The following is a 67129-nucleotide window of genomic DNA, read 5'->3' as shown; positions in this document are numbered from 1 at the left end:
CTTGGTTGTGTAATAAACACACAGACTCCTTCCAGGCCACTGATAAGAACAAAAAGCACTGCAAGGGGAGGTTGGTTGGGTACCGGTGGGACATCGTGGTGGTCCTGTTACCAGCATGTCATCGCTGAGGAAAGCTCCACGTGGCTGTAGGAAGCGGTGTCTCCCCACCCAGCCCCTTAGAGAGGACGTAGATGACTGTGCAAATCTTTAATCTTGGTCTCTGAGACAACTTGGCATTGACAGCTGACGTTTGGTTTTATGTCAAACAGCTCACAGAGGCTCACACTGCAGAGATGGCCCTCAACGATGCCGCTGTGTCTGAGGTGAGCCCAGCTTAAATCCATGGGGCTCATTTCCCTGCTGCATCCCAAACCTCATTGTTTAACCTACTGCCAAGCAGACCTCGATTCCCCCAGCACCAGTTTCTCTGGGGCTGGCATAGGGGACAAACCAGTGGCAATGCCATGTGATGCCCAAACAGCTTCCACACCAGTTCCTGCTAGCATGGCAGTGGTGTGCAAAACCTTCCAGCAGAGATCCGCTTCCTACTTGACAACAAGGCGTAGGATTTCAGCAATATATTCTTTTGATTTTCTTGTAAAGTCATTTCTGTTTTTCAGATCAAACTTCAAGAACCCTTGAGAGCTTTTTTTCTGGAAGTTATAATAAATGAAATCAATTCTAAGTCCACAGGGATGTTTTCTTCCGTGATGTCTTGTTAGTCAAATCCAAAGTATATAAGCCAAGAGTAGTGTGTGTGCTTTTTTCCCCCCCCCTCCTTTCTGTTTGATTTGTTTATTTTTTTGTTTTTGTTTGTTTTTCCCTCTGGAGCAATTTAAGAGTCTGTTCTTTCCTGAATCAATCGCATATTCTACATGTGTTAATTCATAAAAGGCAAGCTGGGTCTTAGGACTCTTGTATATAAACAACCATGAGCTTGGGTCTTAGACTACGCTGTTTATATGCTAAAGTAATGTGTATATATATTGTACAAAGCTGTAGGTGTCTGGGGGACTGAACAGTAAAATCCAAAAGTCCTAATGCGTGTTTCTGCATACACCTGACTTAGGTTTGTTTATCTCCAGATGCACGCACCAAATCCATCTGTTCCTTCACATCGTAATAAAATAATCATACTAAAAATCAAGCAAAGGCTGCATGTTCTCACTGGAGAAGTTTTCCTGTATTGTAAATGAACTTAATCTTTTGCAAATACAAAATAAATTTGTTAAATATCTGTGCTAAACCTTTCAGGTGCTTCTTTTTGCTCCTCATCCTGGTTCTGGGCAAACCTCCATGAGGAGACTGGGCAGGCCAAGGGCGCTGTGATCTCTGTGTGTTTATTCAGCTTGCCCAAAGCTGGAAAAATCGCAGTACTGAGGATGCCAGGGCTGGCACCCCGCACAGGTGAGCCCCCTGGGATACAGGGCGAGTCTCCTCTCCCACTGGCACCTTCCCCTTCCCTACCGACTGTGAGCGTGCAGAGGCTTTTCTGAGCACCTTGCCTTTTAGGATACCTTTCCAGGGGAAATTGCGCAGAACCAAATACCTCTGAGGAGGGTCTCCTGTCCCTAAGCTGCTGCTGGCCCACTGTGTTTGCTGCCAGCAGGATTTGTGGGCAGGTGCTGCTGTCCTCGGACACGTCCTGCGTGTTGCAGCCAGGCAGTGCCTCGGGGGAGCCTCTCCTGGCTGATTTTGCCTCTGCACAGTGCGTGTGCTCTGGCGTGAGCTCTGCCACCTGTGCGAGGACCTAGAATTAAATGGGACCTCAGCCCTGCAAGGCTAGAAACAGTGTTTTAGAAATGCTCATTCCTGAGGGCTTTAAATCAAATTTTGGGTAGACATAGTTGCCGCGACCTAAGGCTTTCTGCCTTCTCTAGCAGCAGGCGAGGTGCATCAGGACAAGATGGATCCGGCTGGTCGTGCTCCGGCGCAGCCACCTGCCCAGGCTAGACCAGCACTAGCCAGACTCAGAAGTGTTTACTTGCATTTACATGGGTCTTGAAAGGTTTCTTAAATTCCGTGAAGTTAATACAATGGAAAATGGATTTTTTCTGCCCACCTAAGCAAGCCTTTAGTGATTAATGCTGTAAAGTAAAAACAACAGCAACAAATTCAGTTTTACAATGTGCTGTGGATTCCAGGTCTATGAGGAATGCTTGCTTTGTAAAAGAATTTTTTCCTCCTCCCAGTGCTCTTTCAAAAATATTTTATTTCCATAAAATCTCCTTGTCTCCGTAAGCTGCGTGTTGATAGTAATATGATGCATAGCTTCATAATTCTTTGTCTCTTCTTGCATTGGTATAAGGCTAAGCCCTATCACAGAGCAGATATGTTTTACTAGCAAAGACACTTCGCAGAAGAGAGGGTTCACCCTTTGTTTGCAAAATTAGTTGAGAATTTTTCATCTGTTCGTCTCCTAGTCCTGCATTGTGTGCCATAACTACCGCACAAAAAAGAAAATCTGATGTACAGAATGAGTTGCTTGCTGTTGTGTCTCTGATGCTGAACAGAAGAGAGGCCATCATGAATATATTTTTATTCATGTGATTATTTATTCTAAATCTTTGATTACTTTATTTTAATTGGGGGGCCTGGAGGGGGAGATCCTGCATCTGCATATGAGTTACAGATAACAAAATATGGAGGATCTAAACAGTCTGTGTTTTAAAAAAAAAAAAAATGCTTAGTGCTGCTTTTCCAAATTGGTATCTTCTTTGGTTATGTGCTTTGGGAAAGTCTGGAACATTAATTATTGCTCTTGCTTTCTGTTGGTTGCTGGGAGCAGATGCCTACACTTTGCCAGCACTTTCCTTGTGGTCTTTTTTCCCAGTAGCAGGTTCATAGCTGCAACACCTCCCCGTCCATCTTGCTGGGTGGGAAGGAAGAATCTCAGCCTGGCCCACTCTGCGCTGACCCTGTGGCTCTCTGGCTCGTGGTCTGTGCTCGGCATGGATCCTGGCTGGTATGCTTGACCCAGCACGGTGGGAGTCAGCTTTCGGGATCTCATCCCATGTCCCCGGGGCTAAATGCATGACTAAAGGTTTTCTTTGAATGGGAGATGTCAGAGGCTCTGCTCCCAGCCACAGCAAAGCACACTGCTACTTGGAAATAAAGGTACATTGTGAGTCAGGATATTCTTCCTGCTCGTGAAGCTATCCAGAAACTGCAGATACGGATTATATGACTTGAATGCTATGCTATTTATGATGTGTGTTCAGTCACCTAAATCACATTGGCACTGTTTGAGCTTTGCCTGGATAATTGATTCAAATGTAAATTGAATGAATAAATCCTTTACAGCTAAAATATGTTCCCTTTTTATCTTGATTCTTTTTCTTCTTTCTGTTGAATGGCATAGAAAATAGGTAGTTATAATCTCATAAATAGATTTTTGACTACTTTTCTAGGAGGGCAGGTAAAATGAGGTCTGTATGATCTATTTTGAAACGCTTTACTCTTTTGTTTATTGAATTGCTAACCTGCTTATAACTTGGCGTCTGTACTTCTGGTCAATAATCTGCTTGCACAATGTTTGTGCCGCTCTTCAATGGCAAGGCCAGGTGGTTATTTATTTCTCTCAGTGCATATTAGTCAAGGGCAAAGTATCAGAGAAATCTCTTTATTTTAGCCAAGGAGTGGAATATTGTTGTGAAATGTGTGCCCTGTTGGCATCAAAGGTTTATTTGGTTTGGGAATCTACACAGAGGGACTTGAACTGGCATCACGACAAGCCTTTGTGTTTTATGAAAGTTTTAAGCTATTTTTTCTGTAAGGCTTCACTGATGTTGCGTTAGAGACAGGGCTAACGTTAAGCATAAGCCAACAAAAGAATGTCGTTTAAGCTTCTCTCCCAGCCTGGTTATATTTAATCAGCAGTTCCACAGATGGTAATTCTTGGAGCCAGTGTCTTTTCAATGAAGTCCAGCGGGCCCCTCACTCTCTTATCCCCAGCATTTCAATGATGGCATTTCTACTCCCAGATCAAACATTTAGCTAGAGAGCAGAACCAGGCGCTTGGCATTCCTTGGGCTATAAATATTTGGGCATTTTTTTCATGTCTCAGGGCAGGAATCCCAGTGCTGCGTACCATCCCCATGCCCAGCTGGGCACTTGCTGCCTTGTCGGGGTTTCGCTCTGCACTTGTCAGCTCTTCCCTTTGCTCTGGTCCCCACGTCAGGTATTAAAAGGATTAAAATGCCCAGGATGGATCATCTCTGCCCGTACAAGACTCGCTTCCTGCTGACAGCTATCACTTGCAGGCCCTTCAGAGGAAGGTACCAGCACTCTGCAGCTCAGGTGGAAAAGCCCACCACCTGCCCTCGCCTTTCTGGGCTTGGGAAGCCTCTGGGAGCAGGAGCCTGGTGCGGAGGTGGAGCCCATCGCACTACCCTTGAAACGTGTTGCACTGTGTGCTTCTGTCCTCTGTGTCTGTGTAAATGTCCAGGCCGGTTTTGAATCTAATTAGCTTCTTGGCTTTGGAGATGTCCTTTGGCAGAGTATCCCATATTTGAATCACTCATGTGGAAACGCATTTCCTCCTGCCAGTTCTCCGAAAGCCAAAAATCCCTGCTTTAGCTGTTTATGCCGCAATCCTGTTTGCTGGAGGTGTTCTGTTTGTGATTTCTTTTTCTGAATTTTACTTCCGTCTCCGCCTCTCTTTCTCCTTTCCCACTCCCCGTGGTGCCAGACGCTGTTTGCTCTGGGGGAACTGGTACAGCAGCCCAGCGTACTGGGGGTGAGATGGCCCCGTCCCCCGTGTGACCGTGCTGGTGGGAGAGCTGCAGCTACTGCTTCCAAAAGCAGAGCAAGGTTCATTGGCGCCCTCCACCCTGTCCTTGCCTTCCATGCACCGGTGTACTGGACGTCTTCAAACCCCCACTGTTCCCTTGGGCTTCTTGCTGGACTGAAAAGGACTGATTTGCTTCCGCGTTTGTGTAACAGAGGCTTGTTTGTGTGTCTTGTATCATCACAGCCAGATGTTGAGTATCAATATTTATAGGCTTTGCTATACAGCTTCTTGTGTGTATGTTTATGGGGGAAAAAATTGCAGATAAAATGGTTCATGCCCAAACTTGCCACTGTCCAGAAACTGAATTTCTCTCTTCCTATCTCTGCACTGAGCCATTTATGAATAGGAGATTTTGTGACTGGCTTCAGAGCCTGGCTCTGGCTATTTAGAAAACATCCATTCAATAAATCATATGGGGAGCAGCTGCCGCTCTCTGCTGAGCCAAGACACATCAGATAAAATATTGCTCGTTTATTTGGTTTGGTAGAAATAAAGTTGCTGTAGTGGAACATCATTACAGGCTGTTCTTAATTCACCTCAGGGCTATTTCTAATAGCAGCACACAATTCTCCTGTGATAGTGTGAGTGAATGAGATGGGTGTTTTGATGTCAAGCTGAATGTAAGAAAGGTTTTAGGAATCAAAGCTTTGAAAAAGAAATAGCTACTGTTTGTGCTCTGATACTGGAAGAGGTCCCTGTTTTATTATTAACACTATAGCTATTGAAAGTCCTGACACTTGCTCCTTGGAGATCTGAAGCAATTCAATCCATGAAATACCGTTTCGGCTCAGCCTTTTACAAGTCACTGTGTGTTGGTAAAGCCGAAGGTGGCCCTGATAGCTAATGGAGACACCCAGGGCTGGCATTAAGTTAATAATGCCTGATTTTCAGCTGTGTGGCAAACAGAAAGCCTGCTTCTGCCCAGCTCTTGGGTTACAGCTGCCAGCTGCTTTCACCCAAGCAAAATGGTTTATGAAAGGCTGTCCAAAACATTTGAATTTAGGCTCACTGCTTTGCATAAATGTCATCAGCGTAATATTCAGCAACGGGGCCATGGTGTCTGCAGACGTGTTGCCCACTGATCTGACAAGATGCTAGAGGCTGTTACTTAAAAAGCCTAAAAGTGAAGGGGTAGGAAGACAACGGAGAGCATTGCAGTGTAGGATTGGGTGCACATTTTCTTTGACAAGGAACAGGCATCTAATCAGGATCCTGCTTTTCTCCTTGGAAAACTGGTCTTCAAAATGTCTTGTCTTGTCTCCCCTTTGCGTCATTGCTTGGCTAAAACAAGTGAGAATTGTGTGGATCTGAAGACATTACCATATCGCAGGCAAGACAGACAACTGCTGTGATTTTGTTTGTGTTAGATCTTTAAATGTCCAATCACCTGTGTGAGACAGTGGCATTTTATGCTCATTTTGGGTGTGCTGTGCTACGGCAGAGAGCCATGTATTCTGCTTTTCCACAGAGGCGTTTCTTTGCCCTTGCTTGTCTTAATTATTCTCTATAAAATAGAGGTAACTGGCAGAAAACGTATGGTTGCTCCAGCTTATGGAAAAGCAGCTCGTGTTGCTGAGAGCGATAAAGCTCACAATGCAACAGAAGCGCCTGGATTCCTCAGTGCTGAATTGCATTTTCGTTGACAAAACAGATGCTCTTTGTTGGAGCTGAGGTACAGGCACTGCCCTCGCTGCTGGCATGATTTAGTGGAGGCAGTGCTGTGACCCTGAAGTCCTGCGTATTTAATCACGAGCCTCTTAAGCGTTGGCTCTGAAGGGCGCAGTGGTGCAGGCACGCAGAGAACTCAGGGCGAGTGACAAGATGCTTGTGGTTCCTGGGCAGAAATGAGCAGCAGGCGAAAATGATTTATAATTTGCTGGTCTTATCAGAGTCTGAGCATGAACAGCATTGCTATGTTTTCCATGCAGCAATACTGCTGATGGCTGTGGTCATATTAAACATGCTCCCTCTCCTGACAGCCCAGATAGCCTCTACTTAACAATAACTTCTGCTGAAAAAGAAAAAAGTGTATCCTGAAATAGCAAAGATCAGGGAGCAGAGCTCTCTTGCTAACTGCTACAGATGACCTTGATTCTGTGTGTGAGGGCTGCGAAGTATCATAATTCAATGAGAGTATTTATTCTGAGTGATGCTGCACAAGCTGAAAGAATCTCAGGACCTCATTTTTGTTTGAATAATTTTATATGGCAAATAGGGGAGTCAGATTTTTTTTTTATTCAGACACTCCACTCCAAGTAAACCTCCAGAGTGCTAATCTCCTGTACATAAAAGTTTCCCAAAATACTAATGATGAAGCTGTTTAGTTCAGCTCTATTTCCGTGCTATCGGTGACTTTGTTAAACAGAAGTTCCCTGCAGACGGCTGTTGCTTTGATGCTAGTTGGTGTACGGCACATTAAAAAATCCTTAACTTGGTTTCTAAAGTCTCACTAAAAACCCTACTGGGACTTTGATGTTGAGAAGATTCCACTCAAAGTACCCAAACTCTCTGAAGCTCACCCGGCCTTATCTCGGAGGCAGACCAGCAAGTGGCAGGAAAAACATATAGTGATTATTTATGGTCTGAGCATCTGCAGTCAGGAGAGGCTGCTGGAAATTACCAGAGCCTGGCGATGCCTTGAAGAATCCAGTTCTTTGTTTTGGAGACAATATTAACTGCTGCGTGTCGTGGTTCAGCCATTTCATTATCTAGTCCAGCTGAAATGTCTCAGCGGAGCACTGTGCAATTTCACGCACAAATTCCAGTCGTAAGCTTTGGTGCCCCCGAAGTTTAAAAAGGGTCTCTTTTGCTAAATGACAGCATGCTAAAAGCAACTGTGGAACCCTATTTAGGTTTTAATTAGACAGCAGCAAGCTTTTAACCACGGCACCTTTTTTGCTGCCGTGCAGCTGAGTAACACGGAGCTGCCACTTGGTGCCGCGGGGCTGCTCGCGTGCAGCTGGCAGGATGCGGCCGCATGTCCCTGCAGGTAGGTGTGCAGCGCCCCAGCTGTGGGGCTCGTTAGTGGCTGGTGTTATTGCATCAGTCTGTGCTGCTCCAGCATTACCCAAGTCTTGCTGTTACTATCAGAGTGAGTGAAATTGGCCTGGAACCATTATTATTATTATTTTTTTTAAACTTCACTCAACAGTGTGAAATATGAAGGCCTGGTGTGTGCCTCGCTCCCATGTGCTGTATTTATTTTCTAGGGCGATACTTAGTTCTTTGCAATGTCAGATACTGCATCAAATTATTTTTCAGAGTTAAAGGGAAATTAAACGTTCTCTTTTTTTTTTTTTTCGCCTATATTGCATTTTTGTGCACAGGAATCAATCTAACCCTATTGTGAGTTGTTTTAAGAGCTCTATCTTGTGCGTGCCTTTGAAATAATTTTCTGCATACCACTGCCAACCGCCTCCCATCCAGTTCCAGCTCTCACAGGGTGAACGTAAGGGCCTTGGGCTCCCCGCCGCGGCTCCACACTGAGCCCCCACACCTTCCGCTCCCGAAGGGCTGGTGGGAAGGTTGCTCACAAGTGGTCCATGGGGGGTCCCTGCCCCGGGTCATCCCCCCCCCGGCAGCTGCTCCCCGCTGCCAGCCCCGCTGAGGGTTCGAGCCTGGCCTCGAGCTGCTGCTGCCCCCTGCCCTGTGCTGGTGTTTTAAGCAGCCCCCAGGGGAGACTGCAGGGCCTGCGGGGCCAGGACCGCTTGCCGCCGTGCCTCTGCGACATGTGGCAGCGTGGGCCCCAGTCCTGGGTCACCGCCAGACTCTGACCAGTGCAGGCATCGTGGGATGAGGAAGTTTTCTCATTTCCATTCGCTTGGTTCCTGTCCTAGGAACCGGGGTCCTCACCCCTTGTTTGCATCAGCATTGCTGCGTGGTTTGCAGCGGACACCATGGTAAGACGTGGCTGAGATCTGTAACATCTCCCCAGAGCACGGGAGCTGGGCAGGGATGGGTGCTCTGAGCTATACTTGTAGGTGTGAACTGGGTGCTCTGAGCTACCTGTACCACTTGTGGGTGTGGGCTGGGATGCCGAGCCACAGCAGGCAGAGGCGGGAAGGCGCCTGGCCCTGTCCTGCACCTCCCCAGTGTGTTCCGGACTCTCACAGAATCACAGAATGGTTTGGGTTGGAGGGGACCTTAAAAACCATCTAATTCCAACCCACTGCCATGGGCAGGCACCCCTCCCACCAGACCAGGTTGCTCAAAGCCCCGTCCAGCCTGGCCTTGAACACCTCCAGGGATGGGGCACCCCCAGCTCCTCTGGGCAGCCTGTGCCAGGGCCTCAGCACCCCCTGAGTGAAGAATTCCCTCCTCTGCGCCTCCTTGTTGCCTCCTTTCAGACCTGAGCAGATGTTGTGAGGCTTCTGCCCTGGGACAGGACCCACGAACCAAGTGGCACTGGCCTGACCGTGGAAGGAAATAGCATGCAAGTTCGACCTCAGCCTTCCTCAGGTAATTAACTCATTAGCAAGGCTCAGCACCAGGTTTGTTTAACATGAACTCTCTTTCCTGTTTCAGCAGCTTCTTTACAGCAGTTGCTATCTCCCTAGAAATAGGCATTTATTTACATAACACCGACTCCAAACACTTGATTAATGGTAGGGGCTGTAATTTATCCCCAGAGGAATGTCTGGACAAAGTGTGGTGGTGCTAATTCTGCCAGCTGTGCTGAAGATGTGTCCAAAACCACCATGTCAAGTCTCTATTAAAAGCTGAGAATAAGACAGAAAGCCTGAAATCTTTACTTACAGAAGATATGTGTGTGTAATATAAGGCTGCTGCTAATTCTTCCCTGGGATTAATAGAGACCATCAAGGACAAATTCACTCAATATTGCTTTTCTTTTTGTAAACTGAAGCTTCCCCAAACCTGAGACGAGATAGAAACATGACTTTGTGTCTGTGGTGCTCTCTTTCAGTCAAATGGAAATAGCTGTCTTTATTTAAAAAGTCTCTTGGCACCACAGTGCTGACACTTCCTGAGAGAATGGAATGGACAGAAATCCATTTTCCAGGCTGGAAGGAAAGCAAAAAATAAATTAGAAGAATGAAGAGTGAGGAGGAATTGAGGTGTCCTCAGTGCTCGCAGCGTGAGTGATTGGAAGTGATGGTGGGAAGGCAGGTAAGCGTTCGTTTGTTTAAAATATAGGACTAGATTTGACTTTAAGGCGCGCTGCATCACTGAGAAAGCCATGCTGCAGTGCTTCTGCTGGGGCCTGTGGGCGCAGGCAGCTCCCGTGTGTGCCCTCTGCTGGGCAGCCCTACCTGTGGCCACGCTCGTCCTGCGTGGGGCTGGGTGGAAAAGGGTGCCCGGGAGAAGCCTGCGGATGCCAGCCCTGAGGACATTGAGATGTGAGATGTCCACCCGGAAAGGTGCTGAGAGCAGCGTGTAGGCTTTAACGTGGTCTCCTCTGGTGACGGACGCTGCCAGAATCTTACAAGACTTGGTGAAACAAGGCCAGCCGTGGCTGGTGTCAGTCAGTAGCTGGGGAGGGCTCAGCTGGGGAGGGCGCTGCCCGGCACAGCAGCTGGGCTCTGCAGTGTGGCTGCGCTCAGGGCCTCTTCACGGACTTTTTTCCCTGGTGGGGCTTGATTTGCCCCACGGGTCCTTCGGGAGGTGCTGCTGTCAGCAACGAATGCACTGTGGGGCTCTGATGCCTCGTTAGGACCTGAATGTGTGGCTGCAAAGCTGCCCATAACACTCTGCCCCTGTCAGTGTGTTGCAGCTCGTCATGTAGCACCTGGCTAATGAAGGTTGTCCCTTTTTGGTGGCTGATAATGTTCAGCCTATTTTCCTTTGGTTCACGTCTTGGAAGAAGAAAGTTTCCTGTCCATAAAATTCCCGGAGACATTGTTTTGATGTTATCTCATCTCGGTGTTTTTGCTGTGTGCCCTGCTGCTCGTGCTCAGCCTCGTGGGTGCACCCAGACATCGGTGCTGCTGCTCTCGCTCCTGGCAGGCAGCTCCCAGAGCTGCTGCCCATCAGGCTCCCTTTTGTTTCTCCCGCCGTGCTCTCTGCATGGTCCTTCCCTGGGATTGTTTCTGTTTCTCGAGTTCCATATGTAGGAAGCTGCATGGGTGAGTGATCAGACACGAGTGGATCTGGAAAGGATGCTTCTGACGTCTGCCCACGCACGATGTGCCGCAAGCCCCCTGTGCGGGCACTAAGCAGGGGATCGCTGCCTGTCCTGGGTCAGCGTGAGCCCAGCATTGATCTGGCACGGCTCAGTGCCGTTGTGAAGAGTGATTGGTATTAATTAGGCTGCTCTGCTCCTGTGGAGTGCCGACAATGGGAGCTGCTAAACCAAGTGTGAATCTGGCTGCGGGGCTCTGGCAGTCCTGGGCTGGAGTCCCGTCCCCTGACTGGAGGCGCCCGATTCCCTCTGCTCTTACCAGGTCTCTCCAGCTCCTTTCCAGTAGTTTTCAGGTCCTGTTCTGCCAGATCTCATTGCTAGAAATTAGCTTTTGAGCCTGGCTTTAGGAGGATCAATTCATCTCAAACCAAGCAAGAAAACAGATGAGTTTAAAAAGACAGAAGATATCCTGTCATCCAGAATGTTTCGCTAACACAGCCGTCCATCCCGTGCATTACACCGCATTGGAGGGCTCACAGAAAGGTCGTCTCCTGCTGTTCCTCTGAGCAATTTCATAAATAGGATTGGGAAAAAAAAATCCACTGTGCAAGGCTGCTTGCAATGAGGTAGAGTGAATAAAGCATCAAATAATATTTCTGCATGAGTTCATTTCCTGGTTTCTGGACTGAACTGCCACTGACTGTTGCACTGGCCAAGGTGGCAGGCCTGCTGCAGTGCAAATCCTGCAGGATTGCCATCACTGTCGTATTCCCATGTAAAAGTGAAAGGTGGGGAGAACGATTCATGTAGGTGAACTTCAGTGATTCTGAAACCAGGCTGGAAATTCACAGCCTGGGTGCAGTCAGTGTTTAAAACTTTTTTTTTCCCCATTCCTTTCCCAGACTTTGTTCTAGCAGCCTAATTCAGTTTGTTTGCTGTGTCATTTTCCTACCTTAGTGCTTTCTTCCTTTCTGCAGCGCTGTTCTCTTTAGCTGGCTGTTTTATTTTGTTGACATCAGAGAAGTTATTTTCCATTGACATTTGAACTGAGCAGTTTCATTAATGCTCAGAGCATCCATTTGGAAGCAGCCACTCACTGGGAAGTGTCCCTGCAAGAGAACAGGTTGAACATTTGTTCAAGGCAGCTCTATCATGGGGTGTAACTCTTGTTACCAGATTTAGTTTTTTCACCTCAAGAGACAGGACTCATTTTATGTGTATTCTTAATAAGGACTTTCTATTTGCCTGTTAAAGGAGTTTTATGGGCTGAGGTCACTCTTTCTTTTTATTCACCACGTAACAATAAAGAAAGTTTGTGTTCCTGTAGCCTGTAAACCTCTAGAATGTATCAAAAACACCACTTTGTCATAAAAATGTGGTGGTCTTTTTCAAACTGTGGTGGAAAAATTTTTTTTTTTAAATGTTGCTCAACATTTTTATTTTAAGACGTGTTTGCAGTTCTCTCCATATCTCCTCAAACATCTGTGGTTCTTAATGCTAGAGAAAGCAATATCAGCAAATTTAATCACATTTAATAAAAAATATTTGTTTAATATTACTCTGATGAAGTACCTGCTGCTGTTTAAGCTGCTGCCTCTGAGCTGCACACTCAGGGCAGTCCTGAATGCCGGAGGCTGCCCATCTTTCCATTTTGGATGTTTGATTTTCCATAAGTTACCCAACATTTATGTTGTGATCATCTCTTTTAGCATTTCTTGCAATGCTTCATTTTAATATATATTCCCTTGTCACTGCAGAACTGAACTCAGCCTTCCTGTAAGTGATATCTAAATCACTGCTGCAAGGAAAGAATGAAATATAGGTGAGTGAGAGAGAAGCACAGGATGTGACTGAACAAGAAAAACTTGCACAGCAAGAAGGAATATCAACGGCTGCTATAAAACGTACTGCTTCACTTACAGCTTATGCTCGCTGCTGGTGCTACAATATGTGTGTGTCAGACAGGAAGGCAGATTGCCTCTTGCCATAGCAATAACTGCAGATTACCTGATTTGTGCACGCGGTCACGTTACACATGTGCAGCGGTTCGGGTGCCCATGGCACACTCAGCTGTGTGTTGGAGCCATTTGGACACCCGTAGCGGGCCCTGCTCAGCACCTTCCTGCCAGCACCGCCGTGGCCTCGTGCACGATTCACTCTGGGTGTTTGCGGTGACCACCCCGCCTTGGAAGCCTGAGTGAGGCCCTTCAAAAAGGAACAAAACCCACAAAAGCACCGATAGTTCTCCCAGGCAGTAGAAGCACGTTAGAGCAAGCAGCAAAGTTGGCCGTAACGTCAGCACGCGTCTGTTCCTGCGCCAGCCTTGTGTGCGAGCCCAAGCCGCTTGCCTCCCGTGTGTGCCAGGTGATGCTATCTGCCGCCTTTGTTCCGCCGTCCCCGGGCCGTCCCGCAGCCCCTCGCTGCCCTGGCCATGTCTGGTTGTGCCTGCCGTGCACAGCCGAGCAGAGCCGAGCCGAACAAAGCGCCCGATAAGATCTTCCCGGGCCTGCACAATGGAAACTCCCGCGGTGCCCAGCCCAGGCCGGTGCTCCTGCAGGCCGAAGCTTTGCTTTGAAACGCACGTTTCTGCTGCTCTCAGCTCCTTCAGCAAGCATAAGCATTACTTATTCAAAATGATATTTATTGTTGGCTTTATACATTTCAATACAACTTTATTTTTTACAGCCAATTCATGTCACTCTTTACAGAAGCAATTGAAATCAATTTGAAGCTTGGTCTTAACAAAGCCGATATTTATCAGGTTTCTCCGAGTTACTTTTTGTGAAGAAAATCTTTGTTTAATGTTGCATTTGAAATGGGAAGCATTATAAATCCTGCAGCTCCTCGGGGACTGGGAGGAGCAGATCCTGTCCCACCGTCAGCCTCCCCAAAGCCACGCAGCAGCAGCAGCAGCTCCCAGCCCTGCCTGCCTGGGCCAACAGCCCCGAGCAGCCTTCTGCCAAACCCAGTGCTTCAGTGGTTCTCACAACTTCCTAAAAAGTTTCCTCAAAACATGGAGATCCCACTGGGGCCACCATTACCAGGCATCCTTTTTAAGACAGACGGGGGTGGGAAAAAAGCGGCTCCCAAACAAGCGACCTGGGCCAGGAATGGAAGCAGCTTCTGGCGAAGTCAGGAGTGACGTGGTTGGGTATAAATCAACGGAGGTGGCAGCTGGGTGTTGCTTGCAAAGAGCAAGAGCTAGAGGGGTGCCTGCTCACGAGATGCAAAGGCCATGAGGAGAAGGTGTGTCTGGGAGCCTGCAAATTTTATATAAGGGTGGCTGCATCCACTGCAGTTGCAGGAAAAAAGAGGAAGACCGAAGGAGCCTCGGCTGCAAGGAGAGCCGGGGCTGACCGAGCGCAGCTCCTGCTCCTGGTGGTGGGTGCAGGTAGCGGGGGCTGTGGGGCGTGGGGGGCGCATGCTTGTGGGGCCGTCCCTGTCACCCAGCTCTGCTGAGGACTTCGCTGAGCACCAGGCTGCTAATCGTCTGCATCTGTCTGTCCTGTCATAATTAAATCTATGTTAATAATTATTAAATTGTAATTTTATAGTTTTATAGTTAACTTATTTTTATCACTTTAGCTTTGGTTTGTTGTTTCTGAAAGTTAGAAGGAACAAGACTAATCCTCAGGTGCTTCCCTTGTCAAAGATCCTATCAAAGAGCGTGCAACTTCATCTAACGGGTGCAGAAATAATTACTGCTTGCACAGCAGAGCAGGGAGCTACCAGGAAGAACAGTTTGGTTCCTTGTGTGAGTGCATGGAATATTTTGGGCAAGTCACAGGGGCAGGTGAAGGGCTTTTGTTGTTCCCACTGGAAATCTGCCCACGTGTGAGCTCGGGCAAGTTCCTGTTGAGGAGGGAGCTCCCGCTCAGTCCCTACCCTCGTAAAGACCCTGGATTGCTTCTTGGGGGCTTCTTCCTCACCATTCACTCTGCTGCCTCCCTTGCCAGTAGGACACTCTCTGGAAATGAAGTTGTTGAAGCTTTTTGGAATTGTCTTTTTCTGTGGCCTGCTCTCGCCGTCCCAGGGAGTCTTGTCCGGTTTGTCCTGTGCCGTCAGCCCAGGGGCAATGCAGAAAGGTAATCAGAACAACGTGGGTCGTGCTTGTTTTGAGAGCTGTGTGGGGCCGTAACGTGGCTTAAAACCTCTCGACTGTCTTCATCATTATTTTATAGTGGCAGGCTTTGCTAGAGCCCCTGACAGCCATCACTGGGTTCATGGGGCAGGGAAATCTTCCCTCTCCAGAACTGGGACATGTTTCTGTACCAAACGGCCATGCGGAATTTTAGGATTCTGGATTCTTTCCTCTCTTTGTTTTAGTTTCTCATTTCTCACCAGAGCATATTTGCCAAATAACTGCTGTGAAGCTTAGCAACCTTCTTAATAATTGCAGTGCTCCAGCAAAAAAAGGCAGATCGTTTCATGTTGCTTCTGTTACAAAGACAAACCAAACCAGTACCCTTTAGAAGTGGGCAACAAGTTGTGGTTGGAGCGTGGCTCCTGCTGCGTGTGGCAGCAATCACTTCTGCTGGTGCACAGCCGTCCTGTGGTCTTCAAGTCAGGGGTGCTCTGCATTGCTACCTCTCCTCGTTAATCCACTAAAAGCAGTTCTACTTTATTCTTTCTTATAAAATGTCATCCCCCATGTGATTTGACTGCATTGACACTGGGAATGACTTAATGAGGGGTTTTGGGGAGAGGTGGGGTGTTATGTGATGTCTTTGCCAAGATGGAGCTGGTTGAGTGGTGAAAGGTTGTTGCCCTAAGTGCCAGCCCTCATGCAGAGATGTTTTCCAGTGCTCTCGGATGCCGTAATTCAGAATGGGCTTCTCCAGAAGCACCTGCAGGGCCTCGTGCTCCCAAACATCATGGGTGAAGGGGGTCTGCTGAACTCTCCCACCAGCATCACGGGGTAAGTGGAGAGACAGGGCTTCTCCACGAGCACTCCTTGACCAGCCGCAATGAAGCAGCAAAAGCTGAGAGCCATGACTGGCCCAAGCTGTTATCCTCAGTTTATTTTGATGCTGAAATTCTGGCCCAACAAGAGTTTTCTGTGTCACGTGAAAGTGGGTGGTGAAGGGCGGTGCAGGCTGCGCAACCAGATGCAGGATGATGGTTTGGATGCTGCTGTTGATATCTGAGGTGCTTGATAGCACTGAGGGAGGGAGGAGGGCACCCTGGAGAGGAAAACTTGATCTCTCTCTAAAGCTGTCTTTCATCCCAGTCTGAGTCTAGGTTGCCCTCTTAAGCCTCAGCTGCACGCTGTGTCTCATGTGGGAGAAGCAAGAGAAGCCAGCTGAGACTGGTGCCTCCGGCTGGAGGTGCCCATGGTGATGTGGGCACTGGGGTTGCTCACTGTGCAGCTGCTGAGCTGTTAGAGGATGCTTTTTAACTTTGTGACCGCTTTTGCTGTTGTTTGCAGACTGCACCTTGTCCGGGTTCAGCTCCCCAAGCTGTCAGTGGCGCTGCTGCCTGGGATCGGGGTCCAGCTGGCCATTGCTGCAAGGCTTGATCTCAGCGGCAACTGGTGAGAGCGGTGCTTCAGGGTGGTGAGGGGAAAACCCTACCCACAGGCTTCCTGGTGCTCGGCATTTTGCATCCTTTATGGATTCCTAGGAGTTTCTTACCTATAATAAAGGCACAGAGCGAAACAGACACCAAGGGATGGCTTGTGGCCTTTGTAATGAATCAGTAGATGGAGGTGCAGCTTGTTGCTGCTGGCTTTGCTGAGTTTCTCTTGTTAGCTGAACAGATTTCATCTCTCAGCCTCTCATTTGCTTTTTTCAGCTTGGTTGGCCTTCTCTCAGAACTAATTGATATCTCAGTGGATGTGACCATTACTGCAAACATTAAATGCACAAATTTCGAATTGGGCGCAGTCCAGGTCGTCATCGATGACTGCTTCTGCATTCTTGGTGCTGTAAAGATCAAGCTCCTTTCTGGGTAAGTGCCTGTTGATGTTGGCCATATGGGCCTTTGGGCTGACCTCTGCGGGTATGTGTAAGTGCAGGCAAATGTCCCATCTCCTGCTCAGTCTCATTAAATTCTTGGCAGAAGGAGTTTGCTTACTTGCTGTACCGATGAATGCAACATTTAAATTGATCATTGGAAAATATTTTTGGATTACTCACTTTTGAGGTTCAGTGAATTTCTCCTAATTAATTTTTGCATCATGATTTTTTGCATTATGCATTATATTTCAATCAGTGCAGCAGCTGGTTGTGCAGCAGTTGTGTAAGGGGAGCACAGACCACCCACTCTGGGGTTCCTTTTTTAGGTTTTAGCAGGATTAAAGTGATGGTGTGCTGGAAGTGAACTGCTGTGGAGTAAGGGTGAGCATGTACATGTGCAGTTGACTTCATGGCAGTTCCTCAGGTGCGTCTGTGGGCAGAACTCAGGCATAGCAGTGCAATGCATTATGAATCCTGCTGTCTGCAGCTTGCAGAGTGTGTGGCTGTGTTCTAACTCAGTAGTCCAGAAATATATTGATTATCAAACTAAATGTCTGCACTGCCTGCAGGCAGCATGTAACCCAGAGTGATCTATTTAGCAGCAGTGTTGAAATGTTTCACAGCAGTTTTCTCCTCTTGTTATTCCACATGTAAATTGTTTGTTTCCCATAACTAACACAGAAATATTTCACAATAACTCCACCTTCCCTTAACTATAACATTGATTTAAATACCAGAGGGAGACAACCAAGCTCAGGATACAGTGTGAGAAACTTGCTTTCATACAATGTTGTCTGCACACCCCAAGTGCTGAAGCCTTTGCTTCTCACAAGTTAGCTCAATTCTCCCCTCTCATTCATTCTCTCTCTCTCTCTTTTTTTTTTTCCCTTTCTAGATTACTGTCCCTATCAGTAAACGACATAGTGCTTAACCAGCTGACAGCAACTCTGCCCGGTTTGGTAAGCATGAAGATTGCCATCCTTTCACAGCTGAAATGCAGAAATATCAAGAACAACATGTTAAAAAGCCATAGCGAGCAGCAGCATCTCTGCGCTGCGTTCCCACGTCACCGCCGTGCGCTGCGGGCAGCCTGCTGCTGCTGGCGTGCTTCTGCCCGCAGGGCGATGCCTGCCACGTTCCCCAGGTTGAAGCAATCCACTTGGTGGGGTAACGCAGCTCCAGGGCTTCTCCACCACAAGTCCTTCTTGACGTCCCAGCTGCCACCCCATGGCCACACAGCACGGCTTCCCTGGGGTCAGCTTAAAGCCCGGGGGTCCATGCAGGAGGGCTGCCTGCAGGCGGGTGGCTGAGCCCTGAGCTGTCCCATTTCTGCTTTCTGTTGCAGCTGTGTCCGGTAATCGATATTATCGTCAACCTGGTGAACATCCAGTTCTTGGGCACTCTCAACGGTACGTTTCTCATGGAGGCCCGGCTGTGGCTTCCCTGTGTCCTGTAAGCTCTGGCTGGGGGACATGTGTGTTCCCCTGCTGTCCCCGAGTGCATTGGGGAAGATCAGCGCTGCCCACTGTGGGCGTTCGGATCCAAACGGACCAAGCTGAGGGCCCAAGGTGCTCGTTGTTCAGAGTAAATCTCTGTCCTCCGAGTGTCTGGGACTGTTGTTGAATGTTGAATTTACACGTGAACAGTTGGAGTGAATACTTCACACTTTAGCCTTCCTTACACCACTTCTAAAGGTCACCCTTGGATTTACCTTACTATCCTTGGTGCTCTTTTTTGGCTATTTTCTAAACTCATGCCCCACAAAGCTTAATCTGGGGATGTTTTCCCATTGTAGTAGCAGTGTTTCTACTGCTTGTGGGGTTGAGGTCTGCTTGGGACCTGGGGGTTGGGAGTGGTTTGTGGTGCTGCTTCTCTCCTGGTGTTTAATGATCGTTTTTTCCTTGAAGCGGTGATCCCGGTCGGCACAGTGGGAACGATTCACTACCAGTTGGCCAGCCTCCCGTTTACATCTGGCTTGTTCCTTGGGCTGGATTTAGATGTAAGTGGACGTTAGGTAATGAGACCCTGCGGATGTGGTTGCAGCGTGAGGTCTTCCAGCACCGCACACCCAGATCCTGTGGGAGCTGCTGTCTTTCTTCCACACAGCCAGACGGAAGAGCTGGGCTGGTGACTTGTTCTGGGAGTGCTAGCTAAATATTTCAGTCATAGGCAAACCCATCACTAAGTGACTGTGTGCGCGTTTCTTCAAGCCCTCTTTTGCTCTCTTGGCAAACTTCCCCCGTCCTGCCCATGTGTCTGTGGTTTGCAGCCATTACATGGGGTGAGCGGTTATCCCCTCCTTGCACAGCCTGCAAACTGGGTGCTACTGCTTTTTGCCTTTGCTATTTAGTTGTTATGGTGGATGAAAGCTAAGCCAGGCTAATGGATGTATTTTTTTACTGCTGTCTCACTGGAAAAAGATGCCCAAACCACACAGTACTTTCAAACAGGAGAGCTTAAATAAATGCTAGTGAGGAACACCTGGCACATACTCAGTAAAGAACAGCAAGGGCTGAATAACAAACGCTCCTGTTGGTATGACAGCAGTGCTCCTTTCTTGCTTTAGTGCAGACACATCACTGGGGTTAGTCTTGCTCCCGCAGGGACGGTCAGAATTGGTCTCCTTAGCAAATAGTGGTGCTGGTGCGAGCTTCTTGCAGTCGGAGAGATGGCTCTCACTTGGCTGAGCGCTGGGGGAATGCAGTGCTGCGACTGTACTGCTGGCAGCGCCTGTGCTGCATGGCTCGTGGTCGGAGATCTGAAGGATGAAATGGAGCAGTGAGTTGCGACATGGACACTTTGTGCTCATTAGCAGGGGCCTCAGTTAGGCACTCTGGGCTTCATCAGCTCCTTTCATGTATTAAACATTGAGAGAATGGTTGTGTGTGCAATGCTCTCCCGCAGCTGCTGCTGGGGTGTCTGTTTCAGCCTGCCCGAAGCTGCAGTCTCCTTCCTGAGGGTCTGGGCAGGCCGTGGGGCTCTGGAGGACCGGGTTAGCATTTAATGTTGGTGCCATCTCTGCAGGGTGCGGTGCAGCAGGTGGGAGGCAGCATCATCCCCCACGACTCGTCCGCCTCCGCCTTGCCCCCGCTGCTGGACAGGCTGCTGGTCATGGGACTGCGCCAGAGCTTTCTCAACGCCATCCTGTCCCTCCTGATCCAGGTCCAGCCGCAGACGTTCACCTGCTCGCCAGAAGCCGTGAGTGCTGCAGCGCTGTGTTCGCGCCAGGGGAAGGGGCCAGTGATGCGCGCCAATCTGCCCTTGGCTCTGCTAGAGGAGAAGCTGCGTGTGCCCGAGCAGGGTACGAGGCTCTGCTGGTGCTGGGCACAGCCTCACTGGGGCCCTGCGCCAGCCCTTGCCCCCTTTGCACGCAGAGCCCCAGAGCTATGACTTCATACAGGCAATGCACTTCTCTGGGCGCAGGTGTTTTCTGTACCTCCCATCTGTGCTTCCATGGGGAAATGTTAGGGGCCTGCACGCGGAAAGATGCTGAAAGCCTCCAGGCTGCATCTCCTCTTGCTGCTGGCAGTGTCACCTGCACGAGGGACTGGCATTGCCTGGGAGCTGGGGAGGGCTGGAGGGGGCTGTGGGCACTGCTGTAGCATAGGTGTGTGTGCAACTGGGGGCCAGTGAGGGGCTGGGGGCTCGGGACTGGCCCCAGGAACATGAACAAACCATCTGGGAGCAGGGGCATGGGGCAGAGGGGCGGGCGGTGCTGGAACCCACTGGCTGTGTGCACTTCTCTTCCCACAGTTCTCAGGTGCCAAGCAGCTGCAAGAAGCCATCCTGACCCTCTTTCCCACTGGGGTGAGTGACTTTGGCTGGCGTGAGTGCTTGTGTAAGCCTTGCTGGGTCTGAGGCCATCTACGTGATGCACCTGGGTGTGCCGGGGCACTGCCTCAGGTCCTCTGCTCCTCTCCTCCTGGTGGCAAAGAGCATGCATGGAGCCGGGGAAGGGAGCCGGTGCTTTGCAGCCCAGCTTGGTGCTGGGCAGCCACCTCCATGTCCCCCGTCCCCACAGTGCTCCAGCTGCTCCGTGACTGCTCCTCTGAGCATCAGGATAGAGTTGTTTGGGAAGCCGCTCATCCTCTTGGAAAACAACAAAGCCACTGTCAAGCTTTCGGTGATGATCCAGGTGTTCGTTAAGCGCTTGGATGGATCCATCCTCAACCTGCTCCTCCTGAAGGCAGTAAGTGGCATGTGAAGAGCTTGGGCTGGTGAGGTGCACAGCCGTCTCTGTGGGCTGATCCTCTCGCTGTCTGCTTGCAGGACCTCAGCCTGAACGTCCACGTGTCGATCTCTGGGAGCAGCCTGGTACTGGCCTTGTCCCTGGGCAGGTAGCCCATCCCCACCGCAGCTGTGCGGGAGGCTGGCGGCAAAGCGGGCTGTGGCGCCCAGCCTGGGGCTTTCGGCCCTGCTGCCAAGCTCTGGCTCTCCTTGGGGGTGGGAAGGAGGGTGCCAGATGGTGGCAGGGTTTTGGGTCCCGAGGATGCAGCCAGTGGTACCGGTGTGTCCTGCTGGGGCACACCGAATGAAGGCAGACGTGATGGGAGTATGGTACAACTGCGTCTGATAAAGCTGGGCAGTGCAGCCCTGTGACAGTCTCTCCGTGGCAAAGTTAGCTTAGGAGCCACTGACTCGAGGAGTTTTCCAATGTCTGTGGGCCCTGGATTTCCCAAATCTGAGAATTTGATACCTGGCTGATGGCAAGAGACGCGCAGCTACTGCTGGCTCTCAGGAAACTTTGCAGCAGTGGGAGAGTTTGAGGAGACTGGAAGAAAAGTCTGTGTCTGTTTTATCACAAGAAAAACTGTGAGACTGTCAGTTTGACTTTGGTCCTGGGCAGCACTTCCAAGTGCCTGATGTTGGACATGAGTGATAAAGGAGTGAAGGAAAGTGCTATCATTAATGCCAGTCAAGGTATGATTAAAGATTGGAAAGCATTTCTTATAGTATGAGGTTTGACAAATTCAAGCCATTTACCTTGTCAAAGAGTTAGATTTAGAAGCAACATTGGCATAGCTTGTATGCAGTGATACAGAGAATAGAAATGCATCACAGGGCTTTTAATTCAATAGACAAAGATATAACAAGATTCAATGGAAGCAGAATAGAGAAATTCAAAGTGGAAATAAAGCACAGGTTTTAGCTGTGGAGATAGCTGTGTGATTGAAATGATAGATTAGGAACTCTAGCAAATTCTCCAGAGCTCATGATCTTTAAATTTGGACTGGATGCTTTTTCTAGAAGCTCTGCTCTCAGCTAAACAGGAGCTGACTCCTCCTCTAAGGTGAATAACTGCCTGAGCACAGGAGAGAGAAGGGGAAGCCAAGAGCTAGTGTGTGCCCTCTTGCAGTGCTGTTTCATTCAAGGAAAAGAAAATTAGGTTAAGATTTTAATGTTGATTTATTGCTTTTATTTTGTTATTTTCTTTTGCTCTCTTACAAGTGTGTCAGTGCCTGCTTTTTTTTTTTTTTTTTTTTTTTTTTTTTAAGTTAGAACACTGTGATGTCTTTAGGAGTGCCCTGATGATCCTCATAGGGGCCTCTTGCCCATGGGCTGGGTAATGCTGTACCAGAGATTGCAGGGGTCTGGGGTCTGTGAGCTCTGGCCGGTGACCTGCTGTCTGATGTGCTGTTTGCTTTCCTCTTCTGCAGCACTTCCCTCTCCTTGGAGTCATCTGACGTTGGCATCAGTGATGTAAGTCTCTCCTACCAGCCTGGTGCTTCCCACGTGGATGCAGCTCTGGGGAGGGAGGGAGGGAGGCGCGATGCCACTGGGTGATGCTGCCGGGTGGGTCACGTCTGCAGAGGGCCTGAGCTGTTAGCTGTGGTTCTGGAGGTTGTAGCAAGTCTTCTCTTGGTCCTTTTATTTTATTTTTTTGTCTTCTGTCTTTTCTACTAATGCAAATGTAAAGTCTGAAATCTCCATTTATTTACCCCTGCCTGGGCAAAGCTTTCACTGAGCTCCAGCAGGAGTTTTACCTGTAGAAGGTTTCCTAAGTGAGGCACCAACTACAAATTGAGGAAGAAAAGTAAATTGTTTTAATGAAAAGAGGGCCTTTAGTAAGTTCTCTTGCTGTGTTAGTGGGAAGTGATTTCCCATCCCGAGGACTGGCTGCCTTCATGATCTGAGCTGCGCGTGCTGCTGCTGCACGCGCTGCTCACGGTGCTGCCCCTCTCTGCTTCAGATCTCGAGCCTGAAGCCCCACTGCAGTCAGCTGCTGGCGGAAACGTTATTGCCTCTTATCAATGGTAAGGTGGCTGGACTAGCTGTAAAACCGGGAGTGCTTTGACTAAGTTCTGGGGATGGGGGGGAGAGGTGGTGTGCATGTGGGAAAGCTGCAGGGGAGAGCTGGCGTGACTGCAGGTCTGCAGTCCCCAGGCTGGGGCTGTGGTTAAACCTCCCAGCCTTCTTCTCCCAGCACCCAGCCCAGCTCCAGTCCTAAAGGCCCCGGCAGGCATTGCTGGTGGAGATCAGCAGTGAAACAGAGAACGGCCGGTCCTGCCTGGAGCAGTGCTGTGCACCCAGCCCGGTGCCTGGTAAGGTTCTGTCCATCTCCGCAGGCTGTCTGGGCGTCGGGATCCCTCTGCCGAACGTGTTGGGCATTCCGCTGGTAAAAGTGGATATTCAGATACTGGTGGTGAGTGCCTGCAATGGCTCTTTCCTCTGGCGGGCACTGGTGCAGGTCACTGGGGCTGTTTCTGGCATGCGGCTCCTGCAATGGGACCCTGCCAGCGGCGTGCCAGCGTGCAAGGGGACACTGGGGGGGCAGAAAGTTGTGCTTGGTCTGACCTTCAGGGCAGCAAACGCTGCTGAGTGCTTCGTGCTCACAGGTGCTACCAAGCTGGGAACAATGTGAGCTGTGTCCAGCCTCTCTGGGGTAGATCCTGGTTCTCCCATGTGGGCTGTCCATCCCTCCTGGAGAGCTCAGCGTGAGCAGCTCCGACGTGGGGCGCTGGGTCTGGCAACCCCTTTGGAACAGCACCATTCAAAGTGCCTTGGGTTGCACCAAATTCCAGCTTGGTGCATCCTGGTGATGTCCCAGAGGAACTTGGGTGTTCTCTGGCACTTTCCGAAGGATGCTGTGTCCTCCTCATTACAAGTGTAACTTGAGGAGTTTTGCAGGAGGGTTTTCAATTCGCTGTGCTGCTGACAAGCTGCTGTGAGCCAGCATCCCTCAAGGTCAGGAAATAATGTAAATGTGTCGCTTCTTGCACTTCTCCAGGGCCTGCTGGTGATCCTCGTGTGAGCTGGGGAGGACAGGGCATGGAGAGCTCTTTCTGACTGTAGCCTTGGGCAGAAAGAGGGAGAAGGACCAGCGAGGATGAAGCTTTGAGACTGGCATTATCTTCTTTCCTTTTCTAAACGTGCTTCAAGATTCTTGGTAACACTTAAGGCACTTTACATTTAACTGGCTTGTATGAGTATTAAGATACTTACATAAGCCAAAACCAGATAGGCAGCTCTGTGTAAAAATATTTATTTAGAGAAATTAGCGTGAGTTAGAGTTCGCAGTTGTACCAATTGCATGTGAAGCTGCAGCTGAATTGTTAAATTCCTTGAAAATTTGTTCTATGGGAAAGTTTTTCTCAGTGTACTGAAAAAGTGAACTTGTTGCATGTGGCTCTCTACTTAAATGTCACCATCCATGTGCAGAAGTGGATGAAGTGCTGAGCAGGAGCTCAGGATACATTTGTCATTGATTCTTTTAGTAATAAACATTCTTACTTCTAGTGCTTGGAAGGAGGTTCTTGTTTCTGATGCTTCTCGTGGAGAGCACCTCTCCTGCCTCCTGCTGGGGGATTTAGCTCCTCTCTGATGACTGGTATTTCAGGTTTTGGCTTGCAAATTTCTTCTACCCAAAATTCCTGAGAAAAACACTCTTGGATTTTCAGTGACTACTCCTGGCTGGGTTACCTATTGATCAGATGCTACTCCCCGGGCCCCAGCACGACCCAGGTCTGTGGCTGAGCCTGCTGCTGCAGGCGGGACGTGCATGGCTGTGGGCTGGTAGCAGGGCTGCAGCTCCCCTGGCCCCAGCCATCTGCGGCCAGAGCAGAGCAGTGCATTAAATCCCCCGGCCAGAACCTCTGCTGCCAAACAAATAAATCCTTTTACTGCTGTAGCATATTCCTCTTGGGAAACTGGGTTAAGATATATTAGTCAAAGACTAATGGTTGCAGCTCTACCAGCAAACTTTTATTAGGAACTGTTCCTGCTATTGCCAACTTTGGGTGTTACAATCATTAGTCAGGTCCCCAGGACGGGCATATAAACCTTCAGTTTTTTTTTCTTTTTTTTTAACTCCCTTCAATAAATCAGCCTGGCTTGTTTTGTTTCCTTTCCTATTTCTAACTCTCTGAAATATGAGGTTTTCAAGTGCTTTTCAGCAGCTCCAAAGGCTAGAAATGATGCGGACGGTAGTTGCATGTGAAAGCAGATGTATGTGTAATTAATACAGCTTCATGGGCTGGGTGTCAAGTGCAGCATCGCCCTCTGAGCGTGCTGCAAGAGCAGCAGCAGAAGGCAGTAAGCTGCCCGTGGTGCCCGCAGGGGGTGCCCGCTGGACCCCAGCCGACCCCCTGCCCACTTTCAGCTTGCTGCGGGAGCTCGGCCCCCACACGCAGCTGGTTTGGGTGCCGAGGCTGTGCCAGATTTTCCCCCCTTGAGCACACTTGGGCCCCGTGGGCAGCAGGCAAAAGCCAGCACTGCCGCGGCGCTGGACCCCGACAGGCATGCTGCTGTGTGGCCACGCTTCATCTGCCCGCTCTGTGACTGGCTTTGTCAGAAGCATGTTTTCAAAAATGTGACTGGCTTCAAGTCTAATATTAGAAACCTTTGTACAGACGTGATTTTTTTTTTTTTCTTCTTTCTGGCCAAGTGAAAACTTACCAGCTGTTTTGTTCCCATAGTAACGCTAGAAATGGAGGAAAAGCCATGAAATGTCTCTTGTGGGTAGGGGCGATACCGTTCTGCAGCTGAGAGGCACGGGGATGCCTCACGTCCTTATAAATTAGTGAGATTTTGATGCTCCCATAGTTAAATGTAAGGTCTGGACATCTGTACTGGTACTCAGCAAGATGAAATTCATCTATCTTTCAGTACAAGTCATTGAGGGTAAAAAAAAAAGTCAATAGTCACACAGGAAGATGCAATATTAAAGAGAAATGTGTAATTAAAGCATGGAACATTGTTATAATCCATCCTCCTTGTGCAACAAAAAATAGACTGGAAGAGAAAGCCACTAGCACAATGCCATTATTATCCTAAATGTGAGAAAGTGTTGTTTCAGTAAAGAAAAAAGATTTTTAATGTTTCATGCAGTGAGAAAACACGACACGTCCTTTCAGAGTCAGTGGGATGGCTTTGTCCCCGTTTTCCTCCAGGCAAAGCAAAAGGCACACTGGGTTCAGGCCACGGCCCCCTGCTCGCCGTGTCTCGCCTGCAGCTTGAGGTTGCACAGGAGCAAGACGTAATCCTAGACACGGGTGAGAAGCCTGAGTGCCGCACCCAGCGCTCTCTGTAGCCTGCCCCCAATCCTTCTAATGACCATTTTTTGCTTGTGTTAGCATGGCTAGAGAGGGATGCCTATGTAAAGCAATGAAGTCTGGTTCTGTGGGTTAGCAGGACAGGAGAAGCAGGCTCAGATTTATTTTAGTGCCAGGAGTTAAGTGTCACTCCCAGGTATCCTTTAAATCAAATGTAGCAGGGAGCAACTTAAATGTCTTGTTTCAGGGAGAAACTTGCATGTCTTGATTTCTTACCTTGTGAATCATGACGCTGACATCAGTGTAGGTGAAGCTGGATATGTGTGGCAGGTGTACGCCTTCACTCAGCACCGCTAGTAAGAGAAACAGGGAAAGGAGAAAGAGGGAAGGTTCCCAGCTGAGACACTTTGTGCCTGGTGGTGCCTGGGGGGGGGGCGTCCCCACTTCTCACCATTCATCCAGACCGGCACCTCCTCACGAACGGTGCCCAGGAACAGCTCTTCCAACAACGCAGCCTGCGAAGGGGAAAGCTTCAGGGTCGGCTTCTTTATGGCCTGGCTCTAAAGGGGTGGAGAGAAGCCGGGACCGCAGCAGTGGGGTCCTGGTGTGCTGCCCCTCTCCCAGCCCCTGTGGGGTGCAGCGAGCACCACAAGCGTGTGCTGCCCTGCTGATGGCCCAGCCTAGCATTTGTGGCATGAGCTTGGGGTGGTGCAAGCTGTTTGGGGATGGCCAGGCTTTAGGGGACAGCATTAAAGCAAGGGCTGCTGTGTTCAGCACGGTGCAGGCAGGAGCCCAGCTGTGCTCCATCACTTTGGGGTGCTGGGAACACCTACCGGCACCGGGCCCACATTGGAGGCAGCCAGGCTGAGCTCAGCATCTCTGCAAAACAAAGAGCAGCACAAGAGTTTCTCAGCAGCCCTTTGGCTGGGTCACTGAGCAGGGTTTTCCTTGGAGGACCACACTTGGTGATAAGCTGGAACTTGCACATTGCTCCAAAGACCAGGGCTGTGCCCAGGGCTCCAACAGCTCCCTAAGCTGGGTGTCTGGCAGGGGGCAGTAGGCAGCAGGCACTGTCTCTGCCCGTGCACAGCAGCAGGAAGCTGGGGGTGTCCTGGCCCCGGGACCCTTGGCGAGGGCTCGCTGCAGGCAGGGACGCAGGGTGCTGGGGGTGATGGGCAGCATTTTTCTCTCTGGTTCTGCTACTGAAGCCTTGCCATTTCCCTTGGGCTAGAGCGACCTCCACAGTGGCCAAGCCATCAGAGGTAAGAAATTCCCCAGGCTATTTGCCTTTCCCATCCCGTGCAATGACTGGGCCGTGTCCCCCGCAAGGCTGCAGAGCACAGCCAGACTCGTTACTCTATCACTGCTGCAGAGATCATCATCCGTGTGTCGGTGACGCTGAGGAGCAGTCCTGCAGTCACATCCTGCGAGGAGAACAGGGTGGGCAGGATCAGAGCAAGCAAACTGTCCCACTTCAGCTCTGAACATTGAGATGTGATGAAGCCATCTGTGCACTGCCCCCTGCAACACGTTCCTTGCTCCCTGCTCATTGCAACAGAGACCGATGCCACTGGGGACTGTGGCCGCTGTGGCAGTCGAGGGGAGCAGTGGCAGTGGCCCCGTCCTGCAGTGCTCACTCACCGCACTCACGCCCAGGAAGCTCTGGAAGTCTGGTGAGCCTGCCCCAACATGGATGGTGAGGAAGAGCTTCAGGGCTGCTCGGCCTTCCTCCAGCTCCACCCGAGGAGAGCTTCTGAGCTCGGCCCTCAGCATCACAGGCAGGTCCTCGGGGTACAGGGAGCCGACCTGCCAAAGGCAGGCGTTTGCAGCCCAGTGGCCCCCACAGCAGGGGCTGTGCCTCCCAGGTGCTGGAAGTGGCCACGTACCTGGGTGATCTTCTGTGCCATGGTGGCAGTGGTCAGCGGGCTCTGGAAGACAGAGCACAGAGCATCGGCTGGCTGGCGGCCCCAGGCAGCTGCAGTCTGGGGTCTGGCACAGCCGCTGCCGAGTGCTGCACGGCTGCCAAATGCAGGGGGTCTTCCCTGCACACCAGCACATGGCAGAAGCCATGTTTTGGCTAGTTCTGATGGCAAGTTTCCCGTGCACCATTTGACCAGCAGAATTTTGCCTGCGAGGTCGAGGTAAGAGGCCGGGGGTGATGCAGCACAGCTCCCTGGGCTCTCAGAAATGCTCTTATTTCTTTCAGGGAGCACAGCTCCCTTATGGCTTCATGGGGCAGGGGCACAGCCATCGCTGTCTGTTTTGTTATTCCCTCCTCACTTGCTTGCACTACTCACCAGGATGGTCATGTTGAAGGCTCCAGCCCTCTCCAGGGCGAAGAAGAGGCTGGTGTAGAAGTGCTCAGACAAAGCCAAGGTGAGGTGGGAAGGGCTGGAGCTCACCAGCTCGGGCATGCTGAACGGCACGGGGCTGACTGGCAGGGGCACTGCTATCCCTGCCACGTGGAACGTGGTCTGCAGGGGACAGAAAAGGGGTCGGGGTGCTCGGGGTGCCCACCTCGTCATGCAGGCACTCAGCAGCTGCTCATCCAGGGCAGGGAAGTGGCAGGTAGATGAGTGCATGGGCAGGAGCTAGGCAGCATGGGCAGGATGCGGTGCTTACTTGCAAGGACATGGTGATTCCCTCCTCGGAGATCACGGGGGCAGCCAGTGGCAGGTACTGGACCTGGCAGCTGGGGGTGACAGGGAACTGAGCTGCAAAGCGAGCAGAGGGGCACTCAGAGAGCAGAGGGGAGCAGCAACAGGAGATTGCGCCTTTGAACAGGCTGGATTTCCCCCAGGAACAGGAGACAGGTGAGGAGGGGAAGAGCAGAAGGATTCATTTCTCATGTTTTATCGCTCTCCCCTCCCCAAAGTTTCTGGCACACCTGACAGAGGAGGGGAGAGGCAGGGGACCTGCCTCATCCCACCATGCAGCAGCCCCCAGCCAGCTGCCATCATCTGCACCCTGCAGTGGGGCACAGGGGGCACATTTTCCAGCAGACGAAACCCACGGTCACGGAGCAGCCACCGCTGCAGGGCCCAGCCTGCACGGCCTACGACCTGCTCCGGCAGGAGCCCCTAAACCCTAACGAGCATGAGAGCCGAGCTGCTCACCTGTCAGAGACATTAGCTGTTCATTAGGCAAAAGGAGCAATTTGGAGACTTCCAAGCAAATCTGTGGGATAAGAGCAAACTTTGAGAGGAGGGAGATGAACACGGGGGCTGATGGCATCTGCTGCAGCCCATGTGTCCCCATCAGCTGGCCATGAGATGGCAGATGGGGGATCACAGATGGAGGATGGCAGCACTCGGTGACCGCATGGCTTCTGCTCCTCGTCCTGTGTGGAGGGCTGTGGGGGATGCCCGGCACAACCAGGTGGGTTTTGTAAGCACCAGGTTCACCCGAGTGCTCTAATTCTTACAGAACCGTCCCAATTTGTCTTCTGCTTTCTCATGTCTGTGTGGACGTTATCTTACCTTATCGGCATTAATCTCCTTATCCAGGTCGGAACTAGAGGACTTGCTGGATGAAAACAACAGAACAGAGGAAGTTAGGCAGCACCAGCTCAGCCAAGGGTATGTTAGTGTCTTTTGATTTGACCCAGAAAGTATCTGGAGACATTATCATCATTTTCTATCATCTATTAAGCTGTGACTGTGGTTCAGAATCCTGAAATGCTGAAGACCTGCCACTGGACTTGTATTAAAATGTTAATGTTACACTCTTTAGAAACATCTGCTCCTTTATGAGAGAAAAACTCTTAACATTGTGGGGAAAAACAAAAAAAGAAAAAGAAAAAAAGAAAAAAAACAACAACCAGGGCTTCAAGCAGATGGTTTCTGTCACGAAGCTGAAGGATTTGCACTGACATTTGTGAGCTTTTATGTCAGTGATCAGATCTTGGTCCTATCACCTTTATGCACAGGAATACTTGTCGCTCGGTTTTGTTTCCCCGTTCACCCAGATGCTGTGCCAAAGGAAACCCACGGGCCGACCTTTCAACCTCCTCGGCGCTCTGCACCTCCTCCACGGTGGGTCTGCAGGCGGAGGTTGTCAGCTGCAGGTCGCCATCGGGGCTCAGGTCTACGTGGAGGTCGGCCAGGATGGACAGCCTTGCCAGCCTGGGCGCCGCGCTGCACGAGAGAATGGCACGGGCTGGAGGGCCGCTGCCCCGTGCCGCTGCCCTGGCCCCGCAGGCAGGCACAACTCACGCCGGGGGGGCGATGCCCAGGTCCGCCTCGATGCCCAGCTGCAGCCCGGCCTCTGGGACAAGCGACAGCGACAGGTCAACCACTTGGACGGAGCTGATTTGGTCCCTGCTCGAGAGGAAACGCGGGTGTTAGGAGCCCAGCGCGGGCTGAGGTGTGAGCCCTGGCTGCTCCTGCAAAGAAACACCGAGTGTCCGTGGGGTCTGTGCCCTGCAGAGACAAATCGGTGCCCTGAGGGTGGCACCGGGGCTGATGCCATCAGACCCCAAAGGAGAAGCCGGGAGCTTGCTTCTAAATGGATATTTAAAACATCCAGGTCAATTCCCAGGAGGATTTTTGCTTTTTGTGTTGGTGCTCAAAGTGCTCCAGGAGGTCCAACAGGACCCAGAGGTGCGGTCGCAAAGCCCGGGTGAGGCAGAGCCGTGGACTCACCTGCTGGCTTTTGGGGAGCCAAGGGGTAGGTCGGGGGCCCTCGGGTCCGTCAGGTCCTGCCTGAGGACCATCTCTGCATATGGTCTTGAAACTTCAGCAACTGTGAAATAGGGCAGAGTTATTAGAGGCCCCTGAGCTTGTGATCTCTTGCACAGAGGCAGACAGACTGAAATCTGTCCTGGTGCCGCACATCGACCTCTTCCTAGATCCCACTGTTACTAGCGGTAGGAAGGGGATGATGAAAATGAGGTGATTCACGGTGCAAGTTTATGGTGTTTGGCGTTCTGCCACCTGGGGAGAGGATGCCTTGTCCTCCCATCCTGCTGTCAGACGGGGAGGCACGGGCTGCGTACTTACGGTAGCTCAGTCCTGACGGGGTGAGGATGCCCCCACAGTCGGGAGACCTGGCGGCCTGCACGGGGACCAGGAGGCTCAGGAGGGTGCCCAGGGCACAGAGCAGGGCCACGGCGCTGCCTGCAGGAGGAGGGCACCCGCAATGCCCGGTCAGCACGGCGGGGCCCTGCCCAGGTGTGGGCCCACACTTGGGAGCCACGGCTTCGGCTCCTGCATTGTGTTTATGCTCCTGGGCTTTGCAGCTTTTGTAAAATAATGATGCATTAGATGTACCTGGGCATCTAATAGCACTGAAAAAAGGCTCAGCCTTGAAAACCTCCTGCAAGCGTGTAAGCTAGAGTGGTGCTTGCAGCAATATTATGCCTGCTGAATGTCCTATAATGGCCTACAGCTGATACAAAAGTGGAAATAAACAGGAGTTAAAATTAGCTTAGGAATGAATTGAAGGTATGCAGGAGGCTAAAATCAGATACAAAGGTAATAGAGTCACCTACCTCTGAAAAACATTTTAGAATTGTTTATCATGTTTGTGATACTCTTAGAGCATTAAGAAAATAAGTTATTCAGTAAGTTTAACCTGTTAAACCTAAGTTTAACAGCATTCATATCTGTATCAGCCCTTGCAGAGGGAGGACTTCTGATCAGGGCTGATGCTCACAGAGACACACCAAAGTACAAGCAATGCCCACATCAATCTGTTCATTTTGCAAATGCATCTTTACCTTTTCTGCCTGGTCTCCCCATTCTTCTAGTTCTGTCTGTGTCTGGCTGTGGCCACACAAGGATGTGTGCTTGCTTTATATATCTGTGTAACCAGGGCTGATGGAGGCAGAAATTGGCAGAGGGCTGAAAACCAGAAGGGTGCGCTGGGAGGGGATGCTTTGTTTTGTATACCATTTTTACTGTTTCCCCATACACCTGATTACATTGCCCATTGACCCAGCAGGGTGAAATATTGAGCAGCACGTGCTAGGGCAGCTCGCCTTCATTGTGAAGTCACTGAGGAGCACAAAGTCTCTGGAAGGAGGGTGCCAGGAAATCAAACATTGTTAGACAGCGAGCATCGGTTCCATGCCATGGGGAAGGTGCTGTGGTGTGTGCGCCTCGGATCCGAAGGGATGAGACCTGCATGCTGCATGGAAAGAGGCCTTGTGAACACCGAGAGGATGCTCCTGAAGGACAGACGAGCCCCTTGGGCTTTCCTTCAGGCCGGTGGTAATTCTGCTGAAGGCAGTATTTCTGCTGGGTTCAGTGAGTTTTAGACCAGACAGAAGAGCAGACTTTTTCAAGGCATCATCTCTAACCTCCGGAGTTGCCAACATGCAATAATTGCTGCCTCTCCACTTCAGTCCCAATCAAAATCCACTGGCAATATTATTGCAAAGGGTATTAAAAAAAAAAAAAAAGAAAAAGGTGGGTGATGCATTCAGTGGCATCTCTATGGGCATCAAAGGTCCTCACGAGGGTACTCAGGGTCGCCTCCTTCCTGGGCTTTGGGTCCATCCTGGTTTTCTGGTCCCTTTGGCCCAGAGCACAGAGCTCAGGCTGCCTGCAAGCACCATGACAGCACATCCTCTGTGCCCCACGCAGCTCTCCTCCCTGCTGGGTGTGCTTCCCCCTCTATATTGTGATCCAAACTTTGAGGCATGACCACTCTTCCAGAGAGGGTTGAACTGCCCAGTTTGGTCCAAGTCCTTTGGCAGTAGGGTTAGCTGTTCAGCACTTGTTGATACACCTGTGCCTTAGGAGGCAGCTATTGTCCTCCGTGCACTGGCTGCGTGAGTTATTGGGCGCTGGTTCCAGGTGCATCTCGACATGTCTGGAAAGGTCCTTGGCTCTCAGCAGCACTCCACTGCTTTCTCAGTCTGACAGAGAAATGCCAGGAATAGAGGCAGTTTCAGCCACATTGTGTATCGCCACTGAAGGCATCCAAATAGCAGTGTAAAGAGAAAATATGAAGATGTATGTCTGAAAGGGGAGAGCAGAATTTACACTTTTACATTGGTGCATCCATTTAAAGATGAGAAATGTGTTCAGAAAAGTAAATCCTGGGAGAAATTTGCGACTTTCAGTGAGCTGCCGGGGGCTGTGGGGGTGATTCCAGACATCGGGAGGGAGGTGGGCAGAAGGAAAAGTCTGCAAGAAAGAAGACTTCTGTGTTATAGAGCAGTGGCTGGAACTGGCCTCCAGTTAAGCCTTGTTCCATCACAGGTAATTCCAGCAGCTCTTTCGAAGCAGTACTTGAGATTTATCTGTGGCATGTTATCAGCATTTACAGCAGTACAGGAATGGAGACGAGCTGTTGGGACAAGAGGGCACCGTGGCACTCGGATGTGGACTTTCTCCTCCTGAAGAGCTGCTCTGGACCTCATGGTCCCCAGGGAGGCTTAATTAGATGTCAACTTACACCACAGTGACTGATCAAGTTACCAGCACAAAGGCGTCTTTCTGGCATGATGGGTTCTTAAACAGGAGCTATCTATAAATCTTATACTCCTGTTAGATAAGATGTAAATCTCCCTGTCTGTGCTTAGCAGAGCCACCAAGTATATCACAGGGGGAGATAATGACAGATTAAGCCCTATGACACATTTTATACAGAAATGAAGAGAAGGAATAAATTTCTTGGTGCTGCAGGATCCCACCAGGGTGGGCCCTGGGTGAGCCGTCCCTGCAGGGCTGGTGCTGGCAGGGACAGGTGAGCGTACAGGGATGGCTCTGGCTCTGGCCAGGATATGTGTAGATGGCCCGCAGAAGAGCTGATGCAGTTGGTGCACGGTCTGGAGGATGTGCAGCCTCCCCACGGCATGCCGGGGACAGCTCAGGTTGCTGTTCCTCGCCTCGCTCAGACCTGCTGAGATCAGCACCAATGTTACTGGGATTGCCACAACCTCCCCTGGATTCTCCCCCAGCTAATCCCAGGTCCTCCCTTGGCACTTGCACAAGCTCTGGGGAGCATGAGCAACTCATCCTGAGTGACAATCACACTGCGCATGTGTCTCCAAGAGCAGAATTTACCATTCCATGGCTCAACTTTCCCCCTGCCCCCACTTCTGTCTGTACCATGTTATTAAACAGATCAGTTTTACTCTTTTCAGACGTTGAGCAAGAGAGCTGGCCTCAGGCATGCTGGGAACATCCACCTGATACCTGCAGCTGAAGGACTTACCTGGACTTTTACATTTATTAGTGAGATTATTTGTATTGGAAGATGTCAGAAACACTGAGGGATTAGTTTTTACATCACAGTAATTATCCAGCTCTTTAATCCGTTTTTTTCCTCTTTCTCAGCCAGGACTCTGTATATATAGGCCATTTCCTGCCTCTCTCCAGAGGATCAGCGCAGAGCGTGGACAACCTACAGGAGCACTCTGCTAGAGGAGGTCCTGGTGAGGCAACCACCGCACTCTTCCTCACAGAGGTCTCTGTCCCAGGGACATGCTGCAGCGCCTGTCCCCTCGGGCTGGAGCGAGCCCTGCTCAATCCCTTCCGGGGGAGTGCACCATTTAGCCCTTGCCATGCTGTTGGGAACCACCTCCAGCTAATTGTCTCTTTCTGTCCATAAGCCAGTGCATCATTTAGCCATCTCTGGAGCTTTGTGGGCAACGGTACCAGGCCTGAAGATGCCAAGGATCTGGTGCATTTTGCTCCTTGGTGGCTGGCTGGCAGTGTCACAAAGCGCCAGTGGACCGGGGGCCGTCCTTAGGATGGATATTGGGACAATCGACCGTGGTAAGCACTCAGCCACGTGGGCATGTCTGTCTGTCCGTCCGTGCAGCCAGGGCAGCTGCCAGCCTGTGCCGTGGGCATGAGGACAGCAGTGCCACCAGCTGCCCCAGAGCTCTCCGCAGGGCTTGGAGCCCACTGCTCCTGGCCGTGCCCCTTGGGCCCAGCATGGGAAGGGCACAGCTGGGTCCTGGAGCCACTGCACCATGCCTGAGCCAAGTGTTTGTGCCCAGATTTTGTCCTGCTGCCTCCCTTCGTCTGCAACAGGAGCTGCTTCCTTGTGGTTGTCATTTTGCGTGTGGGAAGCTGCATCGCCCGGTCTGTGATGGCCTGGTGTGGGCACCTGGGTGTCTTGGTGTCACATCTAAAAGTGAAGTGCTCGCACAGTGTGTGACTGTGAGCCTGAACGGAGGCTGCAGAGACTGCCAGCACTCTGAATTTCCAGCACGTGGAGCACCCCGGTTGTGGCCTTGCTTATTGCAGCAGGGACATGTCACCAGCGATGTTTTACAGGGTGGGACGGGGGCCGACTTCCCTCACCTCTGGCACTGTCTCCTCCCTGGAGGTTCTGTGCTGAGCCCTTTGTCTTGTGCAAATATTCCAGCGGTCTCCACTGCGCTGAATGAGAGCAATGTTCTTCAGAAACTGGTGGAGGAAGCAGCAAAAAAAAAGCCGAACATGAAACCCATCAAAGGCATCTCCAGGTGAGTGATAATCAGCAGCATTTCACCAGGAGTCTGAATCTGGAAATCACAAAGTAAAAACAGAAGGTTTGGAAGTTTCAGCCTGGAGGCAGGAACAAATCACTCCTCACTAACAGGTGTGGTATTAAGGCTGGTGATTTTCTGCATGGTTGTGTCTGCAAAGACACAGAGAAACTGTAACTTAAAGGCAATAAAGCGCGTCCTGCTTCTGAGCTGGCTGGGCACGGCTGCTGTGGCCTTGTGGTGCTGGGGGGGTTACTCTCAAGCCTGTGGGTGCTGGCTTTAGGGAATAATATCCTGAGGAAACCCAGAATCACTGGGGAATCAGATCTGGCCCTGTCTGGCAAGTTGGCTCTGGGTGAAAACATCATTTTGAATGCCCAAACATTTTGCTTGACTTTTTCAAAATTAAACTGCAATATTTTTGTTATGAAGAAACATCTTCCTGAACTTAAAAGTGGATTTAAATGTTAATAAAAAAAAGTTTGAACAAGAAGCAGAGGACTAAAGGTGGTGACAACAACACCAATATGAAGTGGTTTGACTTACAGGTCCGGCCATCTGCTCTGGCAGATCTTTCCCAGCGCTTTTCAACTCTGTTTTCCCCCAGGCTGAAAGTGATAGACCTCCATCCCCCGGTGATATCGCTGACACTCTCACCAGGCGTGGGGCTGTTCATGGCCGTGCTGGTCCAGATGACCATCACTGGGAGAAGGTGGGTGAGGAAGGACGCCCGTGGGGCAGCTGCTGCGGGACTTTGCCAGGCAGCCCTGCGCTGCCAGCCATTTCGGGAGGTTTTATCCTGTGCTAACCGTGATTCGTTCTGTGCAGCTTTATAGGAGGAAACATGGAAATCAAGGTGGCAGCAAACCTGACCGCCAGCGCGCGGCTGGCACAGGACACCCAGAGCTGCCCGTGGTTCAGCACCGAGAGCTGCCACATCGCCCTGCTCAGCGCCAAAACCAACCTGCCCAGCAGGTGAGCACTGGGTGTGCCGGGGCCCTGCCGGGGCAGCAGTGGCCACGGGCAGATACTGTCAGTACCCCAGGGGCAGGCAGCAGTGCTGCTCGGGGAGGATTTTCAGTCTCTTGGCATAGGCTTGTACAGAATGCAAGCACTTCTCAATACAAGTGTTCATTCATCAAAGGTCCTATTTTTTCCCACTTCGAAAACCAAAATGTTTTATGGACAAATTCAGGCTGGCTCTATCTGTGTTATTCCACACAGTGCTCATTTCTGGCCTAAGTCCTCATTTAAGTGCTGTATTCCTCAGATAACTGAGCTTCTGTTAGGCATGGAAGCTTTCAGCTTTATTTAAAGCCGGAAGGTGGAATGCATGAGAAAAGATTTGTAAAAAGGGAAAATACCTTTTATTGGACATGAGCCATATTTTGGCCTAATCCATGCCAGACATGTTTCTTTAGCACTTGACTTTTTACGTTTTGGTCTGTAGTAAGTAGTTACTGCTCTGTGCCTCGCGGCTGCGTTGTCTGACGTGTTCTCTCTGCCCAGCATGCTGCCCCAAGTCATGAGCAAGTTTCTGGACAGCACCCTTCAGAAAGTGCTGCCCAGCCTGGTAAGTGCTGCCTCATCTGCCCTGTGCTTCCCAAGCATCTCCCCCTTGTCCTCCTGCTCCTCCTCTCCACCGCTCAGTGACAGGTTTCCCAGTTGTGCTGTACGAAAGAGCTGCAGGTAAAAGTGAGCGCTTTGAGCTGTGGCTGCTGGCAGCCTGGCGCTCCCCTTCCCAGCACCAAGGTGGGCAATGCAGTTAAAAGTCAGATTTACTCTGAAATAACCTAATTAAATTAGGGACAGAGAAAACAGAGGCAAGTCCTCGTCTGAGTGCTTACGAGTGGAGGGTCCCAGTGGGTCAGGGTGGGAATTGCGCTGGCCTGGCTGCCACGAAGCTGTGCTCCCATGGGAGCAGCCGTGCAAGGTGTTCTCACAGCTTTCTTCTTGCCATCCAGCTGTGTCCGGCCGTGGACGCGGTGCTCAACCTCGTGAATGCAAAATTCACCACCATGACTTGTAAGTTGTGCTCTCTCCAGCCACCCACGCCTCCATCCCATACCCACCCGCACACCTAGCCCTCATCCTTCCCATCCTCTCGCAAGGGGAAAGCAGAACTGTGACCAGGGGTAGACAGCCCACTGCACCCGGCTGCCTCCCGGTGGGGGCCACACCAGTGCCCACCCCTAGATGGGCCTGGCGGTGCCTGGCACCGCAGGCACTTGTGGGGAGAGAAGGGCCCAGCGCTGCCGCAGGTGGCACTGGTGATGTGGCCGCTGTTCGTGAGCCGTAGCGCAGGGTGGGCGCCTCTACCTGAGCCTACCCCTTCTTCCCTGCAGCTGCGATCCCTCTTGGCACTGCTGGCACCCTCCGATACGTGTTGCTGAACCCACCTGTGACGAGCGAAAATTTCATACAGCTGGATTTGAGGGTGAGTGCCGCTGCCAGAGCCGGGGCTTGGAGGGGCAACGTTCCTGACACCCATTTGCTTGGAGGGGTTGTCCTTCGTAATGTCTTTAAACTAAAAGAGGGGAGATTTAAATTAGAGATTTGGAGGAAATTCTTCACTCTGAGGGTGGTGAGGCATTGGAACAGCCTGCCCAGAGAAGCTGTGGATGCCCCATCCCTGGAGGTGTTCAAGGCCAGGTTGGACGAGGCGCTGGGCAACCTGATCTGGTGGGTGGCACATCCCTGCCCATGGCAGGAGGTTGGAACTGAGTGAGCTTTAAGGTCCATTCCAACCCAAGCCGTTCTACGATTTTATGATACTCAGCCTTTGGCAGCAGAGGCTTTGGAAGGGGTGCAGGCATGTGCTGTTTGCATCATATCACCCAGCCACCTCCTTGGCCCATCATTTTCTGCGGGTTTTATTGCTGTTTCATTGCTGAGGCTACAGGGAGATGCATCCAGTACCCTGGATGTGGTCCAAATACAGATCCTGGAAATGGACTTGCACTCTCTGACATGGCTCCTTCTATGGGTCCTTTCAGACCATCCTCCACGAAAAAGAGGGAGAGGAGGTCGACCTTCCAGCAGACCAGCCGTCTCTTACTTCTCTGCCACCAAAGAGGGAGGCTGCTACCCAGCTCATCCTGTCTGCAGGCTTCTTGAGTGCTGAGCTCTTTGTTATGCAGGCGTCCTTCAGCCTGAACATCAGCAATAACATGGTGGGTAGTTTGGGACAGAGATTTTCTTCAAGAGACCCCTGAAGAAACCTGTGCCTCTGTTCAAGGCAGATCCATGCTCTTTTCATCACTCTCTGGCACTGGTTGGTGGCTGCAGACAAACATATTTGGGGATCATGAAAGGAATTATCAGTAGTCTGTTCTGTCTGTGTCTTATGGAGTCCCTGGTTCATAGGGATTTATGGACCTCCTTCATGCATGGCCTCAAGGTGCTCCTGCAGGTCCAGCAACAGCATCCGAGATCCTGCTCGGCTCAGGCAATGACAAGATCATGATACCAAATGTTAACACCCTTACAGGGCAGCACATTGACATTGCAAAATCTTCTGACTGTTCCCAAATCTCTTGGGAGAACTTGCTCAAGTTCAGGAGATCTGAACAGGAGCCAGCTTAGGAAAGTGAAAGTTTACTTTCTGGTCTCTTTCCTAGCCTCACTTATTTTGCCCCAAAGTAATTTTCCAGTGCTTCATGTTAGTTTGCAGAATGCAGTTTCAGATCCTGCCTGCAGGATCTGAACGTATGCAGCAGACTTGCAGTGCATTTTTTTTGAGGACAGTCGTGTGTAACACCCAAAGCCTGTCATCCGGTGGCCTGCCCCATGTGTGGCTGCTGCAGCTGAGCACCTGCCCGCAGGACCACTGGCCATGGAGCCGCTGGCTGCAGTGGCAGCGCCCTGTCCCCTGCCTGGTGCCTGCAGCATAGCAGAGGGGACGGTGCTGCAGGGAGGCAGAGGCGCGCAGTGCCTCCGGTAGCCCCGAGGGCTCAGAGGGCCCTGGCCACCAGCCAGGGTGAGCCCGAAACACCGCAGGGCTGTGGCAGCCTCCAGCCACCGAGCTCTGCAGCCTCTCTCTGCCCCTCTTCGCTTCCCGGTGTTGAACTCCCCCCAGCTGAGTGTTTTCAGTCCCTGCCTCTGGCGCTTCCTCAACAGATTCTTGGGCTTCCCCCGCTGGTGACCACGACGCTTGGAGCCCTCATCCCAGAGGTGGGTGGACTTTGCTTGATCCTAATGGTTTTCGGGTCATCTCAGGCTATTAACAGCAGTGGATAACGCTGTTCTCCATCCACCCACTGTGGCCATTCACAAGGACTCACTGGGAACCTATTCCTCAAGACCAAACTGGTTCTTTTTTCATTTTATTAGCAAAACTTTTATTAATAAGACTAATAAGACCTGCTTGCCTGGCTACCATTGACTTTGGTGACAGCTACTGATGCTCAGCAGCCATCAGGATGATCCCCAGAGCGGTGAACTGGAAAGGAAAGGGGATGTCACCCTTTGGTTTGTCTCTCCCCAGCTTTCCATGGTGCTGCCTCCATCACAGCCGCTGGTGATTGAAATGAGAGAAGCAAATCCACCGCTAGTGACAATAACCCCAGACAAAAGCATTGTGCACCTCTTCAGCACTGCCGAGTTTCGGGTTTCCAGCCCAGACTCTGATCTTGGATCCCTCTTTGTCCTGGATGTGGTGAGCTGAAGCCTTTTGCAGTCAGTGCTGGCTGGATGTGGTCGCCCCTGCCCTGAGCCAGCAGACTGCAGCGGGAGGCGTGGGACAGTGGGCAGGGGCTGCGGGGCAGTGCCTGGCCCTGGGTCAGGGCCTGGAGCAGCCGCTGGGGACCTGCTTGGTTGCACACGTGTCCCGCTGGGGACCCGTGCCCCTCTTCTCCCTGCAGCACTCCGACCTGAGAGCGCAGTTTGCTGTTGTGGAAGAGAGGCTGCAGCTCTCCCTTGCTCTGGACAGGTAACACCTTCTGGGATCTCTTCCCAGTGCCACCACGAGCAGAGGGACAGTCCTGGGCTGCTGGAGAGCCCGCACGTACCACACCTTGCCAGTGCATTTCCATCTCTCTGCATGAGTTTTTTGTAGTTTATACTAACAGCTATTTAAAAAGAAAGAGAAAGGTTCAGCATGACATAATGCAGCTGAACTGAAACCTATCTGGGGTCTTTACTCTGAAGAGTTGAAGTTCAGGCTGGAGAAGAGGCTCCAGCCAAACAGCTCGGGGGGCTGGCGAGCTGGGTGCTGGGCAGGATTGCTGTGGGTGGCGGGGGGGGGCTGCAGGCTGTGACCCCCAGCAATTCCTCTCCCTGCAGCTTGTCCCAGGTGGCCTTGGCATCCTCCTCCATCGGCATGTTTGACGTGAGTTCTGCGGCGGGTGTGGGGCAAGGACAGCACTGAGATCTCCTCCATGGGGCTCAGTGCTGGTGGGCTTGTGTAGGAATTCACTCCTTGGAGCCTGGTCCCGTTCCTTTCCTTATCACTAACAGACTCATTAAAACACTAAAGAAAGCCAAACTGAATGCCAAGGATCAAAATTTAAAGGAAGATGTTGTAAATGACAAATTAACTTCCCAAACTGCTTGCCCACAAACACGAATGCTCTGGCGGGGGTCCCTGTTCATAATGCACTGTGTGAATTCCTGGGAGGGTTTGGGCCATCAATAACTGCCCACTGCTGGTACCGGTGGGACTGGACACATGGTCTGCCCTCATGCCACGTGTGCTCAATGTTCAAGTCTCCAAATCGCGCTCCAGTCCTGACACAGCAGCAGAGCCATGCGGGAGGGTGAGAGCCTGAGGACCTGTGGGCAAGGTTTGTCCATCTGTCCATCTGTCCACCTGTCTGTCTGTCCACAGGGCTGGGCAGCCTTTAGGCGGTGAGGAGGCGCCTGCAGCAGCTGTGGCGCTGCCCAGCCTGGGTGCCTGTGCTGCTGCTGGTGCAGGGGAAGGCTCTCATTTCTGGCATCTTTCACTGAAATTCAGAATTTTTCAAATGTTCCCATTTGTCTTGGGGTAGCGGAGGGACCTGTGCAATTTTCCTGTGATTTGGGGCCACGCTGGATGAATTAATGGAAGTGAGCCTGACAGGCATGGCTGCTCGCATGCAGAAAGATGGGCTATGTACATCACCCCTCTGTGTTTCAGGAGCTGCCGCTGAAAGGAGTTCTCGCAGACATTATTCATGTGGCCTACGTGCCATCCATCAACAGTAAGCACGGCTATGGCTTCATCTGAGGATTCGCTTTCTGCACAGGGAAAATAGCTCTCATTTCTTTTCCTATAGCCTGTTGTTATCTTTTTTTTTTTTTTTTTGGAAATGGCATTGACTGGCTGACCTTGCATACTTTTCCTGCCCTCGATGGCAGTGAGTAACGGTGCCCAGGAAAATTGCTAGCCTGCCTTCGTGCAGCCACAGGGCATGCAGCCGGAGCTGGGAAGGGCAGCGCCTCCGGGCCGGGGGCTCGGCACGGCCCCTCCTGTGCAGACGGGAGAGCTGGGAAACACAGGCAGCTCTGGCAGGGGCTGCAGGCTTCCTCTCTGACACCTCCCTGAGTGTTGCTGCTGTTCTGAAAATCAAAGCCACTTGTCAGGCAAAACTGGGAATAGTTCTCATAACTGTTCTGAAGTCTCCAAAAACTGACTTGTCCCTCTTTGCCATGCAAAGGCGTCATTAAAATGCCTACCCTAGAACACCAGTTTATCTGCTTATGGAAAGCATGCCGAAGGACGAGATTTTATTCACACTAATGTACACAAGCCGGGGTGCCAGCCCTGCCTGCTTTCCTTCTGAGTGCTCCCCAAACCTCCTGCAGAGCCCACAGCGGGTGCAGGGGTGGTGGGGTGGTGGGGCTGGGACCCTCTGACGCCTCCCCGCTGGTTGCAGGGGCGCTGCGAGGAGGGGTCCCGCTGCCCCCACTGCTGGGCACCCCATACCGGCAGGTGGAGGTCGGCCGGCTGCAGGTAAGCACGGGTGCCAGGGATCCCTGGTCACCCTCAGCCAGCAGGGTGGCTCTGAATCCTGCCCACATGATTTTTCTTTTTAAATCTGCAGAATGGGCTCGTGCTGGATGTGCCTGTCGCGGTGATCTGATGCACGGGGAGGGACGGCTGCACCCGGCTGCTGCTGCGCGACTGAGCCGGAGCGGGTGGCAGAGGGAACGGCGAGGGTGGTGGCTTTCCTGGGGTGCTTCTTCCTCTTTGCTTGACTTCTCAACATTTTCCCTCCTGAGCTAAAATTAAAAGACCGGATCACTTAGTGACGGGACTCTGGCCTGCTGTGCATTTAGTGGAGCCAGCCGGGCATGTCTTTGCTGAGGTCGCATTTCTGAAAAGGGCTGGCCCCTGAATTGATCACGTCTGCAACAAAAACGGCACAGGCATCGGGGTGGTGGGGGGGCTGCGGCACCCACATCTCCCCTGGGAGGGGGGCAAGAAGGGTTCCCAGGGGTGTATACCCCTGTTGTGAGAGGAGGGGTTCGTGTCTGCAGCCGCGTGCATGGGGTTGCGCATTTTGGAACTAGTTAGGGAAGCACGTTTAGATATCTCGCAGTGTTTTTTAATATTTCAGAAGTGCCTCGTACCATGGTTTATTGGCTGTATTGCAGATATTGATCCCAAGCATATAGTTCACTGATTGCTGGATAATTACGTGTCATTAGTACGTCAATAAACAGCTTTGATCCTCATTTCATTGAACCAACATGAATTGAACATTTTTTCCTGGTGACAGGTAGCTGGTGTAGAATTAAGGTTATCTTTGAAAAGATCATTGTGTTTTTAAGAAATTGTCCTCAAGAAAATCTCACTGTGAGGCAGGCTATGAAAACCCCATTTGTTTTCTTGCGTGTGCTGCCAGACACAGCAGGCATTTGTTCTGTACTGCTTGTAAGGAATTGTCTTTGTGAGAGGCTCTAAGCAATGAGGAGAGCAGTCATAAAGCCAGCTCCCTGTGAGGACTGGTGTTTATGATGCCTTCCCCCCTCATTGCCATGCAAACACTGCCAATGCCAAGCATTTTTAAAAAAGATTTTCCTCATTGTTCTTCCTTTAACTAATAAAAAATTGAACAGTTTGGGTTGGAGCTCCTCTAAGAAGAAGAAATAAGAATCACAATATCTGTATGCAGCCCTCCTAGGAGAAACAAAAGCTGGAAATCTCAGGTGGCGCCTATTAAATTTTTCATGAAACACTTAACCATACTGCCAAGCCGTGCTATCACATAGCTGGCATTTAATGCCCCAGGACAGCTGCTCGAGGTGCAGCCTTTGGACATGTGCGGAGGCCAGCACCACGTGCCGGGGCTGCAGGGACCCTGGCCCCGGTCCCCTGACAGGGCCTTATCTGGTCACTGCTGTCAGGATGGGGAAGCAGAACAAAGTGGACTCCTTCCTGAAGCAGAGCTATCCGTTTTGTGTTGCTGCCGTGGCCAGAGAGGCAAAGGTGAAATGGGGGGCCCCCACCTCTTGCCCCGGCAGCAAGGGGTGCCCCACGTGTGAGGCCCTGCACCCCCAGCTCCAATTGTCACCCCAGAGCAGATGCAGTCCCAATAGCCAATTCACTAATAATCAACCATTATTTCGTATGTGTTCAAGCAATGTCTATCCCCTCTTGTTAATGCCAAGATCTCCAATGCTTCTTGCTGCTGTGTCCCTGCTACTGCCTGACCTTACATCTCAATTCCTCGGTGATACAGCTGTCAAAGACGTAGTTGTTCACATTGCTCCCATTCTTCTCCTTTTGAACAAGTCTGTTCTGATGCAGTCTGCGTGTCTTCCCAGGTTGATTTGGCTTTGGGTTCTTTGGGCTTTCAAAGTTGCTTTAGTGAGAGCTGGACCTTGAGATGTGATTCTCTTTATGGGAATCTGCTTTGGTTTATCTGAAATATTTGGTTGTCAGAGACCTCTGCATTCAGTGACAGCGGGTGAGAAGCCAAGTTACAGTCATGCCTAAAAGGTCACTGCTCAGGAGCTATTCTCTGCAGCGCCAAAATGCCCCGTTACTGTGTGCTGACCATCATCAGGTCTTTCTTTATGGTCAGTCAGGTTTCGTATAGTGATTGATTGCCCAAAGTATGAAGTGGTTCAGGAGGGATGATAACATAATACCATCTTGTTAACACCCTCTTCCATCTTATCAAATGCCACGGTCTAGCAGTGACAGCAAGGCTTTGTGCTCCAGGGGCGCCTGACTGATCAGGTTGCGGGAGAGTGACAACTCCGTAAGTACTTTGGCACCTTTGTCATCCCTTCCTTGGCCTTTAGCTAAGATATTTTTTAAAGCTGGAATTAATGTGTGACAAAAGCTGGCTGATCTCCTGGAAATACTTATTTCCAAGTTTGCAGAAAGTATTAACTCTGAGCAAGCATTTTTCTGGACTATTATTCCTCCGAGCTGGGGAGCAGCCCATCTACCCCTGCCATTAATCATTATGACAGCAGAGTGAATAGTTCACAGCTGCCCCCTTGGCTGGCCATCGTCTCCTCTCCTCCACTAGGGACAGGTTGCGTGGTGCATGCCCGCATGGGGGGCTGCGCTGGGGCTGCAGCCCCAGAGGACAGTTTTCCTTTTCCTGCCCCAAAGGCAGCCGCCCTGGTGCAGGTCAAGGCAGCAGCTTCACACACCCGTGCGGTGCTGGGACCAGGACCGAGGGCAGAAGGAGAGAGAGCCGGTGACTGTGGATGCACATGATGCATTGGCTCACCAGAATTTTTTCTCCTTTCCTCCTGCCTGCAGCAGTAAATTAATTGGCAGTAAATGAGGCGTGATGAGGTGGGATGCAATTTTTCAGTATGATTTCAAAAACCTGGCCAGAAATCTGAGGGCATGCAGGCCTAGATGGAGGGTGAAGACCCCGGGCAGTTGCATGGCTGTTTCTCTCCTGCAGTACATTTGTTGCCTGGGATGGTGTGGCCACGGAGACCACCTCTTTTGGTATGCCCACCCTAGATCAACAGTTCCTCCAGGACTCAAAACAATCCCGAGCCCACCAGCTCCAGCTTGGGAGCTCCCTGGCTTTGCGGTCAATGGCATCACCCTCTGAGCAGTTTCTTCTGTGGCAGCACATCCCACCTCCTATCCTCCTCAGTAACGCAGCACCGAGAACTGCACAAGTACTTGGTGGTGGGGGTGGCCGGTATTTTGACACATTTTTCAGTCCAGGCTTTAATTTCATTTAGGAAAAAAAATAGTATTTTATGAGGGCACGACTCTTCAGCCATGTCTACATCTTGATGCAGGGCTCATGGGACAGAGACCAAACCCCAAACCATAACGTATGAACCGAGGCAGCAGTGTGTGCACATCCATGAGGACTGGCATGCGGGGCTGGGCTGACGCCTGCCACTACACCTATTAGTCATTGCTCAATAACTTACCCAACTCCTAATATCTATAAGGAAATATTTGCAGTAGAAGTCACCAGAACCCATATATTGTTTGTTTTGCTCCCCACTAATTATTCTGGACATCCTCCGTGACATCATTTGCCTCATTCCTGGTGAAAAGATCTGTATATAAGGATGCGTGCTGTGGGGCATCTTCAGAAGGCAGGGACATTGGACGGAAAGATCCTTACACTGAAGAGATCGGTCAGGTAAGAGCAATATTATTCCTCAAAAAGCATGTTCTTAGCTTCTGCTTCTGCAAATCTGAGTGCCTCCCAAAGGCAAAGCCTTGATGTCAGCTTGTGACTATTGTTTTTTTTAACAAAAACCGTTATTCTTGCCTGCTGCCTGACTGAATTATGCTCTAACAAGCAAAATGTGAGGCAGCCTTCACTGCGAGTTTCTGAGGAACAGCCGTGCATGTTCATTGTATTGGCAGTCCTTGAAGAAGAAAGGGTATTTTGTGATTTTCATAAACAATTACCAGATTAATTACTTATGGTATAATTCTAGTCTCCGAGATAGCTTTTTTACCTAAGGTGAATTACACCTTTCACATTTGTTTTGATCCGTTTTGATGTGCTATTTACATTTAAATAGATTTGGGGCAATGAAGTTCATTATGGTTCTGTAAAAATGCTACTTCAAGTTGTAGATCCCCCAAAATATTTCAATGACACTGATACTTTAAAAATGATTTTCTTCTTCGTGTGATTCTTGGAAAAGGCGCTTTTATGCAGAGGCAAGCCTCAGATACATGATGTTTGTGATAGATCCTGACACTCAGACAAGAAATGCTTTCCTCACCAGACGTGCTGGTGCATTTTTCCTGTGTGCTGCTGCTGCTTTTCTTTCCATGACCTTCCCAGTCAGTAACAACGCGCTGACCAGTGCTGGGGGCTTCAGGCAGGACCATCTGAGCAGCCTCCTTCTCTTCACTTGGCTGCCGTGATGGTCTTTGGAGCAGCTGCTGCTGGAGCTGTGGTTGCTCCCGCAGGAAAGTGCTGTCAGGACCATTCTGTACCAGTGGTGTGGTGGAGAGGAGGGAGAGGTGCCTGCAGCTTCCTCTCTGATTTTGTCTTCCCTGTGAGACTCTCCTTTCCTCCTTCCTCCTCCTTCCTCCAGCCACTGCCTTGTGCTCACTGTTCCAGCATTGCACTGATGGCAATTGCTTTCCGCAGTTATCAGAATCAAAGATGTTCAAGTTCTGTGTGGTTTTCCTCCTCTGTGGCCTGCTGACCCCTTCGCAAGGACTGGCTGGAAGTGCCTCGGTGTCTGCCAGGGTGGATAAAGATGTGCTAGAAAGCGGTAAGTGTTTGGAAGAGACAGGATTTTTCTTTGTTTTGAGACCACTTCTGCTCTTTCTGTCTCTTGACCACATTCAGAAAACCAAAAGCTGGTCCAGCAGTAGTGATGGATGCTCATAATTTGCATTTATAAAGCATTTTGCAGATGGCACGTCAGATACTTCCCAGTGACTGGAGCGTCACCCTGGTGTACAAAGAGGGGAAAAGAGGCACAGGGATGGGAAGGAACAGCCAGGCTGACATAGCATGTTTGTGTGCTGGGTCAGCATGGCTCACAGTGACCTCTCAACTGTTTCTTCAGTCATTGCAGGGTCACTAGCCAACGGCAACCTTCTCGAGGGGCTCCTGGGTGGTCTCCTTGGTGGCGGTGGCCTTGGCGGTCTGCTTGGAGGTGATGGACTTGTTGGTGGTCTCCTTGGTGACAGCGGCCTTGTTGGCGGTCTCCTTGGTGACAACGGCCTTGTTGGCGGTCTCCTTGGTGATGATGGACTTGTTGGAGGTCTCCTTGGTGAAGACGGACTTGTTGGCGGTCTCCTTGATGGTGATGGACTTGTTGGAGGTCTCCTTGGTGAAGACGGACTTGTTGGCGGTCTCCTTGATGGTGATGGACCTGTTGGCGGTCTCTTTGGTGGCAAAGGACCTGTTGGCGGTCTCCTTGGTGGTGATGGACTTGTTGGCGGTCTCCTTGGTAGCAAAGGACCCGTTGGTGGTCCCCTTGGCGGTGATGGAATTGTTGGTGATCTCCTTGGTGGCAATGGTGTTCTTGCAGGTGGTCTCCTTGGTGGCAAAGGGCCCCTTGGTGGTCTCCTTGGCGATGATCCTCTTGCTGGTAGTCTCCTTGGTGGTGATGGAGCAGTTGGCGGTCTTGTTGGCGACAATGGTATTGCAGGTGGTCTCCTTGGTGGCAGTGGTCTCCTCGGTGGACGTGGTCAGCATGGCCAAGGCACACTTCCTGAAGGAGGGCTCCTTGGCAAGAATGGTCTGCAGGGCACCATCAAAGGGCTCACAGGGTGAGTGAGAGTGGGAGACGTGTGTCCCCTGAGCAACCCTCCGTGTGTGGTCTGGGCAATGCTGGGGAGAGAAGCTTGTGGTGCGGGCACGCCATCCCTTCCTTCCCGTCCTTGGGGCAGGTTTCGTAAGTGAGGGTTCAGCCGTTGGGAGTTTGTGTGTGCCCCTACCACAAGGGTGCCTCGTGCCCGCTGCAGGCTGGCCCTGGCTGGAGGGGAGCCCTGCTGGCCCAGGGTGCAGAGGACCCCAAGACCATGGCTCAGCGACTGGCCACAGCACTGGGGGCCAAGGGGATCCCAGCAAAGTGCTACTTACTGACTTCCCTTGTTTTGACTCTCCAGGCTGAAAATTGTGAACATCACTCTCCCCAAAATAACTCTGCGCTTCCTGCCAGGCATCGGGCTCCAGCTGAATATCTACACCCAGCTGCTGGTAGATGGCAATGGGTAAGCGGCATCTGTTGGGGGCACAGCTTGAGGCAGGGGTTCACCATCTCTTTGGAAAGCAGATGGATAGAAAACCCTCTGAGACGTGTGTCCTCCTTGGGCTGTGCAGCGCAGTGGGTGGACTGCTCCAGTTCCAGGTGGAAGCGAACATCACAGCAAGAGTCCGGCTGGTCCAGGACAAGTCGGGGGCTCTCAAGCTGGTCATTGAAGACTGCAAGACTCTTCTTGGAGGCGTCAACATCCGTGTTGGGTAGGTCCGCATGTGAGCAAAGTGCTCATCACTGCTGCAGCTGTAAGAAACCCTTGCGCTATTGACCATCAAAGAGTGTATGACACACCAGAGGCTGAAATACCTGGTTCTCTGCCTCAGAGAGGAATTGATGAAGTCTTTTTTCCAAAGTTTTAGCTTAGAAAGCATATTGCAAGGTTGCGCCACAGTTCTGGCAGCGGGCCTGGTTCAGGGGGGCTTGCTTTTGGTGACATTCTGGCACTGACGTACAGCCCTGGACAGAGCGAGGCCTCATGTTTCTCTTGTGTGAAGTACATTTATTTTCCAGCTGCTCATCTACCTCACATTTTGTTTCCCATTTGCCTGTTACCCAGACCCAAAGTGCCACTTGTGGAGAGAACTGTAAAGAGCGTCCTCGGCAGCGTCCTGCCCAGGCTGGTAAGTGTGCAAGCGGCAGCAGCACGCCGCGGGCGGCCGGGTGCCGTGATGGGGCTGTTTGCACAGCTGCAGCCTCACCGTGGGCACCTGCCCGGCCCCGCCACCATGGCCAAGGCTCTGTGGGCAAGTGCATTTCTGAGAAATGTGCTCATGTAACGGGCACCCCGCCTGCATGAGTGGAGGGTCTTGCCCTGGCCGTGAAGCCCAACCCAGTGCAGCAGGCGTGCGGCGATGCTGAGCCCTGCACCGGGGCCCCTCGGCAGTGGCCCAGCGCAGGCAGGGAGGGAGCTAATGAGCTTTTAGCCCTGGTGACGCTGTGCACAGCGGCACTGCTGGGTGTCCTGAGGCCCTGACCTCTCTCTGCCTCCCCAGCTGTGCCCTGTCGTCGACACCGTGCTGGGCGTCATGAACTCGCTGCTCGGCTCCGTGACTTGTAAGTGCTGCGGTCCCTTCCTCCTGTCCGTATACCCCCCCTCGGGTCTGCCCTGCTTTTAGGGTTTGTTTTCTTTACGTTGGGTACATACAAATATTTTAACAACTTTTTGAAAACACAACTCTCCATTCAAGCACAACATTCAATTTCCCTTGCCCCAGAGCAGCAGCAGGCAATGTTTCCTGCAGAAAGCCACTTCAGTACCCGTAGCTTTCGGAAACAACAGTTTTGCTGCAGAACAGTGCTTGCCAGCCCCTTGTCCGGCTGGGAAAGCTGTGAGCAGGGGCCACTCGCAGTTCAGATATCTTTTGGGGCCATGGTATTTGGGAACAGTTCCTCTCCTTGCAGTTTATAATCTCTCCTCCCTGTGTCTCACAGCTGTGCTTCCACTCGGGGCCCTGGGAGATCTCCAGTATACTCTGTCCTCCCTTCCCATCATCGGTGACAAGTCCATCCAGCTGGATCTAAACGTGAGTGCTGCCAAATGCCTTTGAATCGGTAGGTTTGGGTGGTTCATCTAAATGGGGTGGCTGCTTATGCAAGAGTGCCTGTTTTCAGCTGTCTCAGCGCATTCACTGAGCAGTGCTGCTGCGTGGGGCCCAGCCAGGTCTGTGCCTGTGCCGCTGCCGGGTCTCTGCCTTATTCTCTACTTGCTAACCCTGGAGGACAGCATGAGTCAGACTGACTTGACACTGGCTAATTAAGCATAATTACAACACTCACATAGTTGTTAATCAGAAAAGCCCAACATTAGCATTTCATACAAGAGCAGTAGGTCACCATTTACAAAAAGGTTTCATTTGTAAGTGGTTTATAAAAGTTTGGTGTATAATTAATGGGGATTATAATCATGCCAAAAATATTGGCAACGTGTCTTACTCATCAGGGGATGTCACAGTGCTTTAAGTGGAGAGCTCTAGCAAAGGCTTCCGTTGCCTATGCCAGAGCAGTTGAAAGCAGCTCTATAGTTAATAAAACGTAAATTGATTGCACAGGCGGGCAGGGAGCCTGGCAGCCCCACTGATGCCAACCTCCTGCCCCTGCTCTGTCCCCTGCAGCTCCTCCTCAGGGATGCAGCAGGCAGTGTGGTGGAGCCTGTGCGCGGGCAGTCGTCCCCTGTCACCCTGCTGCCAGCCGCCAGCCACGGGGTGCAGGTGGGGCTCTCGCAGGACGTGCTGGGCGCCGTGCTGGGGCTGGCCCAGAAGCAGGGAGCCTTCAACCTGGACATCACCAGCTCAGCGGTGGGTCGCGGCTCACGGGGTGCGGCTGAGCCCAGCAGTGGCTTCTGCAGAACCCTTCTGGCTGCTGACCCCACGGGCGCTGTTCCCACAGGTGCCCGATAGCATCTCGCTGTCCACCTCGGCCCTCCTCTCAGCCTTCCCTCAGGTCAGCCACCTTGTGCTGTGTAATGCAGGCGATAAAATAGATGCCTTGCGTGCATTTGGTTCTAACCCCCCCAGCCATGCCAAGGCTGCTGGCTCTGATGGCTCCGCTCCCTGCACAGCTCTCTGCCATGGTCCCCGGGTCGCTGCCGCTGGCGCTGCGTGTGCGGCTGGCCGACGTGCCAGAGGTGGCCCTGCGGGACGGGAGAGCCACTGCCACCCTCCGAGCCACCATAGATGTCGTGACACGCCGCCCAGGCTTCCCCGTGCAGACCCTCTTCAGCCTGGACTCGGTGAGCACAAGGCAGGGGGCAGCAAGGGGAAGTGCTCCCTGCAGCAGCAACTGTGCCTTTGGATGCCCCACGTCCTAAAAATGGCTTTTTAATGTGCTCGTAACCACAGGCAGGTGAAACATTTGATGAACGATTCAAAAAGTAATTAAATAAATTAAAAAATAAAATAAATTCAAAAAGATGGGAATTCCAAATCCCAAGGGGAGAGATCCATGACACCATCTGTCAAAAAAAATGCTATTTCTAGACACAGACAGGTGTTTTTTCATTGTCTGGGTTATTTACAAATATTCCATATTTTATTTCTAGTCTCGGGGAGCTATGATGGGAAGTAACTTCATTTCTTCTGTTGTTGCAATTCCAGGATGTCAGTCTGAACATCACCCCCTCTGTCTCCAGCGGCAGGCTGCGCGCCTCCCTGGCCATCGACAGGTAGAGCCCAGCTCGGCGGGAGATGTGCCACGGGCTGGGGTGGGATGGCTCTGGTAGTGGCTAACGGGAAGCACAAGGGAAGTGTGGGAAAAATGTGAAGCTTCTGGGGCTTCAGGGCATCCCCCGGCACCAACCTCAGATGAAGAGCATACCTGAGGTAACGGGAGAGTTTTTGTATCTTTGTGTGGGCAGGACAAATTCTGGAGCAAAAAGGGTCTTGGCGCTGCTCAGAAAGAGTGATGAGGGCTGCTCTTGATGCACTCTTCCTTGTTTTTATCTTTTGTAGAGTCAAACTGAGACTGGCATCCTCACAAATTGGCCCTATCAATGTAAGTGCATGGTGCTTGCGATTGTCATGCTGCAGCAAGTGATTTGATGACCAGGAATTATTTGTAGGGCAGGGACACCAACATTTGTAGGGAAGGGATACCAGTTCTTCAGGCATCACGTTCCTTCTCCTGGCAGAGGACCCCATGTGTTCTGTAGCAATGTCTCCTGGCTGTGTGTGCTCATTCCCTGTGCTGGCAGTGCACTGGGCGTGCTGGAGAAGGGGGAAGGAAAAGGCAAGAAGTTGCTCAAAGGGCACAGCACCCCGTGGCTGGAGGGGCCTCGCCGCAGGAAGCCTCCTGGCATCCGTGTGTCACAGCCCCAGACATCCTGAACTCACAGAGCTTATCTCATAAGGCTGCCGGTGCTCAGCCTTCACCCCCAAACCATCATTTACCTTGGGTACTGACTCGTGCCTCCTCTCACTGCAGGTCTCCCGGCTTGAAGGATGGGTGAGGGACGTCCTCGCGGCTGCATACGTGCCTGCCATTAACAGTACGGCGGGGGCCGAGCCCTCCCCTTCCACACCCAGCCTGAATCCCAGCCCCCTCCCCTGCTGGCTGCTTCTGGGGCTTTGCCCGCAGCGAGCTGCTCTCTCTTGGTCTTGCAGGTGCTGTGAGCGCAGGGATCCCTCTGCCCAACATCCTCAACACCAGCTTTGAGAACAGCCAGGTGGACATCGCTGATGTAAGGCTCTTTTCCCAGCATTGCTTTCCTGGGGGGTGCAGGATGAGTGGCCCCTTCCCGAGGAGCTGCTGCTCCCTTTTAGGGGCTCACCCAGCAGGATATGGGGAAGAGCTGGAGAAAACCCAGCTGACAAATCTGAATCGTTTTTGTGCTTTTTCCTGGCAGAACACCTTTGTGATCAGCCAGAAGTCTAGAGTGCTCTAAAACCAGCTTATCTCAGCAAAACCTTGCCCCTGCTCTTGGGATGAGGCAGACAATTCCCCGTGAGCCTGGAGAGCCCTGGTCGTCCCTAATTGCTTTGTCTTTATTTTGTCTTGAGTATTGTCATGTGTTATTGCCGTGGCCTGAGAGGGAGGGATGTTTCTGGTCCATCTGTCGTGCTATAGCCCACATGGGGGTATGGAGAAGGTGCTCAGCTGATGGATGTTAAGGGGCATTTTCTGTGGCCAATTCTAACACCCTAAGTCTGGAACCAGAGCTCTTGTTTAGGCATAAATGTTGCTCTCAAATTCCTCTTTCAATAAAATCCTTCACTGCCTCAATATTTCTCTCTCTGAATGTTCTTTGGATGTGGATTTCCAGCTGCCAGGATCCATTTGTCTCTGCAGTGCCCCTACACCATATGGCCCATGGAAAGGCCACGCAATTCAAAGAGGAGGCCGTACCCATAGTCAATAATCTGATAAGCTGGTACCTAACAGAAAGCACTTGTGAAGCTCCGGCCGTGGCACCAGCTGTGAAGTCATGTACTTCACCCAGAGCTGGAAAACCATGTGTGGCTGCACAGAGCTGCTCACCGTGTCCTCCTGACTGCCACCACCAGGAGCCAGCTGCGTCCCCAGGGCTTTTGGCCCCCGCCCCAGCCCCAGCCCTAGCCCCAGCCACACACACATCTCCCTCCCCACACCCGAGCACCCTGGGGCTGCATTGCAGAGGCAGCTCCAAGCCAGCGCAGCCTCCCTGGAGCACAGTGTGGGGACCGTCAGCAAGGCATGGGAATGGGGCTGAGCCTTCTGATCGATAACTGAGCCACAGGGGGGGAGCAGAAAGGCCAGGAGAGAGCATCCACTGCTGGACTTGCGAGGTAGAGTGCTGATGTGCCCCACGGTGTCTCTTGTATTAGGGTCTGCGCAGAGTCAGGTACAGACACTGAGCTTATGCCTTCCTACTGCCTTGTTTAGGGATGTATTTTCCCCTTGTTGTGTAAGATGCACTGGATAGTTTTACCTGGGACCTTAGCAATATATTTTATCTCACAAAGGTATTAACTGTTCAAGACACCGGGACAAAAGCACCCTTATGATCTGTGGGCTGACACCTGATCTGCATTTCTCACCCTAAAGGGGCTTTCCTGTAGCTGCAGGAACACAGTCTGCTGGGAAGGGGCTGGCAGCTGCGGAGGCTGATAGGATAATCCTCGGGAGCTGCTTCTCAGGTTGAACACTAAAGGAGCTAAAATGTCTCCCAGGGCTTTTCTGGAGTGCTCAATGGAAAGCTGGGCAGGACCTGAAAAATCACCTGCAGGTGTGTTTGTGGATACCAGTACAGCAGTTTGTGTTAATGCCTGGATGCAGGTGGTGGCTGGGATTTGCGTGGACACCTGGAGAATAAGCTGATTTTCCAGCACGTCTCCTTTGGGGTCAGCAGCAGCTTCGTGTGCTCCACCTCACCGAGGTTTGGGGATTTTCTCCTTTCCTCCGAGCTCTTGGGTAACAGCACTGCTGATAAGGGGGTATCCAGTGTCCTATTACTCAATACTCCGTCCTGTTTTACAAAGCATTATTTATACTGGGATATATTAAAACCACAAATGCTGCTTTATGGACCCAATCCACTAGCCCAGCTTTTACAAATTAGGCATCCTTCCCCTTTTCCTGCATCAGTTTTGCTATATAAGGACCCCCTGTTCCTACAAAGCAGAGAAGAGGTGAGAGCTGGGTGACCATGGACAGCTGTGAGGTCTCCACTTGATCAGGAGCTGAGCGGTGGAAGACCAGAGCCGAGCTTTGCAATTTGGGATAAGGCCAGGTAAAGGTGGGCAAAACAGTGTCACGCGGTTTTCTAAGACTTGGGTACAGAGCCACCATTTTACCTGCAAGCCTTACAGTACGCTCTGGTGAGTGAGAGAAACGTTGGGAACATACTGAAAATGGTAGAAATGTAGCTAAGTGATCCTAGTTTATATTTAGTGGCTAGCCTGAAAACTCTGAAAAACAGATTGATAAAGCAATATGGGAACACTTCTCTGAAGAAAAGTGTCTTCATCTGACACAAAAAGTTAGGGATATTTTTGTATTTCAGGATCTTTCTAAAGTGATTGGTATTATTTTTATTGTTCTAAGGTTAAAACATGCCATTTAAAAAAGAGTTGAAGGAATTTATTCCAGATATGTGTTGTTCGTGGCATGGCAGGATGAATTTGCACACCTGTTTAGGGGATGGTTTTAGTGAGGGAAGCACAGTGCAGCCTCTGGGTTACGAGTTACAATTTCACGCTGCAAGTTCAAAATCATGTCACAGCGACCGGAGATGGAAAGGAGCATGTTGCCCGGGTTGCACGTGAATGGCAGCAAGCAAATAGGTGCTGTGGTTGTGCAGACACTGGCTTGAAAAATCACCTACAGATGTGCGTATGGATGCCTTCCCTCCTTCTGTGTGTGCGTGTGTGGGTGTCCAAATCTGTTTGCTGAATGTGGCTCAAACACACAAACAGTTTTGCTCCTTCTAAAGCTCAGATTTGCTGTTCACTTCAAACTGTGCACCCAGCTTGAGATAACTCAGGCTTTCCTCTGCCTCCAGGGGTTGTCCACCCTGTTTCCCCTCACCCCCATTCTCCTTCCCCAGGTCGCTGTTGGCTGCCTCAGTGCCAGCGGTGTGAGCGGTGCGAGCATCCCCGTGTCCCCGTCCTGCCACCACCCCCAGCTTGTCCCAGCTGGGGCAGAGGACACCATGAGAACGGCTCTGAGCATCGCTGTCTTGTACGCCCTGCTGACCCGGACACTGGGCCAGGCACCAACAGATGCTGTCCTGAGGCTCAATAAGGGTGTTCTGAGTGACGGTGAGTTGACCTGCCCTAACCAACCTCTGAGTCTTTCTTTTCTATTGTAATTAAAATTTCAAGTAGCCAGGCTCCCAGAAGGCCTCCCCGTGTGATAGGGACTAAACAGAGGTGCTGCATGAGCCCTAAACTCGCCTCATGGTGAGGATCTGTCACCGTGCGGCCCCTGTAACCAAGCCAGGCCACGTGCTGTCTCGCCTGGGTGGGCTGCGAATTCCCCTGAGCTGCTTCGCACAGGTCTGAACACTGTGCCTCCTGCCCTGGCATTTGGAAGATGCCAAAGCCCTTTTTCTGTCGTACCACAGATGGGTGAAAAGAAGAGCAGGCAGGCAGGGGTTGGAACGGGCGGTGACTGGGATGGGGAGCTCGTGCTGGGGCTCAGCCTGCAGGCGCTGCAGGAGGGGCTCTGCCCCGGGGCTGAGGGCGTGTGGGGTCTCCAGCTCTTGCAGGCTCCCTGCGGCAAGGCAGCGCCCTCCGCGGCGCCCTCGGCGAGGTGCCCCTCGGCAGCGGAGCGCCCGGCGTGGATGGCAGCGGCGGCCTGCTGGGCGGTGGCCTTGGAGGAGGTCTCCTCGGTGGCGGTGGCCTGCTGGCTGGTCTTACCGGTGGTTTGCTGGGCGGCGGTGGCGGAGGGCTGCTGGGGGGGCTGACCGGTGGCCTGCTGGGCGCGGGCGGTGATGCTGGCGGTGGCTTGCTGGGCGGAGGTGGGGAGGCTGGAAGCGGTCTGCTCGGTGGCAATGCCGGTGGGGGTCTTCTTGGTGGAGGAGGTGGTGGAGACGCTTACGGGGCAGCCCCCAGAAACGGCCTCCCTCTCAGGGGCTGGCCTGCAGCTGCTGGCGATGTCCCCAGGGGTGGCATCCCCCCGGGGGTCGCTGGAGGAGCGCTGGGCGATGGAGGTCTCCAAGGCACGGCGGGGATCCTTGGTGGCCCCGGTGGCCTTCTCGGCAGAGGAGGGCTCCTGGGCAGCGGAGGGCTGCTGGGAGGCGGCGGGCTGCTCGGCGTCCTGGGGGAAGGAGGCTTGCTCAGCACAGTCCAGGGGCTCACCGGGTAAGGAGGGCTCCGTTCGGGCTCCTTGCAGGGGGAGCAACCTCTGAATGCTGCTGGGGGGGGCTGCGGCAATCCTTCAGTAGATGCTCAGATTTGGCTGGGAGCTGATGCTTTGGCAGAAATGCTACCTGCAAGTCCCCCAGGTTTGCATTGCTGGCTGCAGAAGAACCTCTTAGCTACACAAGGGGAGGTTAAAGGAGGTGGGAGTTGAGAAGTGCTTGCCCGTAGAGGGAGCACTGAACTGTACATCAGCCCTGGGCAGCCGATGCTGTTGTTTCCAAGCCAATGCTCAGTTATTTGCGATTTTCCTGTTTTAATTCTTATTGTCTAGCACTGAGCAGAAGCACAAGAACTAGCCATAATAAGGCAACTAGAACAAAGCTTCTGATAAAACTGGAAAATAACTGAGAAAACTTGGTGTCTTTTGCCATTTCTTGCCTAAATTCACCCATCCCTCAAGCAGTCACCTGTGCGAGTGGCAGAGCCCCGGGTAGCGGGTTGCTGTGCCCAGAGCCACCACTCGTGACTGTCCATGCCCCCTCGCTGTCCCCGCAGGCTGAGGATCGTGGACCTGACGCTCCCCAGGGTGTCCCTGCGGCTCCTGCCTGGCATCGGCTTCCACCTGAACCTCTACACCCGGGTGGCCCTCAATGGCAAAAGGTAGGTCTGGCTGGTGCCTGGCGCCTGCAGAAGCCTGGCCACGAGGGGTCCGGTGGGACAGACCCGCTCCTGTCCCCAGGAAGGGGCTGCTCCTCTGGAGCTCAGTCCTGTCCCCTTGCACAGCCTCCTGGGTCTGCTCGACATCGCAGTGGAAGTGAACATCACATCGAGGGTCAGGCTAACCATGGACGGCACCGGTTATCCCAAACTGGTGATAGAGAAATGCGATACGCTCCTCGGTGGCATTAAAGTCAGACTCCTGAGAGGGTGAGTGACGGCGACGTCCTGCCAGCACGTGCTGACTGCTGACCACACCTCGCTGACCCCCAGCCCATGCCAGCGGACACCAGGGTGGGCACGGGGGTGCTTCCCAGTGGGTGGCTCAGCCCCCTGGATGACTGTGGCAGCAGCAGCGCTGGTGACAGTCACTCACTGGCCATGTCAGGGGGCAGGAGCAGAGGGCTCCTGGTGGTGGCAGTCCCCCTGTGCCCTGGTGCAGCTGCAGCAAACTGCAGGGTTCTCCTGTGGGGCTGTGCAGCCAAGCAGGTCACCCTGCAGCGGTGCAGGGTCTCAGAGGAACATCTCTGCCCCCTGTGCCTCATTCAGTCTTTTTACCTGACATTGCACAGGGTCTGCTAAGATGTAAGCACTTGGCATGTAAAGCACAAAAACTACTTGGGCTGAGGTTGTTTCTGCTCATTTACAGAGCCTAGTAGAAAAAAAGACAGCAATAAATTTCCCACTGGCTATTTTGGGATGCAAATTAGACTTATCTCATGCAAAATCCAAGCATACACAACACACTTTGCTGCTGCAATTGCCTTGCTCCAGGAGGTCTGCTCTACACGCATTTCACAAGGAATTGTTTAAAACTCATTTACTTTGCAGCAGGTTTTTTTTCCTGGTGCTCCTTTGTTTTTCCACAGCCTGCTCCCAGTTGTGGATAATTTATTGGCCAGTGTCCTGAACAGGCTTCTTCCTAATCTGGTAAGTTGGAAGAAAAACCCCTTGTGGTGCGGCTTTGTGTAAACTGAGCCAGGGCACACCTCAGTCAGTGCAGGTGTTGCCCAAGTGACTCCAGGTGAGCAGGAGGCATAAATCCCACCCTGGAAAGGAGCAATGAGTCCATCTGAAAGCTCTGGTGCTGCTCCTGCTTGTCCCAGAGCAGGATCAATGCCACTGCCCCAGGGGCTGCCATGGTTTGGGCTTGGGGGGGGACACATGTCACCTCTCCATCTGTGTGGGAGAAACAGTTCCTGCCCCTGAAAGGCCCGGCAGAGCCCGGCACAGATCTGCCCAAGTGCCTGGGATCTCCTAACGATGCCCATGTGATGGGCTGGGGTCTCTGCTCCCTCCCAGGAGTCCCAGGGTCTCTCCATACATCTCACATGGGCTCCTGGCACCCTGTGCTAGCCCTGCTTCCTCAGCATGCTGGAGGAAAGGCGGGGTGCCCCGGGCTGGCCCAGCCTCGGCAGCACTGGGGGGGTTACTGGGGGGGCTTCCAGCCCCAGGACCCAGTGCTGCAGCACCCGGGGCACAGAGGCAGGGACATGCTGGGATGTGCTTGGCTCTGAGTGTGGTCGATCCCCGTCCCCCTGCAGCTCTGCCCAGTCCTTGACATCGCCCTGGGTCTCGTCAATGACCAGCTGGGGTTTGTCAACTGTAAGTACCTGCCCCCCCCTTCCCTTTGGGTCCTCTCTGCCATCTGCAATGGCCATGTGGGGGCTGTGACGCTGCTGCCCCCAGACCCCACCTCTGTGCCACACCAGTGCCAGGACCCCAGGAGCACCCTGCTGAGACCCCCTTACCCCCGGGAGCAGCCAGGGAGCAGCAGCCAGCAAGCCTAAGCCACCAGCAGAGAGACCCCCGGGTGGGGGCAGTGGGGTGGACCCTCCGTTTCCAGCAGTGGCGCGCACTGCTCCTTAGGGATGTGGCTCTGCTTGGAGCCTGGAGCTCTCAGAGACAGGGCAGAGCCCACACACACACCAGGGCTTTGCTGGAGGAACCACAGCGGGCAAGGGGAGCTGCACCCCTGCCCCATGGGAGCTGCTGAGCTGTTTCCTCTGCCCCCAGCACTGGTGCCGCTGGGTTTGCTGGGCAGCATCCAGTACACCGTGTCCAGCCTCCCCCTGGTGACCGGCCAGTTCCTCCAAGTAGACCTGAACGTAAGTCCTGCACCTTCTCTTTCCATTCACTACAAGCACTGTGATATCTCACATGGGTTGGGGAACAACTCCTCAGCTGTCCCCGGGGCTGCGCACACCGAGCCGAGGGCGCCCAGGGTGCTGTGAGGGGGCCACAGAGGCGCTGGGCTGGCTCTGCTCCCTGCTCCCGTGCTGCTTGCCATCACAGCAGAGCACAGCAGGGTTCGCATTTCATGAGCTTTTGGAGAAGGAAGTGCAATGGGATCTGCCTTGGCTTGGCTGTGCATGCAGGGATTTCACAATGACTGAACATGAAGTTAACCATAAAGGCAAATATTGCGAGCTTCTGCAACATTTTTGGCTTGTGCTTCCTTCCCTGTAACTGCAGACTGTTGTTGGGCGAGTAGCAGGAGGCCTGGTTGACTACCCGCTGGGAAGAGCAGAAAATGTCCCCGCACCTCCAAGGGTCCCCATGCCACCTCTGCCACCGATGCCAGACACCAGCTCCTCCCAGCTGGGTCTTTCCGTGAACTTCCTCAGGTCGGTGCTGTCTGCCCTGCAGAAGGAAGGCACCCTGGACCTGGACATCACTGACAGCATGGTGAGCATGGGAGCTCTGCCTGGCCCTGGAGGCCCGGGGCTGTCAGCAGTGCAGCGTGCACTGGTCTCACCTCGCAGTCCTCTAGCACCTCTCTGCCATTTACTGGGATCTGTGCTATCTTAGGCAAAAAATGCGAGTGAGAGACCATGAGGTCTCAGGTGTGTTACTGAGGCAAAGTATGAGCTATCTGCTGAAGACCATCGTGCTCACATGCAACTTTTCCTCCTTGTCTGTGACAGTTCCCTGAGCTTCCACCGCTGACAACATCGACGCTGGGAGCCCTGGTTCCTGCGGTGAGTCCTGGTTCCTGTCCACGCTGCAGCTGGCCCAGCCAGAGATGCACCTAGCGGCAGGGGAGATCCCTCTGCCTCTTCCTCTCAGAGACATCATTTCAGACATCCCATGGGCTTGAAAGAACTTTAACTTGGGTCCGAAATCAGAAACCACAGCAGGCCCAAGCCTAGTTTGCCAGCCTGTCCTCTGCACCTCTCCTGGGTCACAAAAGCCCCTCGCAGCAGTCCCACAGACAGGACCAGATGCTCCCGGGGGCTCAGGGCATGCACAGTGGCTGAGCTGACACCCAGCTTGAGTTCACTCCCATTACCTGCAATACAGTCTTGAACTGGAACAGTCCAGGAGCAAATCCATCACTGAACGCAGCAATGCCCCAGCAGGCAGCCCATTCCCTCCTTCCCCCCAATCCTCCTCGCACGCTGCTCTGCCTGGGCACATGCTGGCAGTGACAGTTCCCCAGCCACCACAAGCCTCCTGCCTTCGGATGTTGCAGGTTTTCAAGGCATACCCTGAGCCACACAAATTGCTGCTGAAAATTGCAGTCCCCGAAGCACCTGTGGTGACCTTAAAGAAAAATAAAGCCACGATCCAGCTCAAGGCTACAGCAGAGGTGGTGGTCATCCAGCCAGATGACGTCCAGAAGTTTCTCTGCCTTCTGAATATCGTACGTATAAAGCAGCAGCTGCTCAGAAATGCCGCCTTGTTGGAAGACTTGGCTGCTCCAGCTCCGTCTGAGAGCCTGTGCTTGTCCTCTGTTTGACCGCAGGATGCCTCCCTGCTGGCCCAGTTCTCTGTTGAGGGCAACAAACTGAAGATCAGCGCCAGCCTTGAGAAGTAGGACACTGTCTTCTGCCACCGCTCATGCTGGTGTTGGACAGGCCTGGGGTGGCGAGGGGTGCCCAGGCAGCGGGACGCGCTGTGGGACGCAGGGAACTGCCTGAACCTCACTCACTTCTGCTTCCTCCTGCAGGACTGATCTCTTCTTGGCGTCTTCATCTGTCGGTGACTTTGACGTAAGAACACGAGCAGCCTCAGCCATATGCGAAACCTGCTCCAGAGAGCAAAGTGTTGAGAGAGATTGGCTCAGGAGAATTAAGGGCCAATTGTAGAGTATTGTTTATGGCATTTTTAACAGTGCCTTTCTCTCACCTCTGCAGATGGATTTGTTTTATGGGTGATCCATGAACAGTCTTCAGAAAAAATCCTGTAGATCTGTGTGAAATATAGTGATGGGAAGCAGGAACTATCCCAATAGCTGACCCCAGTTTACATTGGGGCAAATGCGAACAAAGCAGGGCTTCCCCCCATTTGGCAGGGTGTGTATGCCTGCTGCGATCACCGCAGAGCCCATGCAGCCGCAGCAGCCTTCGGTTTGGTACCCGAGCTTGGTGCAGGCCCAGCACAGCCCGGGGGGGCTGCATCGCTCTGTCCACTTCCATCCCCGGGCTATGCTTGTGCTGAGAGGGCAGCAGGAATTCAATTTCAGGCCACTCTTAATGCCGGCTGGAACAGGCCGGTGGAGTGCCATTACTGCGGGACTAAAATTTGACAACTGAATGCTTAAAGGAAGTTCCAATTTCTGTGAAGTTGGGGATTTGCATGAAATGGGTGTGGAGCTGGAGCAGCAGGGGTTCAGGTCGGGTTCAGGCGGGACGGCAGGAGCACCCCCACGGCCCCAAGGACAGGGTGAGGCCGCGCTGGCCATGGGAACACAGCTATAAGAGACCCTCTCCTTGTTGCAGATCTCACTGCTGGAGATGCTCGTTGACAAGATTTTTGATGTCGCTTTCCTGCCTTCACTGAACAGTAAGGGAGCTTTGATGCCTCACTTGTGCTAGAGCGTCCACCGCACGAGTCTCCATACATTTCATTTACCTCGGCTGGGTACGGTGGTGGTGGTGGGATGGCTCGGCAGGGCCAGACTCACTCCGGGTGGAAGTGCTTTGTCGGGAGGCGAGCGCACATCACGAAGTGCCCCCGCCAAGCCCATGCTGCCCCCCACCAGTGGGTGCTGCAAACCCCAGCACACGGCGCTGGGCCCAAGGGGCACGAAGCCTCATGCTGGCCGGGGGTGCGGGGAAGGGGTGGCAGGGACACACTGTCCTGACCAGGCTGCCCCGGCCCTCAGGCGTGCTGGGCAGGGGCGTCCCACTCCCACGGCTGCTGAACATCGACTTCACCAACGCCGACATCGATGTCATCGAGGTGAGTGCAGCCCCCGCTCCCCAGGGCACGGTGTGAAATGTTTCCGAGTGACACTGAGCCCTCTGCCGCACCAGGATCTCCTCGTGCTGTCGGCGTAAGCCCGCAGCTGCAGCGGGACCTGCGGTTTTCCACATCCACCACCCGAGGGGTGGGAAGCCCAGCCTGCTCGAAGCTGCCCCACGACATTTCGCGCTGTGCCTGAAAGAGCAAAACAGCAGCTTGGTCTTTTCCACAAAAATGTTGCATCCTCCCTATGTTGCTTTGAACACAAAAGAAAGCAAGGGTGTTTTTTGCCTCTGAATGTTGCATTTTGGACTTTTCTTTTTGCGGATGCTCAGGTACCTGTTTACTGGCAAACGCTGCCTTAGATCGAGATGCTGCACCTTCCCTCAGGGACCTGAAGCCCATGGGGTCTCCTGCTTATCCTCCTGGGGTGGGATATCTCCTGGATCTCTCCTTAGATCAGAATGTGTCTGTTTCTGTGAGTGCCTGGTTTGGGGCTAGGCAAGGGAGCGGTAACAGCTCCCATGTCCCGTGTTTATACACAACCGGAGGGTACACGAGCCCATCATTCTTTCCATGCAAAACCCACTCACCTGAACACAAGCCCTTCCCCTGGTTTTGGGGAACCCTCTGGGCATGATGAGGCGAGCTGGCTGCCTGCCCGCCACGCTGGAGCTGCGGTGCCAGAGGAGCCCTCGCCCGGTCCCCTCCCAGCACCTTTGGGGAGCAGGGGGCAGGCGCAGGGGCCGTGGGGCAGCTCGCTGCCCGCACCTCTGAGCGATGCCCAAACTGCACAGGCTCTTTCCTGCGGTTCAGCTGCTGTCAGAGCAATGAGGCTCCTGCTAACTTCAGGCTGTCAAGCCACCAAGCACTCCTGGGGTGAGGGGGGACTTCTGGGACTGCTTCAGTAATGCTGCCTTCGAGCCTGCGTCCTTTGTCCAACCCTGTTACACTCTGAAAACTATCTGGAGCTGAGGCTTAGGCTTTTCCTGTCATCTTTACTGTTCTTTTTCCCTTCCTATCAGCATTTATTTCCCCCTTTCCTTGTATTTGTTCTCTCTCAAGCCTGCTTTAAATTGCTCAGATCTTCCTTTGAGACACAAGCCATCTCCTGCTTACCTCTGGGTAACGCGTGGTTTCCACAGAGCAGCTGGCACACCATAAATCCACGCGCCCTTTAGTTTTCAACAACTTTTTAAAATCAGCCTTATGCTGTTGCAGTGCGTAATTCGCTTGTTGGGAGGCAGCTGTCCTCTCACTACAGGCAGACAAAAGCCTGCTAACCCTGATGGAGCATCCCCTGTGGCAGAGCTGCCCCGAGCCCCCCCTGCAGCCACCCACTCAGCCAGGGACCAGGGACATCCCCAGACCCCGCACCACAACCCTGGCTGCTGTGTGGTTGTCTCACAGGGGCCATGATGCCCAGCACAGGGGCTGGGGTCTGCCCATCCCAGGCAAATTTGGAGATGCAGCCAGAGAGGGGGAAGAGAGAGGGGTGACTGCCCTGGGACTGGGGGATGCCCTGCGTTGGCTGCTGCTGGTGGTGCCAGCTGATGCCTGGTTCTGCCCGCAGAGCACAGACCTGTCCCCATCCCCATCCCTGCACTGACACAGCTGTGCACCCCGGCTGCTTGCAGTTTTGGTAACAGCACTGGGGCTGCAGGGCAGGAGGGGGCTGCCCCCTGGCTTGGCCAGCACTCCTGCACCTTGGTCCATTGCTAGTCAGGCTGGCACAGGGCTCGCACTTCCGAGCCCACATGGGGAAATTATTCCTATTTCATCCTTCCCTGTACTTTCCTTGTTCCTGCACTCTGCTGGGTATATAAGAGCTGCTCCCTATCAGCAGCAGATAAGAGGCTGTAGGCAGCTGCACAGCAACTTCAAAGGGCTCCAGGTAAGAGGCATAAAGGTACCGTAGCCACAGAACTCCTGTTCCCATTAGACGACCTACAGCAAAGTGTAACTCGTCTTGAAAAAGCAAGACTTTTAATGATGTTTTCCTTTGATTTCTGTAGCAGCATTTAATCATTTATGAAAATTAATTTTTAAAGCCAGTAGAGCTCTTGCTTGTCAAATTCCACAATTTATTTTTGTTGTTGTTAAGTCTGTTATAATGACTAAGCTAGAAGAAATGACTAGGACTCTTTAGTTGTTCTTGTTGACCAGAATTCAGAACAATTTTCAGCTTATCAGATCTAATCTCAGCTGGTATGAAATAAGCGCTTATCTGCAAAGCCATGCATACATTTTGCATGTACAAGATGCTCAGCTCACTTAAATGTGAGTGACCAAGGAAGTGTACTGACTAGTTGGATATAGTTAATACCTGCATAGATATTTGTCTGCTTTGTCACATATTCTCTCTAAGAGCTCTTTTAAAAGACCTGAAACCCATTTTGGCATCCTCTTAAAATGCTACGCACGTCTTGCAGAGACCCTCCAACAAATCCTACTGATTTTATTTGACACAATTCTCAATCGACGCTGCTCAAGCCTCTATCTTTCTCTTCTGTTCAATAATCACAGCTACAGGAGCTGTGCATCATTACGTGCTGATCAAAGGGAAAATGTAAAAGACAGTCTAGTGAATTAAAGTCTAATTTAATTGTGCCAAGAACTGTCATAGAGGGATTTTTTTAAAAAGTATCTGGAACAGATAAGTTGTTCAGAATGACCTAAATAACATTATTTCTTAGTGCTGAAGCTCTGCAATATGCAGATCGTACTTTGTCTTTCACAAAGGAGACAATGCCAGGCTGGCTGGGCCCATGCCATGGGCTGTGCAGGTGTATGTATGTTTTGTTGGACTCGAGACCTATAGAAATGGCTCAGCGATTGCCTTTTTCCCTTCTTTGCAAACACGTTTATTGGCATAAACTAGCATGTCACAGTTCTGGTCGCAACCCCAAGAAGACCAAGTGGTGTGGGAACATGAGACCCCCAAGGGTGATCTCTTTTCACTAGAGGCAGATCAAACACACAAAAATGGGCTCTCTTCATAGGCTTGACTGAAGAAAAATGAGAAAAACAAACAACCTGACCACGGGGAAGTGAATCTGATTTTGGCTGTGCTTTGAGCTTTCATAATGCAAGGTGTTCTTCACAAGGTGGAGAAGGACGTGGCTTTGACACACCATTTTTTATCTGGCTGTGCCCTTTTATCTGTTCTTATTTCAGGGCCATTTCTGAGCAGCTTGAAGCAATCCATCTCTCTCTCTACAAGGTCCTCCTGCCTCTTCTCCTTCCTCCCGCTCTCTCCAAAATGCCATTTTCCTCCCCGCAGCCTCCCTGCGATGCCAGGCAGATGCTCTGCACCAGGGTGTGGGGATGGGAACTGCCCTGGAGCAAGGCAGCTCCTTGCTTCAGACAAAATGTGACAGTGAGGGAGGTGGGATGGGGGCGTGGGGGCCAGGGATGGTTCCCGGTGCTGGGGAGGGGTCCCAGGGTAGGGGGGGAGCCCTTGCCCAGGGTGACGCACGGGGAGGACGGGGAGTGGCAGGGACCCAGGGCCACCACGTCCCGCTGCCTGGGCTGATGTGGGTTTCTTGGCAGGTACTGGGATGGAGATGCTGCCCCTCTGGTGTCTCACCGTTCTCGGGAGCCTCCTGCCCCCCTCCCAGGGCCTTCTCAACCTGGGAGGCATCTTGGGGTCTGGCCCAGCACAGCCCACAGACGGTGAGCTCAGAGGTTTCCCTGCTGGGTCCCTTCGGTGCCGGCGCATTCCCACACTCCAGTTGCCCGCACCCTCGAGCACTGCCAAACTGGCCCCCACCTGGGCAGAGATGTCTCCAACAGGGACTCACCCTGGAGGAGGAGGAGGCACCACAGAGGGATTTGGGCTGGTTTTTAGAAGTCTTAGCTAAAAGGGAATGGCCTGCCAGCTTGCTCAGTCTGTCAGGATGAAATGCGGGCAGCAGCCAGGCAGTACCAGCTGGCACGAAGCCTGGCGGGGACAGAGGATGTGGTGTGATGAAGCATTTTTGTTTAGCAGTCAAGATGCACAGGGTGACCCTTTTGCTGGCAAAAAATGATATTC

At 52.1% G+C, this 67129-nt stretch overlaps 5 protein-coding genes across 5 annotated transcripts; 4 read left to right on the top strand and 1 right to left on the bottom strand.

The window, feature by feature from the left end:
* The first annotated feature begins 14836 nt into the window (after positions 1 to 14836).
* LOC118258420 (BPI fold-containing family B member 4-like) lies at positions 14837 to 24188 on the top strand. Its single transcript, XM_035567207.1, has 15 exons — positions 14837 to 14956; positions 15675 to 15789; positions 16300 to 16404; positions 16665 to 16820; positions 17724 to 17787; positions 18174 to 18237; positions 18736 to 18827; positions 19853 to 20026; positions 20582 to 20635; positions 20850 to 21017; positions 21098 to 21165; positions 22486 to 22528; positions 23019 to 23082; positions 23395 to 23471; positions 24057 to 24188. Exons 1-15 carry the CDS (start codon positions 14845 to 14847, stop codon positions 24078 to 24080), a joined length of 1380 nt encoding a protein of 459 aa, XP_035423100.1. The 5' UTR covers positions 14837 to 14844; the 3' UTR covers positions 24081 to 24188.
* A 2052-nt stretch (positions 24189 to 26240) lies between these two features.
* On the bottom strand, positions 26241 to 31841 carry BPIFB2 (BPI fold containing family B member 2). Its single transcript, XM_035567162.1, has 16 exons — positions 31811 to 31841; positions 31320 to 31436; positions 30963 to 31062; positions 30534 to 30638; positions 30318 to 30455; positions 29799 to 29844; positions 29436 to 29496; positions 28942 to 29033; positions 28617 to 28793; positions 28206 to 28247; positions 27961 to 28125; positions 27676 to 27743; positions 27153 to 27198; positions 26771 to 26834; positions 26596 to 26672; positions 26241 to 26309 (listed from the first exon to the last, which is right to left on the bottom strand). Exons 1-16 carry the CDS (start codon positions 31839 to 31841, stop codon positions 26241 to 26243), a joined length of 1398 nt encoding a protein of 465 aa, XP_035423055.1.
* Positions 31842 to 34939: 3098 nt separating this feature from the next.
* BPIFB6 (BPI fold containing family B member 6) lies at positions 34940 to 42810 on the top strand. The gene is made up of 15 exons (XM_035567160.2): positions 34940 to 35048; positions 35647 to 35746; positions 36357 to 36461; positions 36578 to 36724; positions 37259 to 37322; positions 37714 to 37774; positions 38095 to 38186; positions 38746 to 38922; positions 39869 to 39922; positions 40236 to 40406; positions 40612 to 40679; positions 41033 to 41078; positions 41865 to 41928; positions 42604 to 42680; positions 42772 to 42810. Exons 1-15 carry the CDS (start codon positions 34940 to 34942, stop codon positions 42808 to 42810), a joined length of 1374 nt encoding a protein of 457 aa, XP_035423053.2.
* Positions 42811 to 44078: 1268 nt separating this feature from the next.
* Positions 44079 to 53288, top strand: LOC118258391 (BPI fold-containing family B member 3-like). Its single transcript, XM_050714073.1, has 17 exons — positions 44079 to 44159; positions 47284 to 47410; positions 47711 to 48238; positions 48299 to 48419; positions 48759 to 48863; positions 48973 to 49113; positions 49467 to 49530; positions 49903 to 49963; positions 50342 to 50433; positions 51022 to 51204; positions 51296 to 51349; positions 51468 to 51638; positions 52003 to 52070; positions 52357 to 52399; positions 52829 to 52892; positions 53008 to 53084; positions 53250 to 53288. The coding sequence occupies exons 1-17, from the start codon at positions 44079 to 44081 to the stop codon at positions 53286 to 53288; spliced, it is 2019 nt and encodes a 672-aa protein (XP_050570030.1).
* Positions 53289 to 53475: 187 nt separating this feature from the next.
* BPIFB4 (BPI fold containing family B member 4) lies at positions 53476 to 63188 on the top strand. The gene is made up of 16 exons (XM_050714072.1): positions 53476 to 53481; positions 55929 to 56142; positions 56583 to 57186; positions 57742 to 57846; positions 57970 to 58113; positions 58773 to 58833; positions 59448 to 59508; positions 59920 to 60011; positions 60379 to 60591; positions 60831 to 60884; positions 61379 to 61549; positions 61652 to 61719; positions 61856 to 61898; positions 62628 to 62691; positions 63014 to 63090; positions 63165 to 63188. Exons 1-16 carry the CDS (start codon positions 53476 to 53478, stop codon positions 63186 to 63188), a joined length of 2001 nt encoding a protein of 666 aa, XP_050570029.1.
* Positions 63189 to 67129: the final 3941 nt, after the last annotated feature.

This window comes from Cygnus atratus, chromosome 16 (genome assembly GCF_013377495.2).
Source record: "Cygnus atratus isolate AKBS03 ecotype Queensland, Australia chromosome 16, CAtr_DNAZoo_HiC_assembly, whole genome shotgun sequence".
In the NCBI taxonomy this organism is placed as follows: domain Eukaryota; kingdom Metazoa; phylum Chordata; class Aves; order Anseriformes; family Anatidae; genus Cygnus; species Cygnus atratus.
The sequence above is the reverse complement of the archived record's forward strand: the minus strand, read 5'-3'. Positions and strand labels throughout refer to the sequence as shown.

What these genes read in the sequence shown, in the direction of transcription:
- LOC118258420 (XM_035567207.1), top strand. Translation starts at nt 14,845, where the DNA reads ATGAAGTTGTTGAAGCTTTTTGGAATTGTCTTTTTCTGTGGCCTGCTC. An exon ending in CAGCAACTCTGCCCGGTTTG is followed by an intron (nt 17,788 to 18,173) that starts GTAAGCATGAAG and finishes TTTCTGTTGCAG; the next exon opens with CTGTGTCCGGTAATCGATAT. An exon ending in TGGATATTCAGATACTGGTG is followed by an intron (nt 23,472 to 24,056) that starts GTGAGTGCCTGC and finishes GCACTTCTCCAG; the next exon opens with GGCCTGCTGGTGATCCTCGT.
- BPIFB2 (XM_035567162.1), bottom strand. Translation starts at nt 31,841, where the DNA reads ATGATAAACAATTCTAAAATGTTTTTCAGAG. An exon ending in AGGAGATTAATGCCGATAAG is followed by an intron (nt 29,497 to 29,798) that starts GTAAGATAACGT and finishes CTTATCCCACAG; the next exon opens with ATTTGCTTGGAAGTCTCCAA. An exon ending in GCTTCCTGGGCGTGAGTGCG is followed by an intron (nt 27,744 to 27,960) that starts GTGAGTGAGCAC and finishes TTCTCCTCGCAG; the next exon opens with GATGTGACTGCAGGACTGCT.
- BPIFB6 (XM_035567160.2), top strand. Translation starts at nt 34,940, where the DNA reads ATGCCAAGGATCTGGTGCATTTTGCTCCTTGGTGGCTGGCTGGCAGTG. An exon ending in CCCTCTTTGTCCTGGATGTG is followed by an intron (nt 40,407 to 40,611) that starts GTGAGCTGAAGC and finishes TTCTCCCTGCAG; the next exon opens with CACTCCGACCTGAGAGCGCA. An exon ending in TGGAGGTCGGCCGGCTGCAG is followed by an intron (nt 42,681 to 42,771) that starts GTAAGCACGGGT and finishes TTAAATCTGCAG; the next exon opens with AATGGGCTCGTGCTGGATGT.
- BPIFB4 (XM_050714072.1), top strand. An exon ending in GTGGCCCTCAATGGCAAAAG is followed by an intron (nt 57,847 to 57,969) that starts GTAGGTCTGGCT and finishes CCCCTTGCACAG; the next exon opens with CCTCCTGGGTCTGCTCGACA. An exon ending in TTCTCTGCCTTCTGAATATC is followed by an intron (nt 61,550 to 61,651) that starts GTACGTATAAAG and finishes GTTTGACCGCAG; the next exon opens with GATGCCTCCCTGCTGGCCCA.
- LOC118258391 (XM_050714073.1), top strand. Translation starts at nt 44,079, where the DNA reads ATGGGGAAGCAGAACAAAGTGGACTCCTTCCTGAAGCAGAGCTATCCG. An exon ending in ACCATCAAAGGGCTCACAGG is followed by an intron (nt 48,420 to 48,758) that starts GTGAGTGAGAGT and finishes TTGACTCTCCAG; the next exon opens with GCTGAAAATTGTGAACATCA. An exon ending in CCATCCAGCTGGATCTAAAC is followed by an intron (nt 50,434 to 51,021) that starts GTGAGTGCTGCC and finishes TGTCCCCTGCAG; the next exon opens with CTCCTCCTCAGGGATGCAGC.